This window comes from Panicum virgatum, chromosome 6N, assembly GCF_016808335.1.
Source record: "Panicum virgatum strain AP13 chromosome 6N, P.virgatum_v5, whole genome shotgun sequence".
Lineage (NCBI taxonomy): Eukaryota > Viridiplantae > Streptophyta > Magnoliopsida > Poales > Poaceae > Panicum > Panicum virgatum.
In genome coordinates, this window is record NC_053150.1 from 15,904,483 (window position 1) to 15,974,819 (window position 70,337).

General features: G+C 47.5%; 4 protein-coding genes and 1 pseudogene across 5 annotated transcripts; all 5 read right to left on the reverse strand.

Annotated features, from left to right (window-relative positions):
- Positions 1-9,999: 9,999 nt before the first annotated feature.
- Positions 10,000-18,353, reverse strand: LOC120677961. The gene is made up of 4 exons (XM_039959140.1): positions 18,196-18,353; positions 10,957-12,018; positions 10,699-10,855; positions 10,000-10,068 (listed from the first exon to the last, which is right to left on the reverse strand). Exons 1-4 carry the CDS (start codon positions 18,351-18,353, stop codon positions 10,000-10,002), a joined length of 1,446 nt encoding a protein of 481 aa, XP_039815074.1.
- A 477-nt stretch (positions 18,354-18,830) lies between these two features.
- On the reverse strand, positions 18,831-28,611 carry LOC120677962. Its single transcript, XM_039959141.1, has 17 exons — positions 28,156-28,611; positions 27,874-28,023; positions 27,628-27,788; positions 27,005-27,140; positions 26,731-26,827; positions 26,503-26,603; positions 26,201-26,364; positions 26,048-26,119; positions 25,842-25,958; positions 25,654-25,749; positions 25,402-25,523; positions 25,201-25,244; positions 24,294-24,538; positions 22,861-23,061; positions 22,220-22,232; positions 19,997-20,076; positions 18,831-19,905 (listed from the first exon to the last, which is right to left on the reverse strand). The coding sequence occupies exons 1-17, from the start codon at positions 28,541-28,543 to the stop codon at positions 19,051-19,053; spliced, it is 3,042 nt and encodes a 1,013-aa protein (XP_039815075.1). The 5' UTR covers positions 28,544-28,611; the 3' UTR covers positions 18,831-19,050.
- Positions 22,251-24,556, reverse strand: LOC120679824 (macrophage migration inhibitory factor homolog). 2 transcript variants are annotated; one of them, XM_039961492.1, is made up of 4 exons: positions 24,294-24,556; positions 22,861-23,061; positions 22,713-22,771; positions 22,251-22,561 (listed from the first exon to the last, which is right to left on the reverse strand). In XM_039961492.1, exons 1-3 carry the CDS (start codon positions 24,402-24,404, stop codon positions 22,718-22,720), a joined length of 366 nt encoding a protein of 121 aa, XP_039817426.1. In that variant the 5' UTR covers positions 24,405-24,556; the 3' UTR covers positions 22,251-22,561; positions 22,713-22,717. The 2 variants fall into 2 exon arrangements, with proteins under 2 accessions (XP_039817426.1, XP_039817427.1); XM_039961493.1 differs by lacking the exon at positions 22,713-22,771.
- A 1,159-nt stretch (positions 28,612-29,770) lies between the features above and the next one.
- LOC120679825 lies at positions 29,771-40,981 on the reverse strand (annotated as a pseudogene).
- A 485-nt stretch (positions 40,982-41,466) lies between these two features.
- LOC120677963 (ATP-dependent DNA helicase PIF2-like) lies at positions 41,467-42,267 on the reverse strand. The gene has a single exon (XM_039959142.1). The coding sequence runs from the start codon at positions 42,265-42,267 to the stop codon at positions 41,467-41,469; it is 801 nt and encodes a 266-aa protein (XP_039815076.1).
- Between the last annotated feature and the right edge of the window lie 28,070 nt (positions 42,268-70,337).

The following is a 70,337-nucleotide window of genomic DNA, read 5'->3' on the forward strand; positions in this document are numbered from 1 at the left end:
AGCCTCTTGGTATAAATGGCTCAAACTATATTTCTTGGTCAGCTCATATTCGTAATATGCTAAGGAACATGGGTCCTTCTTTTGAGAAAGCCATAAAGACTAGTATTCTACCTAAAGGATTTAAAAACTTGTCAAATGAAGAAAAGGAATGCTTGTTGTGTAATCGTCGTGTAATTGACCTCTTGTTTGAAAGCATGGACAAAGATTTTGTAGATTCTATACAAGAGGAGAAGAAATTTGCAAAGATACGTCTTGATGCAAATAGTCTTTGGAAACTTCTAGAGGCAATATGTGAAGAAGATAGTAACGACGAAGATCAAGAAGAAGATGGTCACTAGAGGAGTATATTACTTCAGAGAATCATACTCATCCTCCTGTGGTTTCGTTCGATGATCAAGGAAGAAAAGGAGCAAAGTCTGCTGGTTCCCTGTTGGAACCAGTCAGACCGGTCTGACCAGGGGACAGCGCAAAGAGAGCAAAAAATGCTCCCGACGGCGATCAAGGCAAGCAAGAGCTTCATATGAGTCAACATCTTCGAGTGATGTTGATCACAAGTGCTTGACAGCCGAAATCAAGAAAGGAGATAACCAAGGAGTTGATCAAGCAATGAAATTCAAAGAAGAGCTTGACAAGCTCAAGATCATCTATGCCTCCTTGGTAAGAAAATCAGAGAATTTGTCTACTAACTCCTTGTGTCGGATTGACTCTTTAGAGAAGGAGAATCAAGTGCTCAAGGCAAGGTTGGAGAAGCTCACTAGTGAGCATGTGGCTTTGCAAGGAACTCATACGGAGCTTGAAAAATCCTATGAGATGCTTGTGAACTCACATGTCTCACTTGAAGTGGCTCATGAGGTTATGGCTACAACGGTAAAATCCTATGAACCTCTATTCCACACTTGTATATGCTCACAAGTTCAATTTGACTTGACTTGCACTAAACTATGTTGTTCTCAAGCAAGCCAATCTAGTATTGAGCAAGTATTTGTAGAATCTTGTGATGGCTTCATTGCACAAGAAAATGAAGAACTTATGAAAGAAGTAAAAAGACTCAAAGAACAAGTGATTAAGTTGGAGGGCAAGGAGAAAGTGAGACCTTCTCAAGATAACCACGACTCCGTGGTGAAGAAGCTTGAGAAGGGTTCAAACATCACTAGATCAACTCTTCAACAAGATCAAAATAGTATCAAGCACAAGATTTCAAGAAAGAAGTCTCTAGGACACATCAAGTGCTATAGATGCCTAGAGAAAAGGCATTATGCAAGAAATTGTCAAATCAAGCCCGATGAGGAAGAGCGACTTTCAAGAAGTCAACGAAAGCTTCCAGAAAATAGAGTGTGCTTTGGATGCAGGAAAAAGGGGCATATGACCCACTGCTGTCCTCAGCAGTTCTGGTCTGACCAGACCGGTCAGACCGGTAACTCCCGACCGGTCAGACCGGTCCAGGCCAGAGCTGCTGCAGGACCCGTCAAGAAGCCCACAAAGCCCACTCTTCCACTCAAGAAGACTTGTGATGCTCAGAAGTATAATAATAAAGTCAAGAGCACCTTCGTCAAGCTTAAGCACCGAATTTGCTACACTTGTCGAGCAAAAGGGCATATGAGCAAGGATTGCCGAAATAGTAATTTGCTTAACACAAAACTTGTTCAATATGATATTGCTAAGCTTGGGAAGGACAAGATGAATATTCATGCTACTAAGGTGATCAAATCACCCAATGTTAGCATAAGAGCTATTTGGGTCCCCAAGTCTATTGTGGCTAACATTGTAGGGCCCAACAACATTTGGGCACCAAAGAAAGCTTAAAAGGTTGCAGGTACATGGAGATGCATTGGAGAGCTTGGTTCTTTGAAGTTTATTGTGTATTCATGTCATTGATCAAGTTTAAGGGATAATCTTGCATATCTTCATCCAATGCTATCTCGGTAACTTGTTTTTAATTTCAAAATGCATTAGTCACTTAACTCTTGGTGAGTACTAGTGTGTCACTTGTGTTGAGCTTGGGACATTCTAAATAAGTGACAAAACCATTTTTCTTTGAGTTACTCCCCATTTGCCGTGAGATGCGTTTAATGGCTCTTGTGTAGAGCAATGTCTTGTTTTAGTGCAGGTGAGCAAATATATCTAGTAGACATTCATTGAAGCAAGACATGAACAAATTGAAGGTTACTGCAGTTTGACTGGTGTGACCGGTCCATCTGACCGATCGGACCGGTATGGACCAGAAAACTACAGCAAACTGAAGAAACGAGAGAAAAGCTATGTGCAAAAAGGTTCCTTCTCAGTGCATATGCTTTATAGGCATCTCTTGGGGTCATGTACTTCAGGCAGTAAGAGAATCTAGCACAATTTCAATTAAATATCTTTTTATGTGCTTTATGACCGACTTGTTAAAGTAGTCTCTCCTAGTCTCTTAATATGGATAAAGTGCATATAAAAGAAATTCAAAACTCTTATGCACTTATTTAGGGGGAGATCTCTTTACTATTGTGTCTTTGGGACTAACATTTTCCTAGAGTGAATGTGTAGTCTCTTATAGTGTTGATTATGCTCATTATGGATCCAATATAAATTAATATGAGTTTATTCATCAATTGGATCAAATATTGATTGACAAAGCATAATCATGAAGTACTTGTGCTACATTGCACATTATTTCTCATCTATGAGAACTAGTGATTGTGTCTAAAAGTTTAAGCACAAGTTTAAGTGGCTAAGAGGGAAAGGTATGTTTTCTACTCATTATGCTTTACCTTTGAGCATCGTATTAATGCTAGTGTGTGCATTTATATGCATCAAGCTCAAGAAATCTTGTCACCTAGATATTTAGCTAAAACCTTCCTAATTGTGACTAAGTGTCAATCATGTGTAAAATTGAGTAAGGTTTGTGCTAAGCTCTCTAGTGTGGTGATAGCTTGACTTGTTACATGCCATGAGTGTTATAGGATAGATTTTTTCAAAACTAAACTAGCATGATAGGTTGTGTGTCAAATTTGAAAAACTTTGGATCTTGGTCCTTGTGACCGTATCAAGCTACATGTGACTATTGTTCTCATTGATTGGCTGATGGCTAGTCACAAGTAGTGAGATTTTCTCAAGTCCATAGATTCATATCTATATCACTTCTCTCATCCAAGGAGTAGTTATATTGGAAAATCATCTCTTCCTTGGGAGTGACAAGGAGATCTTGTTTCGGAAAAATGTGTTCATCAAAATACTCCTTACTTAGTCCTCCACCTATCCAATTCATGGTTAGCACATAAGGTCAGAAAATATAAATTTTTGGAAGTGCTTAACCATTTGATCAAGGAGTTATCATTCTAAAACTTCTTTGTGATCAATGTCCCGGATTCTCTGGATATTTTCTCGGATACTCTGGGCTACACCCGGATACTCTGGAGATTCACCCGGGTAGTCTGGAAGGCAACTTTTTTCTGGCACTTCAGGTGCGATCGGTCTGACCGGTCTGTCTGACCGGTCCAACCTGGTAACTGCCCTTTTTACCCCCTCCGTAGGGTAAAACAGTCAATTTCACTTCTTTTCACCGGTTAGACACTCACTCCTACCTCCTCTCACCCGTGCGTCGCCCCTCCTCCACTCTTCTCTCCATCTTCACTCCATTGGAGATTTGGAGTTCTAGCCCTTGTTTTGGTTGCTTCATCACATGCATTGGGGCTAGAAGGGGGAAACCAATCAGTGGTGAAGCTGGTTTTGAAGTTCCTCACGAGTTCATCTCTCTTCCAAGGTATCACATGTTTCCCTCGCCCGATCTCTTAGCTTAGCGCATATCTTTTCAATCCCTTTGGTCCAATAAGTTCTGCTAGGCCTAGGAACTATTCCCTAAGAGAACGAGAAGTTTCGTGGCTCGCATTGCTCGGAATCTAATCCTAGGGTTCGGGCGCCACCCGACCGGTCTGACCAGTCCACCCGAGCGGTCTGACCGGTCAGTCTGGCCAGAACCCAAAACCATCAGCTTAAGCCACACTTTGCTTTGTAAAGTGCTAGATAATCTTAACATTGTTTATCAAAGTTCTCTAGAATTCTTCCTGAACAAAGATCATCAAAACCGAGTCTTTCTCCAGTTTCTGTCAGGGACCGGTCTGACCGGTCTGTGACTGACATAACCCAGTTTCCAGTTTTCTAGTGCAGTTTAAATACTTCCTATCCAGATCTTGTGGGTTGCTTCTCATGATCTAATTTCAGCTCAATATTTCTCTATCTCAGATTGGAAATCATGTATAAGAGAAACCGTGAGAAGAGGAGCAAACTCAATGAGGATCGAGTTGCACGAGCAGCTGGAGTGGGTTCAAGCAGTGGTGGTACCAAGGCAGCTACAGTTGTGTCCGCTTCACAGCTTCTTGCAGCAGCTCCTAGTCAGCGTCAGTTGAGGCCTAGAAGGGCCAAGACAGGGGCACAGAAGATGGACATTGATGAATCATCAGGAAATGACACAGAGGAGGATGCACCCTACTTGAGAGATCCTCGTGATGATGAGGACACTGAGATAGATGCAGATGCAGGTGCAGATGATGCTAATGATGATGATGTTGACAGCGATGATGGGTCAGAGGAGAGTGCAGCAGGCAGCTCAGACTTGGAGGGTCCTGTGGTGACCGCAGCTATTCAGATTCCTGTCAGGCAGGCCGGTGTAGAGATTGTCAGCTACTACAACACCGGGATGACAGCGGCTGCACGTTTGCTAAGGCGTCAGAGTCCTTTGGATGTCCCAAAGGACACCGTGGACTACAGGTTTCACACTCGGTTTCAGCAGGACTTCTATCAGACTATCATTCTTGCCAAGGCAGGGATTGCTTCAGAGGCCCAGTGGGTTGATTGGACACATATGGCAAACTTGGGTCATGAAATCTGTGATGAGGTGGCTCAGATGTGTGAGGACAGGCACATCAAGGACATTATGGGGTTTCAGCATGATTGGAACAAGGAGGTGATAGCCCAGTTCTACGCGAATGTATATTTTGGGCATGATCTAGAGAATGGGAATGAGAGGACTATCTACTGGATGACAGAGGGACATCACTACCAGTGTTCCTACACTTCTTTCTGCCGTTACTTGAGACTTGATGATCAGGACGTGAATCGTCCTAAGCTTCACTATGATTTACCTCTGTCAGCTGATCGGGTGAGATTCATGTATCCGAGGGATAGTGTTGGCAATGCAGGCAAGGTCACGGGGTTGTACACTTACTACTCCATCCTGAACAAGTTGTTCAGGAAGACACTTACACCCCGGGATGGGAATCCTAGTGACATCTCAGCGCATGCCAAGAATCTTATGAGCACGATGCAGCCAGACCCTCGAGGCGGTGACTTCAGTGTTGGTGACTTCATTTGGGAGGAAATCAAGCATATTTCTGAGACTCCCTTGAAGACATGTGGCTATGCACCATATATCATGAGGGTGATACTGAAGGTCACCAGGAGAAATTTTGGGATGGATGTGAAGCATGAGCCGCTTAGGATCAAGCATCCTAAGCATGTGAGAGTTCCTTCTGAGGGCAGATATGACGAGGTTCAGGAGGAGGATCAGGAGGATCATGGTCCACTACCTGATCAGGATGCAGATGCACAGCAGCACGCTCAGGACGTGCCTCAGCAGGAGGAGCCAGCTGGAGGCTCTGTGCCTCATGAGGGTAGAGATGCTCCCCCTCCTTGCAGGTCTTCATCTTCCTTCAGGCGGATGTTCAGGACATTTGCAGGCATGATCAAGAACCAGAGAGATATTCTGGTTAATCAGGAGAGGGAGAGGAAGAACAACAAGAAGTTGAGGGATAATCAGAAGAGGATGTACACTACCATGCAGCTCCAGCCACCTCTCTCGCCTATCTCACCAGAGCTAGAGGCAGCAGAGATCCCCTCACTTGACCAGATGATTGAGAGCTTCCAGGGGATGGACTTTGGGCAGTATGACCACCTGGGCGAGCAGATGTTCTTTGGTCAGGAGAGTCAGCTAGGTGGATCATCTTCAGCTCAGCAGTTCGGACACGGATCTCCACTTTTTGCACCTCAGTTCCGTCCAGGTCCACAGCTTTTCACCACAGGCCCACAGATGTTCGCCGGACAGTTTGTGGGATCTCAGCTCGCTGGACCATACTCAGGGCCCCCGCCGTTCACTTCCAGTTTCATGGGGCCAATTCCATCTTTCAGTGCAGGACCTCAGTTTGGGACACAGGTCAGTTCGTCGACAGTTCCAGGGTCGTCGGCGATGTTTCCTATAGCTTCTGCACCCCCTTCACTTCACTTTGGTCTTGGAGGGACTTTTTCTTCACCAGATACGGGATATGCAAGGACTACAGCTTCACTTTCTCTAGCTCCTGACTCAGTTGAGGCGACAGTGGCTAGCTGGAGTAACTCACTCTTTGCTTATCCGGGCAGTACTGGTGGATTCTCTACAGGTGGGCAGTGATTTCAGATTGGCAGCACACTCTTCTCCTCTTGTACGCTTTTTGTTGATGGATGACAAAGGGGGAGAAGTTTGGAGGATTAAAGCTTATCTTGTGTATATATGTGTGCCATGTTGAGAGTAGATGGGATATGTATCTTGAGATCATCTTGTATCATCTAGCTCTTATTATATATCATGTATGGATGATGGGTGTATGAACATCATGATTTGGATATGTTTGGATATTCTTGTCTCATCTTGTAAAATCATATCCATCTCTTTCGTATTAAGGATTTGTGTGGACTTGAGAACACTTGTATTGAATGCTATTGGGTGTATTTATCATGTTTTAAATACATAAGGAATGTTTATGATAGTATGAAATTTTTGAGTGATGTGATGTCTTTTGTTTCAGCCTTGGGCTGTTCTGGCAGTCTGTGACTGGTCTGACCGGTCAGAGGGGACCGGTCTGACCGGTCCCAGCGCGTGCTGGCTTGTGTTGACCGGTCTGACCGGTCCCAGGGACCGGTCTGACCGGTCTGTGGCAGCGGCATTGCTCTTATGTTTGCTTGTGTGCGTTACATGACATATTGCATCACGAATTTATTTATGATGATCACACACACTTGTTAGACCCCACGGATGCTAAGATTTAGGGGGAGTCTCATTTGTGCTTAATATGTGTAATTTGGCATGTGAGGCCAACTTGTGTTCAATTCGATTCATATGCACATATTGAGGGGGAGCTCCAACTAAATCTGAGAATTCAAAAGCTTTATTGAATATCTTTTTGTAAGCTTTAATCGGGTTGTCATCAATCACCAAAAAGGGGGAGATTGAAAGAGCATCTAGGCCCTAATGGGTTTTGGAGCATTGATTGACAACACGATTAAAGGACTAACTTGTTTGCATGAGATTATGAACATGTATTTAATTATGAAATGTGTATTGAAAGAGATGGCTCATGTGTTGCAAGCAAGCGTGTTTATCCCATTGGTATAATGTGTATGTGACAAGCAAAACAAGAAAAGGAAAATAGAGCAAAGTATTCATGATTGATATAAAAGGCTCTAATATTTGCGAAGACTTGTTTCGATCTATGATAGGATTCAAAGTGACAAGTAAAGATTTTGTTAATGAGATGTGATATGCTTATGCAGTCTCAAATATAGAAGATCTTGTCACATGTGATAAATGGTTATTAAATAAAGAAGCAAGCAAGACAAAAGAGAATGAGACATGAGTTGATGCATATATGATGACTCAAATTGGAAAGCTTGCATATAAGATTGAGTTGAGAATTCGAATTGACAATGAAGATTTCATGCATGACACAAATCAATATGAGTTCAAGATGGACGATTAGGATTAAGGTAGAGGACCGAGAGGCATGTTTCAAGAGGCTACGCAAGCGACGGCTTGGGGGGAGAAAAGAAACAAATACGGGTCAAAGGCCGGAGATCCTAGAGTCATGGAGAGCTCTATGTTGAAGAGTGTCATTATTCAAGTAAAGAAAGTGACTTGTGAATCAAGTTGGATTTCACTCCTATGCAAATCAAAGATTCAAAGTCACTAGCTCAAAGCGGGTATGCTCAAAGAGTGAAGATGTTGATGCCCTCAAAGTATTGAAGAATGGACGGCATGATCAAAATGTGATGCTCAAGTTGTGATTGTGGAAATTGTATATTTTTCATTTATACACTTGAGTATAGATATGTCGTACTATCAAGAGGGATGCAACATCAGTAGGTTTAGACAATACTAAAAGTGCTCAAATAGTCCCTAAAGAGTTTAGCCTAAGGAGTGAGAGCTAACTACAGAAAACAGAGAGGGACCGGTCTGAGCAGGATGAGCCTCCAACGGCTAGTTTTCAAAACAGACCGGTCTAACACTGACAGGGCAACGGCTAGTTTTGTGAGAAGGGGTATTTATACCCCATGACTTCACCCATTCGTGGGTGCTGATGCTAGAACATTTCAGAACATCTTTAGAGCCTTGTGAGCACTTGGAGAGTCCTCCCCAACCTCTCTTTGTGAGAGTTGCTTGATTCAAGGTGAATCTTTGAGTTGGGTAGAGTGAATCCATTCCTTGATAGCCATTTGAGCAAGAGAGAAACATCCCGAGCTTTGAGCACTTGAAGTTGCGTCGGCCAACTCGATTGAAGCATTTGTTACTCTTGGAGCATCGGCTCCTAGACGGCTAGGCGTCGCCGGCTAGCTCCTAAGGTTGTGGTGAGCAGCGGCAAGTTTGTTCCAGCTTCGATCATGTGCCAAGAGGGCGCATGGTCATATAGTGGAGAAGAGGAGATAGCTTGACCTTGAGGTCACTACGAGCTTCCTCAACGGAGAGTAGGATTCACACGTGGGTGCACGGGGTGAATCCAAACTTCGGTCAAACAAATCACCGTGTCTTCATTGCATCATCTCTATTTCGGTTTGATTTACTTACCTTGCATTTATAGTTTTGAGTTTAAATTGTGCTTCCGCTCGATCTTCTTGGGTGTGCTCTATTTGTGTGTAGGGACTTGTTTATATTATTAGGAATACTCTGCAAGACACATATCCCAAGTTTCTTATGGGTTCAAGCTTGAGAGGGTACTTGTTCCTGCTGACTGGACTGTCTGCCTGCATAGACCGGTCTGACCGGTCCAGGCAGTTCCAGCAGGGATTAAGCGCCAAATTTTTAAGAAACGCCTATTCACCCCCCTCTAGGCTACGACATCGCGTGATCAAGATCCTTTCAAGTGGGTAGACAATATTTAGATTTCGTCTAGTGGCTAGACATATATCAAGATTTCGTCCAATGGGTGGACAATATTTAGATTTCGTCCAGTGGGTAGACAATATTGAAATTTCATCATGCAAAATCATGCACAGTCGATGAAAATTGTCAAAAAATTGTATTTTTAAATATATTTCATCTACTGGACAGACGAAATATGTTTTTGTCTCCTAGATGGATTTCGTCGTTCTAGCAGAGGATTTCTCTTATTTTCATCCGGTAGCTAGACGAAATTTAGATTTTATCTACTGGGTAGACGATTGCGAGCTAGATTAGTAATTTCTCAAATCCAAGGTATTATTACATAATTTTGATTAAAAATTGTACTAAAAATAAAAAAAGTTCCTAGGCAAAAATGCTCGTTTCAGTGTTCCCAAATGTATACAGAGATTTCATTGATGAGTTGCTTAAGGTAAATGATTGTGACATAAGTCTGACTGTTGATATGCTCCACAGGTTGAAATATTTTTATATTATTGTGCTGTAAAAATAGTGCTACTTTAAATATTTTATGATATAAAAAAAAAGTTGTCACAATGGTTCGGAATCCCAACTGCTGTGAAGAAAAAAAACCTTCACAGAGGTTGGCGGAAAAAATAATGTGGTTTTGAACCGGTGCCGAAATTTTATTTTCAGTTCGGTTTGTGATCAGTACCACCTCCAAAGACCGGCGCTCCGGTTCACGAAAGCATTCTGTAGTAGTGTATACGTCCACAATTTAATTCATTATTATATTTGCAAGTTAAAAAATGATTTTGATGTGTTGGTTCCGAACTATTTCTAAAGTTTATCAAATGTGTTATTTTGTCGTGTTATCTTCACCCAACTATGTAACCAGTCTTTCCCATCTCTTTGATGCCTTTAAACACGCGGCTAAATGCGGCCGCCTAGAAACGAAAGGAAAACATGATGGGAAGATAATGAAATAAAATTAGAGAGGCAACTCTAATCTTTATTATAGCAGGTCCCAATGGATAACTTAAATGTACAGAGTATTAAAGTGACAGAGAATCCAAGATCTATATGCATGTTCCAAAACCATGCACGTACACGCTAACCTTTTGATAAGCCACTTAATAATTGTTTTCAAACAAGTCCCGCATCCAGCATGCTGTGTATGGGAATGATCTTTCCACTTCCGTTACATATATGGGGCCCAACTCTTGAACTTTTGAGGTATTCAAATGATAAGATACGAGTGTTGATGATACCCTAAAGAAGGCAATCTCTTTGTAAGGATGAAATCCAAGGAAAACCATACCAATCTCCCAGTCTGTTGTAGTGGCCTGCTTGTTATCTGTGATCTCTAGGATGATACCATCGTCGGAGTCCCATCCATCGAGTTGGTCTTGCGCAGGTGCTTCAAGTTCATCCTTGGCATTATAGTCGCGAATCCATGGTTTTCTATATTTGTTAGCAAATTGAAGAAGAGGAATATTTTCCGCTACGGATTGAAGGTTTATTTTACTCTTCAATACCCACTCCATCTGACCGCAAAATTCATTAAGCAACCAAACTCGACATTGTGGGCAACTATCACCACCCTCATGAAGTAGCGCAGAGTAGACCCCTTTTTCTGATTTTCCCAAGTAAGAGAGATCATACTCACCAACTCCGGTCCTTGATACAGGTGATTTAATCATCTGGTACTTATTGTCACCTGACAAGCTTATTCTGCAAATATATATTGGGATGTGAATTATATGATCGAAGAGAGTGGATCGAGTAATAATAATTAATTAACGATATATATACACAATGGAGAGTAGAGATACCTAATTACAGAATCGTTTCGACAACGCACATAGAGTGCTTCCTGAAAATAGACGCCCTGTTCTTCCAGGCTGCGGCTGTCGGAGCACGATAGCATATCGGCGATGGTTCCGGCAGGATCCCCTTGGCGGACAAAGGACCTCTCCTCCCACATCCATTTCCTCGAGGAGAAGACGTGTATTGTGTATGGCGACGGTGGCCAGTACTGATCTGCTGAGTAGTCTGCTGCCAGATGTTGGGTTTGGGTTTCGTCGTCGCCGTCGCCGTCTCCGTCTCCGTCTCCGTCGCTGGTGGTATATGTATAGAAAATGGGGATGACAAATACCTCGTAGTGCTGCGGCGACACCATGGGATCGTAGACAATCAGCTGATTGCCGACAGATAGAAGCAGCTGATCGTCGACAACTGATGATGATGATGATGATGCTGATGGTGATGGGAAGGCAGGCAAGGCGGCCCATTGTCGTGTGGCTGGGTTGACCACCGTCAGTTGCCCAAGTCCATGTAGAAGCAGACCATTACAGTGGTCCGCGATGCTCATGTAGCCGAAGGTGTCGAAGAAGTCGCTGAGGCGGCCGGCGGTGATGATTCGGCTCATTGTCGATGGGGGTGCGAAGAAAGATGGGCGGTGTTCGTAGTCGTTGGGGTTGCCGAAGAAGCCGTCGAGCTGGAGAGGGAGGAGGTCGACGCGGAGCATGCGTCGGGCGTCGATGATGGAGCACCACTGCTTGCGGACGCAGCGTGAAGCGGCAAGGCTTCTAGGCGGGAGGCGGCGGAGGACGTCGGCGAGGAAGTCGTCAGGCAGCAGCAGCAGCACCGCCGCCGATGATCCACCATCATCATCCTTATCCTGCTGGTTGCCGCTGCCGGCAGCCTGGTCGGGCACGTCGGGGAAGTGGTCCTCCGGCACGCGGAACGCGCCGTGCGCGCAGACGACGGCGGCGCCGAGGGCCAGCGCGGAGAACATGAGCGAGCCGAGGGAGAAGGGGTGGGCGAGGAGCGCGGCAGCGAGGGAGAGCGCGACGACGGCGGCGTAGTTGGGCCGGGCGCCGGAGAGCGCGCGCCTGGCGGAGTCGAGGAGGAGGAAAAAAATTGGATGGGGACCGTCCGCAAACCGCCGATTGTGCGGACCCTCTCCCGATGGCCGACGCGTGGCTACTCCAGCGATCCAACGCCCGCTGCTCACTCGGCTCCCACACGGACGATTCATCCCCGCAGCGCTTGGCTTGCAGGTTCTCGGCTGGCTTCGCTACAGCCGAGGAGGGTCGCAGCGCTCGTACTGGGCAAAAACGCATCTAATGGTCGATCTTGCTCGCACGCCGGTGACAGTTCCGGCGGCACGCCGCTGACGCACCTGCTCGATCCTCTTCGCCATAGCCCACCACATCTAGGACGAACCACTACATCAAGGCCGAAGCCTTCGCGTGGACGACGCAGACGACGGCCATGATCTTGAGAGCAATTTAAGTCAGAAAGAGAACCCAAGAAATTGAAGAGAACCCAGCTCTGTTCTTCAATATCGATCCATCGCGCTCTTCTAGACTTCTATGCCATCCATGCCCAGCCATATATTGTTCGAAAAAAACTAGCTAGCTAGCTGATCGGAGCGTGGTTCTGTTTTTTTTTGAAGGTTAAAGCAGGAGCACTGCTATTTTATTTAAGGAGAAGAAGCATGCAGGTTCAGTACAAGACCGATATTACAAAAAACGAAGGAAACTCAACCCACAGAAACACCGAAGTTAGTAAACCAAGTAAAACACTAATCATGGTTGAAAGTGAGCTCAGGCCCACTGCAAGCAAGCCTTCTAACCGCGACCTCTGCCTTGATCTCTTGCATGACTCGCACTGCATCCGAGTTTACATGTTCAAAGATGCGTCGATTCCTCTCCTTCCAAAGATTCCAAGCAGTGTACATGAGGAGTGCTGCCTTGACCCGTCTTTGCTTTTTCGGTAGACCTGCTAACTCGTTTTGCCACCAATCAGCTACCAAAACATTTGTAGACGGCATTGTGATAAAGCCCAACGTCCACTGTGACATCTTGTGCCAAACCTCCTTCGCAAAGCAGCAGTTCAAAATAAGATGATCAGCCGTTTCAAGCTCCTGACTGCAAAGCTAACACACTGGTTCGCAAGGCCATTGACGTTTGAGTAGGTTGTCTGCCGTTAGTAGCTTGGATTGCACGAGCAGCCAAGTGAAGAACTTGTGTTTCCCTTCCGATTCCGCTTGCCAGATGTGAGAGCTGATGAACTGTCCATGAGACCCCGCAAACTGAATATTGTAAGCCGATTTGGCCGAGTAGTTGCCATGGGCTGTCCATTTCCAACGGATGGAGTCAGGCTGATCAGTCAACTGAATCGCCTGCACTGCGTCCCAAAGGTTTACAAAACAAGCCATCTCCTGCACACTTTGCATCCGCCAAAGGCCCCGCGTCCAATTCTGATTCACCAGCTCCTCCTTGATTGTATGGTTCTTCCTCCAAGCCAGCTTGAACAAGTTTGGGTAGATGTCCATGGGGGCCAAACCATCAAGCTAGGCGGACTGCCAGAAGGAAGCCGTTGCACCGTCCCATAAAATGACCACCGTGCTCGCTCGAAACAATTGGCGATCGACTGCATTTACCAGAGGATCTGTCCCAACCCATGGCCGCTCCGGCTCCGTCCATTGGAACCACAGCCAGTGCAAACGCGTCCGGTTCTGTTTGGATAGGAGAATCGTGTGTAGAGCTAGTAGGCTAGCCGCGTCCAGTGGTGGATGTCGAAGAGCCCTGCGATCTTCCACGCCGTCTTAGCCTCCCGTCGAGTTGTCCACCCCTGGACCGTGATCACCACGCAGTCCCGGATCGGAGTCCGGCTTCCACGGCGACGCTTCAGGCCCTGGGCAGGATGAGAATGCAGAGCTTGGCGACCATGGTACCGTCGAAGGATAGCCGGACATCTAAGCTCGAGATCGAATTCCGGCGGAGCACGCTTCGACTTTGCGAGCCAGTTGTACTGCAGCCTGGGAGCTTGCAAGCCGAGCGCTATGGGGATGAATCGTCCGTGTGGGAGCCGAGTGAGCAGTGGGCGTCGGATCACTGGAGTAGCCACGCGTCGGCCATCGGGAGAGGGTCCGCACAATCGGCGGTTTGCGGACGGTCCCCATCCAATTTTTTTCCGAGGAGGCGGGAGACGAAGGCGCGCGCCGCGGCGGGTTTGGCGGCGGCAGCGGCGGCAACGTCGGCGGAGGAGACGGCGGGGGGGAGGGGCGGAGGGGAAGCCGCGGCCATGGTGTCTCTGTGCGGCCGGGTTTAGCGGATCTAAGAGCGGGGCGGGCGGGGAGATGCCTCCAGATCAATGCAAAGGGAGCCGGGCACGGGCACCCACACCAGACACGGAACAAATGGGCAGGTCGCCACCGTGCACGTTTACAAATATTGTGGATCTTTGGAAGCTTCTTTGTTGTTAGATCTCGTTCAAAATTGGTGACCACTTAACAATCAACGCAAAGGTTGTGCGAATTCTCCATGGTTTTAGAGATTTATAGAATCTGATTTCAAAACTGCGAACGACTTCCTTATAAAAGGAAATGCCATATCACAATGGTTGCTAACAAAAGCAACGGAGTGTTGATGCAACGAACAACAAGGGTTAGCTAGAGAAGCAAGTGCACTAGCAAAGTTCTTCCACGCATCTTCGTCAGTTAAAATTTGCGAGTTTGCATTGTTTTAAAAATGCATAAAGTTTGATTTGAAACCTGTGAACGATATCCTTAGAAAAGTATAATGCCGTATAATAATTCATAAGGGTTACTAGCAAAGCAGCGGAGTGTTGATGCAACGAAGACGCAATGTGATGTGACGTCCTAGAAGAAATCCATCAACAATAATAACAAACAAACAAACAAAGGAACGTAAAGGAACGTATCAAGGTGCAGACCAACATCTTCGTGCAAACCATACAAAGGCCTCTCTATTTCAGCAGGTTCGGCAATCTGCAGCAGAACACAAGTAGATCAAGCATCGCTACCTACAACTGCAATGCATGTTCTTCCCTCTTTTTCAATATCAAGCAAGCACCAAGTACTTGGTTTTGTAAAAAACCGACAACACACACAGTAAACAACCCGTTCGGATGGGCTAGAATGGCTGGGCTGGCTGGGCTGCTCAGCCTAGCTGAACGGCTGCCTAGGTCCAGCCGCACTCCCACCGCTCCCCTCTATCGGCTGGCTATTTCTAGTAGCTACAGTGATTCCCTATTCCAGCCAACTTCCAGCCAGCAATTCGAACAAGGCGAAAGTTTGTGTGCCATTCATACTTGAGGCGCAAACCTCCCTCCCCTTACATTTTTCATTTTATCCCTTCATTTTTCTTTTTTGTAATCCAACAGTATACTGTACTAAGCATTAAGAATGCAAATCACAGTATACTGTACCCTTTGGAAGTTCACTTTACGAGCCATTATCCTCTATCAAACCGAACAAGATAAACAGAATAATTTCAAGTTTTCAACCTTACCATATCCAACCCAAAGGACCAACCAAGATAACCAAGTTTGTAGTACAAGCCAACACAGCACGAATATATATGCTAGGTTGCACTGAACAAGTCTGCCCCAGTTCCACATGACAATTTTAACTTCAGTTCAGCACAAATTAACTGGTATCGTACAACAGTATTCTTATTAGACCATTATGCAATGGACAAGACATTAGGGAATACGATTTTCCATCTTCATCGCAGGCAGCCCGCATGCATCTCCATCTGGTTTGAATTCTGTTGCGACTACGTCCCAGACGTCTCGGTCTAATTTCCTTTGTTGTTTATCATGCACCATACATACCAAAGGTTGATGAAAAAGGTGGATAGTGACGCAGGGAGCAAAAAGTTTGGGTAACCTTGCTCCGCTACACTCTACAATATTAGGTTTTTGCTGCAGGATACTATTCAATCTTTTCTTTGCTAATGAACACTCTTTAAGTACGCATCTTTACTGCAAGACATTATAGTCATTAAAATAATGATTTCCTAGTTTAGAGGATAGAGAAAATGAGTAGAGTGACCAAAATACCCCGCAATGCTAGGCTGCTCACAAGCCATCAACAGCCTGTTCCATCAATATTTTATTATGCTTTGCATAGTTGTGGGAGCGAGATGACAATAACCGACCGGCAATAGCGCGGTGGGTGGAATGAAACGCGCGGTGCATGTGCCACCGCACCGGGACTACCTGCCATTGCAGGGGTATTTTCATCACTCTATTCGTTTTCTCTATCCTCTAAGCCAGAAAATTATTATTTTAATAACTATGGTCTTTTGTAGCAAAGATACATACTTAAATAATGTCCAGCAGCAAAAGAAATTTTGAGTAGTGTCCAGCAGCAAAAAAAACCAACATTTGTAGAGTGTTCAAGAAATTAGCAAAAGCCAAATCAGCAAGAAATCACAGCTGGACACGCTAGCTTCCAACCCACAGTTTTCTACCCTGATGATTGCTGATCATTCCAATTTTCAATGCAAGTTGCAGGATGAAAATAAGTGAGACAACAACATACTAGTACATTTCAATAGATCCGAGAGGTTACATCTAAAACATTTTTTTTTTGAAAGAACGACACTCGACGAGTGTGTTTTTATTGATATAGCAGAAAAATACAAGATTATGTTTTTGGAAGGTCATATACTCATAACCAGGAAAAAAAAGAAAACACAAAAAAAGGTTGGATTGGGCCATCAACACGCGCCGAGCACAAGTCAAGTAAACATAACTCAGGCTGGTCGGATTGAGACGTCGACGCAAGCCAAACAACTTAGACTAGTTGGATTGTGGCATCAATATGGCAACACAGCTCTACTCGAACTGTACTCAAACGAGACCACACCACTCCACTCTAAACGGCAACAAAGTCGAAGCAGTGTCGCAGCATCCATCCACTCCACTCTATTGTAATCGTCGAAAAACCTCGGTGTGAACCTACGTCGAAAAAGAAACGAAGAAGTGGACAGCATTGCACCAAAAGGATCGCTGCCATGCAGAATCCTTCGCCGCGATGCCGCTGCAACAAAACGCACCACCCGACACTTGCAGACTACCACGCAGTCGCCGCCACGATAACACAATGTGCGGGGGCCTCGCCGCTTCCGCCGTTGGACTCCAACTCTCACGTCTGCACACAGGGGCCACGCCACACCCGCCACATAACTCTACGCCCAAGATCTGTTTCAGAAGTCGCCGTCAGAGTGGTGAGCAAAGATGCCCCGCTCCCCCGGGGTCTCTATCAAACAGCAAAGCCATCGTCGCAGTTTCGACTTCGCCTCGTTGCTTTACCCTCGCATCTAGCCACCGCCGCCATAGCAGCAAGCCAGGGAAGTCACTTGTGCCGTCTTCTCACGTTGTACCGCATCAGGTGGCCATAGCCAGGCTAAGCAACCCGCCGCAGTCCGCTGCAAGTCTAGTTGTCCCATGACGCCGGTGCGGTAAGCGCCGTCATACGACGCAGTCCCACACCGCACTGACCGTTGCTAAGCAACACCAGCCGCGCGCAATCCGCTGCAAGCAGACAACCGGCAATTAAGCAACAACCCCTAGCCGCCATCAAGATAGCGATCGCCTTCGCGTGGACTTAGCAACACCCTTCCAGCTTGCCAAGCGACGAAAACATCGACCCCAGCTGAACCCGCTATTGACAAATGACCGGTGAAGCCACACACCGAGCTGGATCTCTAGAGATGACGACTCCAAGAAGGGCACGACGCTAAAAAGCACCGCCATCGCTCGTCCAGAGGAAAGGGTTTTCACCCAGAGAACCCCGTGCAGCAGAGTTGTAGCTCTAAAATGACGCCCCCAACGGGGAAAGCGACGTCAAGGACGTCGCTGTCATCCCACCGACGGCAACGCCGATGAGGGCTTTCGCCCGAAGCATCCCAACCCCCCAAGATGCACGCGCACGGCGTGGCAAAACCGGCACTAAAGCCACGACAGCCCGTCCGGGACGACACTGCCGCCGCGCCTCCACACGCAAATGCTACCGAACTTCACCTCCACTTTGGTCGCCGCAAGCAGCGGCACGCAACAACGCACTGCACCTAGGTCGCCGCTGAACGGACGGAGCACACCCGCCACCGAGGCTGCCACCGCGCAAGGGCAGCACCCCCACGCCGAGGTTGGTACAGCGCGTGGGCCCGCGCTAAAACCGCCGCCGCACGCGGGCCACACGCCCCGCACTGTCATTGCTGCCACCACGGCCATCGTCGGACGCTGCGCACCAGGCACCACGCCCTGCGCCGAGGCTGCCGATCGCCGCTACCGTGCGCACGAACTCCCGGCGCACCGCCCTCCGCCGGGAAGACGGGTCCCTAGACGTCGTGCCGCCGTCCGCAATTGCCGTCCGCCCGCCCACCGTCCGCACGCGACCGCCCCCCATGGCTGCAGATCCACCCATAGGGGTGGCAGATCCGGCTATGGGGACGACGGATCCGGCCGCCAAGTGGAGGAGCCCCGCACGAGCCTCACCAAGCTCCACGATGGCGTCCTCACATCCCACGCTTGCTACGTGTCGCTGCACTGATCGCCGAAGTCCCGGGCGCCGCCTTCTTGCCACCCACCGGACTTCCGGCCTCAGTCCCGGGCGCCGCCTTCTTGCCACCCACCGGACTTCCGGCCTCGGGCGCCGCCTTCTTGCCACCCACCGGACTTCCGGCCTCGGGCTCTGGCGGCAGCAGGGAGGACGACGGGTGGGGAGGTGGCCTCTCGGCACCGGGGCGAGTCGCTGCCTTTGTCGCCAAGGAGAGCGGCTCGGGGGCAATGCGTTGCTTGGCTGCAATGTGGAATTATTACCTCTAAAACATCGATCCTCAGCACAAGGACATGGAGTCACAAAGGCACGGTGAAACAGCAATAGTGGGCTAGGAGGAAATAATTAATCATGCCAATTGATTGATACATGAAACCAACTTTTTTATTCACGGAAACAAATGAGGTTTCCGGTTCCTCGTTCGTTCGCTGTCTGTCTGTATGTATTGTTCTGTAATTATGCAGATAAAGTAATTTCGCGCAGTATCGATCGATCGGTATCCTCAACCTCAGCTGCCAAAAGAATTGAAGCGGCCTGCCTCCATCAGTCAGACGCGTCCTCCGGTGGCGGTGGCGATGAAGGAGAGCAGCGGGTTGCCGCTGCCGGCAGCCTGGTCGGGCTCGTCGAGGAAGAGGTCCTCCGGGACGCGGAACGCGCCGTGCGCGCAGACGGCGGCGGCGCCGAGGGCCAGCGCGGAGAAGATGAGCGAGCCGACGGAGGTGAGGAAGACGACGAAGGCGGAGGACGCGATGAGGCCCCCGAGCACCTCCCTGTCGGAGAAGGTGCGCCCGAAGGCGGCGAGCGGCGGCGCGTCGGCGGGGCGGAGCATGTAGAGGAGGCACCAGGCGGCGAGCAGGGCGAGGAGCGCCGCAAGGGAGAAGGGGTGCGCGAGGAGCGCGGCGGCGAGGGAGAGCCCGACGACGGCGGCGTAGTTGACGCGGAAGTAGGCGAGGTTCTTGCGGAGGCGGGAGGTGGCCTCGGAGAGGGTGTCCGGGCGGGAGAGCGCGGTGCGGTCGGCGAGCTCGGACCAGGGGCGGGCGCCGGAGAGCGCGCGCCTGGCGGAGTCGAGGAGGCGGGAGACGAAGGCGCGCGCCGCGGCGGGGTTGGCGTCGGCGGCGGCGACGTCGGCGGTGGGGATGGGGGAGGGGGATGGCGCGGCGGCCGGGACGACAGAGGTGGGGAGGAGCGGAGGGGAAGCCGCGGCCATGGTGGGTGCCGATCTGTGTATCTGAGCGGCCCGGGGTTGGCGGATCTGATGGGGCGAGGCACGAAGGAGAGACGAGGAACGCGAGCGGAGAGATGGACGCCAACCAATACAAAAGGAGCAACGGCACCGACACACCCAAGAAAGAAATGGACAAGTCAACCAACGCGTTGCCAAGGATCGTGCAATATTCGTCAGCTATATTTGCGTGTTTGCATTGTTTTAAAAATGCATAAAATTTGATTTGAAACCTGTGAACGATTTCATCTCTATTCGTTTGGCTTGTCACCGAATCAGCCAGCAATACTGTTGACTGACTGGTAGCTGATACTAGTTCAATATGAGAGAACAGTATTACTGGTTGGTTAGCTGACAAGCCAAATGAACATAGCGTTGATGAAATCGTTCACAGGTTTCAGCAGGTTAGGCAGGTTTGGGGCTCTCTATTTCAGCAGGTTAGGCAGCAGAGCACATCACTGCCTACAAGTGCAATGCATCTTCTTCCCTCTTTTTCACTAGAGTTAAATACACCAGCGGCCCTCGAACTTGTCTCCAGGTGCCACTTAGGCCCACGAAATCGCAAAATCGAAATCTGGCACCCTGAACTTGTTAAGTTGTGCCACTTAGGTCCATACCCTTTCAAGGGGCATGAATTTATGCAAAAATACCCTTAAGTTTTATCATCTTCCCTTCCATGCGCCCTCCGCCGCTTCCTCCCCTGCGCCCTCCGCCGCGCTCTCCCCCTCCTAGCTCCTTCCGCCGCCCTACCCCTCCCTACTCCCTCTGCCGCCCCCTCCCACTCACTGCTCCGGTGGCTCCGCCATCGAGCGCGTGTGCCGGCCCCGCCGACTCAGCTCCTCCGCTCGATGCCGCGATGCGCCAAGGACGGGGCGGATCCAGGCCGTCGGCGTCTTCTTGGAAGAGACGGGAATGGGGGGCACCCGCGGGGGCCACGCTCTCGTTCCTCTCCACCGCGGGCTCCATCGCGCAGCTCCGCCGGGCGGTCGGCGCCGAGCTCCCGGGAAACCTGCTTTTCGTGGAGGCCGGGCTGCAGGCGGCCCGCGCCGCGGCGGGCGGCGCCAAGGTGAGCTGCGTGGTCGGGGACGCGTTCGTGTGGCCCGCGGCGGAGGTCCCACAGCCCTCCTCGCTCCTCGCTCCTCCCTCCTCTGTGCCGGCGCACCCCTCCTCACGGTGGAGGCCATGGCATGGCGGAGGTGGCGGCGGCGCGCCGCCCCCTCCTTCCTCCCTTCTCCTCCTCCTCCCTCCTCCCTCCGCCGTACCGAGCTCGTCCCATCTCCCTCCTCGCGCACGCTACCCCACAACCCGCACGCGGCCGCGGCCGCGAGCCCCGCAGGAGCTTCGGCCCGCCCCGCCGCCCCTCCCTCCTCCGATGCGGCTTCCTCCGAGCAAGCCCCTCCCTCCTCCGGCGCGGCTTCCTTCGAGCAGCGACGACAAGCGGCGGCGGAACCCTGAGCCCACTCCCTCGCCGGCGCCCCTCCCTCCCTCCTCCCTTCTACTCCTTGCCGGAGCTCGAGCGGATCTGGGCATCCCCCCGCCTCCTCGCCGGAGCACGCGCAGACCGCCATGCCCCCCGCGCCTGCCCGCTCGCCGCGCCCGCCGCGACCACCTCACCCGCCATGCCCGCCGCGTTCGCTATGCGCGCCGTGGCCGCCACGCCCGCCATACCCGCCGCGCTCCGCGGCGGCCGTGCCGGCCCGCTCGTCGTCCCCCGGCACCCGCACCGGCGGCGGCCTCGCCCGCCATGCCCGCTGCGGCTGCCGCGCTCGCTGCGCGCGCCACGGCCGCCCCGCGCGCGGAGGACAGGGGCTGCGGGACCGGCTCTGTGCCGGGGAGCTTGAGACCGGGGTCACGACCGGCGGCGGAGGTGGTGGCTGCGGCAGAGAGGTGTGGTCCCCTGGGCGCCGCAGGTGGCCGTGCTGCGCCACGCGTCCGTGGGCGCTTTCGTGACGCACGCCGGGTGGGCTTCGGTGCTGGAGGGCGTGGCCAGCGGCGAGCTCCAAGGCGGCGGCACACTGACGGAGGAAGCAGGGGAGGCGTGGGGGGAGAGAAAGAGATAGAATGGGAGGGGGAGGGGGTGAATGTAGAAGATAGCAACTTTGGAGGAGTTTTTTTGCATATATTCATGCCACGTGGCGCCATATCAAGGGGTATGGACCTAAGTGGCATAACTTAACAAGTTCAGGGTGCAAGATTTCGATTTTGCGAGTTCGTGGACCTAAGTGGCACCTGGAGACAAATTCGAGGGCCGCTGGTGTATTTAACTCTTTTCACTATCAAGCAAGCACCAAGTACTTGGTTCTGGAAGAAACTGGCAACACACCAGCAACACCAGCAAAGTTCTTCCACCATCCATACTTGAGGTGCAAGCTTCCCTCACCTTGCATTATTCATTTATCCCTTGACTTTACTTTTTTTCCTTTTAATCCCAGTATACTTTACTCAGCTAGCAAATCACAACAGCAAAGAGTACCCTTGCAAGTCCACTACTTACCAGCCATCATCCCCTATCAAACAGAACAAGATAGACATAATCATTTCAAGCTTACCATACCCAACCCGAAGGACGAACCAAGATGACCAAGTTTGTGCAAGCCAACACAGCACGGCACGAATATGCTAGGTTGCAATGAACAAGTCTGTGCCCCAGTTCCGCATGACAGTTTTCACTTCAGTTCAGCACAAATTAACTGACATCTTACAACAGAGTCCTTATTAGGCCATTATGCAATGGACAAGACATTAGGGAAGACGATCTTCCTTCACAGGAGCGGTGGAGCCACACCCATGGACCTCGAATCTAGAAGGTGGAGCCATTCCAACCAAAGTCCGAGCGCTGCATCATCACATAATACTCACAATTACCATGGTGCTAAGACATCGCTAGAATAAAGACACAAACTCCATCTACATAAGCAAGCAGAAAAGGAAACATATGCAGAGCTAGGGATATGGCATGAAAGGTGAAACAACAGATGTTTATTTACATGATCTATTCTTGATGCAAAGCATGCAAACATTGAGCATGTTCTTGTGCTGGATGAGCCTAAAAACAATAAAATTGAAATGAGAACTAGGTGATGTAAGGGACCCATGAATGGTAAGTCGAATCAACAAGAAATAGTGTCCGCTTGCCTTTGAATCGTGGAACTTGAGGTAGAAGCGGGACTTGGGAATGGACAGCTTTGACTCCAGAATAGAAGCAATGCCAGCACTCAGCTTCTTGTTGACATCAGGGTTCAGCCCTCCAATGGAAACCAGCTCACCATAAGCTGCAGGCTCCTGGGTACCTCCAAATGCCATAGGCACTGAACCCTTGAGAACAACCATCACGTACTGTGGGAGAACAAGCATTCCAGTTAATTCCTCAAGATTTTAGTAAGAAAGAGAAATGGCTTTGACTAAACAAATCAAGCACAGATAAACAATAAAAGCTAAATTTCAGCAATTTGAGACTAGCACCACAGGTCACCACCCGAAATCCAAAGGGTGACAGTATGAGAATAAGCCTAGCTTGGTCAGGTTTTGGAACCAAAATATTTAGACAGGTCATTTTTGTCCATGATAGTTAGCGAAGCAGCTGCCTGACTAACACTAACTAGACCACATGGCTATCATATGGTAACCTCTAATATGGTCAGGTCACTGGAACATAAGAATTTGGGTAGTGAACCATGTAGCAAAGCAGCTTTGTCACTAACAGTAACATTCAACATTAATCTATATAAGATTGATGGCTGCAGTGTTAGGGATACCATAAAGGAAAAACACATGCAGCCCATTTTCTACAAATTTAACAGTACTTGTGATTAGTGCTGGAGAATGGTACACTACGGGTTGACGGTTGCTAGAAATCTGGTCCAAAAAACTGTGAGCATAGACTTTCATCAGCCATCTGTTCTTGGCGGCCTGATGCCCAATTTCTATTCAGTAGTTAGATTGATAGTGAAATTGCTAGACCAATGGCTTGACATTTCTTGACTGTGTGATCACAATCATCATTAAATCAATCCTTGATAGAAATTAGAGATGCCGCCTCAGTTTATTTAGTTATCTGGTTTTATCCCTCAATGCTAGAACCGTCAAAATCACAGGTTCAATTATATATGAACTCAATTTAAGAATGGCCAAGATAAGCAAGAGATTGCGGCCCCGTTCTCGAAGTTTTAGGTTGTGTCATGTGAATGTCATAAAAGATTTCGAGTGAGCTCAGTGACTATCAACATCGGGGTATTCATGCTAAACCTAGAGAATACTCCCCCAAAATAAAAGCCTAGAGCTCAAAATCCCCATTGTATCAAGGGGGAATATTGGGAGATCTGCTGATTGACACGAAATCTCTTTAAACTACCATCACTATACACGATTAATTGATTGATACCCTACAGAAAAGTGTCATGCGGTGATGCACATCCTGCTCAAAACCCTAGCAGGTCGCAGGAACAAAATTTAAGCATAACCTCCACCAACCAAATAGATGCAGGAGGAGAGACGTCCTACACAGGCAATGAATCGCGGGGGGAAGAGAGAAGAAGGGGCAAAGGGAAAGGGAGAGGCGAGGGGCTTACGGCCTCTGGCTTGCCGATGATGTTGGCGACGGCCGTGGAGGCTTCGCCGAGGATGGCAGAGGTGTCCACCCCCTCCAGGTTGACGTTCGTCGACACGTTCAGGCACGGCATCCTCGGAGGCTCGGACCTTCGCTTCGCCTTCCTCTTCTTCCTCCTGGCTCTGGGTGCTCTGCTCTCTGCTCCTCCCGTCCGGCCAGCCGCCTTCTCCGCCTCTGCCTCTCTATCCTGCTGCCTCCGGACTGAGACTGATGGGAAGGATATCCACCTGGCTGGCCCAAAATTGGGGGGTTTAGGGCCTCTGGGCTCTCAAGTCTTTCCTGCACCATGGGCCTGGCCCAGTGGCTTTCTTGTACTCCTATCCTCTAAAAAAAAAAGATCAAACCCTTAGCTGGAACTGGGTTCAACTTCAATCAAATCTTAGCAAATTTGCGAAGTCCGATGATGCTGCACTTCAATCAAAGCACAGTGATGGAACAGGCAACTCAGATTATTCTAGTTCAGAGGATCGCCGAGTATGCCAAAAAAGTTTACCAGATGCATATCCCAGAATGTTAGACAATTTCATTTACATGGAGGATTTCCAGAAAAGAAATTTACAGGATGGGCTGGCCTTCTATTGGAACACAGTTTTGTTGTACATGGTAAACACGTGAAAGGCTGTTAAGGTCTTCTACATTCACCAGGCATAACACGAGAGCACAGCAAGCCAACACCAAATACCTGTCTACTGTGTACATACTTCGACAGAGATACATCAGCTACCTTGGTAAATGTTACTACAAAAGGTCTTCTATTACCCAGGGGTCAGGGCTATATGGCCTGCGGGCTGTAGCCAGCTTCAGTTCCCCTTTAACTTGACAGTATGAGATCAATTGAATATACATGGTCAAATCTGTGCTTTACTCACTCTCTGACCAGATTATTTCCCAAGGTCCACCTTTGCTCCCTAACCTGAAAATCAGAAAATCACCCACAAGCCACAATTCATTCATGCTGCTACTGTTCCAGAAAGAAGACTATTTCCTTTTTCCCCAAGTCTGAAACTTGGTTCCTTGAAAAAAAAAAGTCCTAATTGAAAGATTTCTACAAATGAATCATCCGTAACTACCTCCAGAAACAAGCAATTGCTCGCAAACTCATAAATAGAGTAAGACCAGCCCAGATGCCACCAAGACCAAAATTAGGAGCAGCGATAAGTAGGAATACTGATGAGAAGGCCCCCGCAAAAATCTGAAACAACCAAGAGTCTATAGGTTAGCATGACAGAGCTGTGCTAAGTGATAACTGATAACTAATGACATGATAACATGGTAATATTAGATATAAAATAATGAGATAGAGTAGGAGTATAAATCAGGACCGTGGAGTATGCAGCATAGGCAAAGTCAGAAACACCATAGTAGAGTCCATCGGCCACAAATGCAATAGCATTTACTGGCTGAGAAATAGTGACAAACTGCAACATTCCAATATTCACAATGTTAACAAAAGAATCACGGTGCACACCACTTGAGAAACTAAGAATCAATGTCTCAAAATTATCAGTACCCAAACTCCAGATTGGGCAACATCCAAAACTGCAGGATCATCTGTAAACAGCAAGGACAAAGATCCAAACCCCACTAATAAGGTAGCAGCAAGCACAACACCAGTCACACCTCCAACCTACACAAACAAGGAACATTATCAGCTCGTTCAGGAAAAGAAGAAACTTGGTGTCATTTCTGAACTTTCACAAAAAATTACTTCTTAACCTGCAGGATTCTGTATACAACCATGCGGGCTTGCTTGTAGTTCCCTTTCGCATATTCGCTTGCAAGTAGAGCCTGCGCAAATTAGGGATACCTCACAAGCAAATACATAGATAAGAGATTTGATGAAAGATCCACTACAGTAATTTTGCATACCTGACCAGCAAGGGCTAGAGCATCATTCAGCAGAGAAATTGTTAGCCACACTTGCAAGGATATCTCATAGCCAGCCATTGGAACAGGCCCTTCCCTTGTAGCTAGGGACGTAGATAATGTCAGTGTCAGGAATACTGCAATTGTTCTGCCAATTAGCAGTCCACCTGAAAAGTGTTCAAGTTCAAGTGGTTAACACAGGATGCTAAATGCAACAGCTATCAAACAGAAATGAATCATGGATAGTTTTCTGTCTGTTTGAACCAGTGCTTGCTCCAACTAAAGCATGAGGGATATTGACCAACCAGATTTCAGGTAACGAATTACTCCATCTCCAACGATATTCCATGAAAACAGGTCTACTTCATTATTCAGCTTCCAAAGGAGGATGAACGCAGTCAAGTACCTGAATACATGTAGAGTTGTAGATAGTTGGTCCAAATAGTTTACGGGCTTACAATTATATTAGTATAGATGATAATAATAGTAAGCAAAACTTTATTGCTAAAAGTATCATGATGGCACCAACATACTCAGAGGACACTGTGGCCAAGGCAGCGCCGCTTACTCCTAGACCAAGTGGGAAAATAAGTACAGCATCCAGTATTGCATTTAATAGGTTGCCAGCACCTGTATGCATCATGACATTAGTTCCTTGCTTAAGCATTTTAGACTTAGAGCATCTTAATTAAGAAAAAAAGCTGTCGCAACAAAAATCACGCATTTAAATGCCAAGGTCCTAGAAATTCCATATGGACAAAAATTACGAGCTACATAATTTGTCAAAGTGAGCTGGCATACACGTACCCACAGCATACAATGGTGTCTTTGTATCCAGGAATCCACGAAATGCACCCTGAGCTGCAAGTGCCACTATAATTGGTGGAGCACCATATGCCCTCAACGTAAGAAATTGTTCTGCTGGCGCTCGCATTGGTGAATCCTGTGTAGACAGTAAACAAAAGAACTTAATTTCAGCAGCAGTGTTTTAAAAGCAAACAGCATTGGGAATTAGTCAAAGCAGCTACCATCAAGTATAAATTAAAAGCAGTTGCAACCATTATGGAACCTTAAGGTCAGAAAACTTGAAGTAAATAGACCACACAACTACCAGGATGAACATATGTCCTATTGGCATACTTTGCTTCACATTGTAAAATGTCCATTGTTTCCAGGATGGCGAAAAGGAAATTTTCTTAGTGCCGCAACTACCAGCAAGCATGTGAACGGACAGCCCAAAAATGTACTTCCAGGGATTTAAGTATAAATTAGGAATAGTGGCATCAAAATGAAGCATCAAAAGTGGCACCATAGACTCTGGAGTTCCATAGACATTATATTATTCAGATCAAGAGAAGACACACCCAGAGCTGACAGAGAAGAAATAGATCCTAGAAATGTGAGTATGTGAATAAATTAGTCTTACGTACGACAGGTATACCAATGATGTTCATCAGTGTCCCAGATCCAAAAATCAGTGCCGCCATCTCCAATAATCCAATGCCAGCAGCTAGAGCCAAGGATGTTGAAACTGCCGGAAGAACCTTCCTTTGTTGGCTTCCCTTCTTTTGTGGCGTCAAAGATTCATCTCCTAGGTGAGAACTAAAAACTAATCAACGTAATGCGAATGACAGAGATGGTTTTTGGACAGCAAAGGGAACTCTTGTTTTGCTTACTTTGTCCTGTGGTATTAGAACTATTGGCATCGACTGCCTGCTGCTCAGCAACAAAAGATGTCGTGACATTAAGCAATGGCACATTGAACAGCTTGGATACCAAATTGAATACGGCAACAGATGCACCAACAGCCGCAAGTTCAGCCGAGCCTGACAGATACATGCACATCAAGTGATTGGTCCTCTCTCGGAGCAGATGTAAATTTGAATAGTGTGATTCTAGTTGTCAAATGAAGGAGCACACTGGATGACATGGTGAACCTTAGGAACGTTACGACTAACCAATATGGCCGACGAAGGCGGTGTCGACGAGCGCCGTGATTGGGTCGGCGGCGAGCGCGAGCGCGGCGGGCGCGGCGATGCTGATGATGTCCGCCGCAACCCCGTCAAGCCTGAGCCACCCCAGCACCCCACGCAGCGAGCCGGCCTCCGCCTCTTCGTCATCCTCCCTCTGATTCCCCGGGCCCCTTGGTGCCTCCTCCTCGACGACGTCCGTGACGACCGGCTTCCCTTTACGGCTGCATCGCGGACGACTCCACCATGGAGTTGCGCGGCGGGGGCGGGGACGGCTGTGGCAGCATGGCGAGGAGAAGCAATTGATCCCTGGATGCGGGACTCGTATAAGTGCGGCGGCTACCGGCCTCGTGGCCGTCGGCGAGGTCGCCGCCATGGGCGGCGCCGGCGCGCGAGCGTGTGGTCACAGTGGTGTGGCAGTGGAGACGCCTGAGAGAGGATTGAATGCGAAGCGGGCCTGCTTTTTAAGCTGGGTGGGCCAGGCCCCCATTTTGTTGGAACCGTCCATTATTGGGCTTCAACCTTCAACGGACACGATTCGTCGTCTGTGGCCTGTGGGCGTCGAGCCGTCGACCCGCCTGTTTGCTCGCCGCCGCCGCCGTCGCCGCCTCTCCTCGCCTCGCGGTCACCTCAGCTCGCTCCGGTCACCCCTTCCCTCGAGTCGACGATTCACTGGGGGTGGATCATATCATGAGGTTCGCGGGCTGGTACCTGAAGATTGCGGCGGTCGGGGCCTCCATAGGCGCTGCCATGGAGCTCTTCATGATCCACACCGGCTTCTGTACGCTTCTCGCTCCCCTCACTCCCCCTCTGCCCAGCATTCAACCCTTCCCTCTTGTAGTTTCTTTGAAGCTTTTAATTTGCTATCAGACTTTCGTGAACGAATTATCTCCAGTCCAGCCACAGTCCCCAGGTTTGGCTGCTGGTAGCTTTTCGGCAGATCGAAAAACTTCAAAGTGCAGCAGCTTTGCTACTCTCCAGATCCTACCGGCATTCGAATTTTGCTTTCATCCAAAATCAGACTAGCAGGTGGTTTACCACGAAACCAACGGGCTTGTTTAAATCACTGGGAAGTTGCCAAGGTTCCCAAAAAATACCGCAAATAACTAACAGCTATCTAAACTGGACGGTTCAGTGCATCCTCCTACCAGCAATAATCTTAACTTTGGATATGTTGGTGGCCGCCACTCATTCTGTCAAGTTCATTTGGTTTCTCTGTTGTTCACTGCTACATTGAAAGGCCTCTTATACTCCCATTTTTTCTGCATGGTTATGTGCTACAGATGAGAAGGTAACTGTCTTGGAGTCAGAAAAACGAGCTTGGGAAAGCAGTCCAGAGGCCCAAGCTATGAGAGAAGCCCTGAATCCGTGGCGCAAGCATGATGAGCAACAGAAGAAATAGTCATGCGTTATGTGTCCTGTCAAGTATTTGCATCCTCCATTTGTAGACTCCTTGAATAAGGTAAAATGTGTGTAAATTGTTTCTGTTCGGTGAATAATTTGTCCTAGATCTCTGAAATTTCTGGATGCCTGGATATGGTACCTTCCAGCGAAGTTAGAGGGCTGTAGGCAGCTACGATAAACTTTTTCCAAGGTAGCAAAATTTTTTTGAGGGAACAACTGAGCTAAGCTGTACACGTTCAGACTGGATTCCACTTGTTATATTTTGTTTTAATAGTGTATCAGTGAAGTTAAAGGTTTAGAAAAGGGTGAAAGTTTGTTTTTTGGTATGATAATTGAATGCTCTGTGAATTGCTCACTGAAGTATATTTCCTTTTAGTAAATGTCACTGGAATAGTCCATCTAGACCATTCTAACAAAATTTAAAGACTTTGCATGTGATTTTGTGTATTTGAAGAACTCAACAGCCCCTTGTTTGCTGTATAAGTACCACCTTGACAAATATTTAAAGACAAGTCATGTGGTTATCATTTTTGGCAGAAAGCTGGCATGGTAGTTAGATTCAGTCTCCAGAGTTCTGCTTACTTTTGAGTCACTATGTTTTACATAAGAACAGTAAATATGTAGGATTTGGACACAGCTCCATTTGACTGTGCAGACTGATTTCATGCTATCTTGGGCCAACTTTCTAATACGAATGCCTGTAAATGGAATGCTGGTTCTGTACTTTACAAATCAGATGCTAAGCTGTTAATTTCCGACCATGTTGGTCCCTTTCAAGTATGTATTTGTTCTGTCAAGTGTTTGCATTCACATCCTCCAGTTGCAACCCCCTCAAATGAAGTAATATTAACATTATTTTTAGCATTGGTGAATAATCTCGCCTACTTCTCTGAAATTGTTGGATGGTAGCTTCTAGGAATGTTTTAAGGTTTATGGGCAAGCTAAATATAGGTTCGGAAAGGCAACAGAGGACCATTTCTTTGCAGTTCGCACAATAATTGAATGCTCCATGGATTACTTACTGAAGTTGTTCTTTTAATAACACAGCTCACTGGACTGATCCATCTAGGTCATTCTTCCAAAATTTAATAACTCCATGTCATTTTCCTTCTATTTAGAGAACTCATTATTCTCCTTATTTAATGCAAACAGTATCACCCTGACAAAGATTGAAAGATAAGTTGTTTGCTCTAACTCTTGTTTTGTGATGAGTCATTAAGTAGATAAATGTTAATAGATTCACCATGAGAAGTACAATATTCAATTACCTTACTTGAAATGTCATATTTCCACTGGCCAAAGTTTCACCTTGTAGATCATGTAGATAAATCCTAAAAGGCATGTGCTTTGCATCGAAGGGAATACATAACAACACTAGATATGGAGGATTTGCACATATCTCAATTCAACCAGCAACAAACATTCCAAACTGATTTCATGCAGCCTTTAGGCTGACTTGTTAGTATTAATGCCCAGTAAATGGAATGCCAGTTCGGTACTTTACATGCCAGCTGCTAAGTTGATAATTTCCTATCCCCCTGATGTCTCCTATGATGGTATTCATTTCATGTATCTATGTCTAACCCATCTCAGCTAAAACTAAACCGAGATTTTGTACAAGCTAACAGTGATTTCAAAGAAGCAGGGGACTGATCAAGGAGTTCCTCTGTTAACTGGAAACTTGGTGAAGGTGCTTACAACTTGATCGACTTGCAGTGTTGGCATAAGCTGGTTTTGTTCTTATGAATAGAATTATGCTCGATGCTAACCCCAGTAATGTGATGCAACCCCACATGAAGAAGGTGGTTGAGTAGCACTTCACCCCCATGCAAACAATCATGGTATCAATCATGCCAGTGTGGTTATCCATTACTCTCATCCTTTCACCATTTGCGTCGTATACCAGGGCAGCAATCTGGCCATAGAGGAGTGAGCCCAGCGGGATATTGGTGATTAGGATGTTGTGATTCACACCAATGCTATTTGGTCCAAAGAGCTCGGAGGTCACTGACACTGCTGCAGTGAATATGAACCCTGAGCTTAGGCCAATTAGTGCTGTTCCTACTGCCAGAGTGCTTCCATCCTGCTGTTTCCGCATAAGGAAAAAGGCCATCGGCAAGGGCACCAATGCGGCAGCAAGCCACCCTGTCCGAGCAAGTGACACCTTTCTGTATACAGATTGTATATATATTAAGTTACTAGGAAGCCATCTGATGATAATTGATATACTAGAGCAAGACAGATACCTGTGAAGGAAGTCGGGGAGTGCAGAGAGAAGACGACCAAAGAAGGAGAAGGATGAGTAGACAGCAAGTAGCATGGTGAGCTGTGACTGCTGGTGCAATGACTGCGCAATCTGCCCCAAGTTGTTGCTGTATACCAGGCCAACAGTTGCTCCACAGAAGTAGGCTGTGTAGTAGAGCCAGAAGTCCACACACCCAATGAGCCTCTTTGCACTATGTTCTTCACCGAGTACCACCAGGTGGCCCTTATCCAGTATTGTTCCGCCACTACAGCCCTTATACTGCTGCTCCATTGCTATTTCCATGACAGCATTAGATTCATTCGGAAGATTGTTACCGACTAGGAGGGGCTTATGCAGGTCATCATGGTGAGATGCAGAGTCAATGCTGTGTATATCCACATATGAGTAGCTGGAGCAGGCAGGGATGATGAGAGGAAGGGCGAGGAGGACCATGGCACCTGTGAGGATGACCCACGCAGCGGATCTGGTTGTGTTTAAAGATCCAAAGACCACGAGATATATGCCGGTGATGAATGCAAGGATGTAGAGGCCGAGGAAGGCACGCCTGTCATACTTGGGCACGCTTTTGAGGTGGCTGTCATGTGTGTGGCAGAGGAGTATGGCTGGGAGCGCAAGAATAGAGGCGGCAAGAGGGAGGATAGCATTGAGGAGGAGGTAGACAGATGGGGAGCTGGGGGAGAAGGCATTTGCAAAGAGGGTGTAGAAGGCGGCGCTGAGCCCATTGAAGCTTATTGAGAGGGAGAGGGCCAAGGGGCGGTTGCTTGCAACGAAGCAGCGAATGCAGAGAACAAAGCAGACTGTGTTGAACCAGCAGATGCTGCACCCTGCTACCAAGCAGACCAAGAACACCTGCAGTGCAACATATGAATCAGAATTTGGTAGATTAATTAAAAAAATTCGCTTAATTCGCATGTTGGCATGTTGACAATTTAGCCTATGTTGTGTCTACATCTTGGGTTCATAATTTGTGGAAAGTGTTTGCAATCACAGTTCCTCTTAAGACATTTTGCGGGCTAACATAGGTTATCTACTGAAAACTGCGCGAATGATTTGTATGCTGGGAACCGTAGGTTATATTGAACGCAATGCACTACTACAAAATGATGCTCTTTTTTTTGGAGATATTAGTGATAAATGGTTAAGGAATGTGTTTGGAATGGGACATGTTATCAGTTGCAACAACAATTCCCAGTAGCCAGAAATATGTTTAGCAGGGAAATGAGCACCAACTTTGTTTGATTGTGCATCAGTGGCTTGGGACTATGCCACTATGGAAGTTTGTGGTTCCATTTGTGTGCATGGCACTGTTTTCTTTTTTGTGTGTGGTGCTCATGAAGTCATGATTCATGAATATAAAATATCAAAGGAAGAAAGTTGTGGAGCAGGTGGATGAGAATGGCGTGCCGCAGGTGTGACTGATATGCTGCGGGTATCTAGGTGATGCGCGATTGCGATGTTTCGGGAGCTGTTCTACGGCTTCTGTTCTTGTCTGGCTGTGGCTGAGAACCTACCTGCCCACCTACCAGTCAAGTTCTGTTTGGATTCATTTCAGAGGCCTAATTAGCCCTCCGGGATCTTGTTATTTAGAAGTATTAAACGTAGATTGCTAATAAAACATATTCTATAGATCCTAGACTAATTTGCAATACCAATATAATGAGTCTAACTAATTCATAATTTGCTTCAATAATACTACAGTAATCATCCGCTAATTAAGAATTGATATACCTTCTTAGATTCGTCTGGCAAATTAGCCTAGAAGTTCTACAAATAGTTTTGTACATAGATTTTATTAAATACCTTTAAATGGTAAGATTCTCTAGGGCTAATTTTTAACCCCTTAGATCCAAACAGGCTACGGCCAGTTCTAGACGGACATTGCACTCGGTAGCCTAGACGTTGCTGCCACTAGGACTTCATCTTAATATTTTGCACTAGACCCTCCATTTGGGTGGGACGCCCTGCATGCAGGAGTTCACCCTCGCCACTGCTCGCCCGGGCACGCCATCCGAAAAGCTCGCCTGCCTGCTCCACCTCCACACTCACCGTGCTGGCGGTCTGTGTCTTGCCGGATCCCCGCAGCGGCAGCGACCAACCCTCACTCAACGGCGAGCCCACGCGAGCTCCTCTCCCCGGCCGGTCGTCGCGCTCGGCCATTCGGTCCGCCTCAGGCCTCACTAATTAATCTACAAACAATGTGGGGGCCGCTCGGCACGGGACGCATGCTAGCGGTTCTCACCAGCCCTGGCGGCAACTTGTTTTTTGTCCTGGTTTCTCTTTCCTACGTGGAAGGTTCGTGGAGAGCTTAGACTGTCCGCAGTGGGTAAGCCATCCCGTCCAGTATCACGTACTGCAGTACCGCTTTGCCCTAAAAACGCCCGCAGCGGGGTACTGCATAGCTCACGGTAAAAAAGAGTATGGCTCCGCGTCCGCTAGGAATAGGGTGCTTCCAGGACGTCCGCCATCGCCGACGTGGCGCGGGGCCCGCCCTCCTGACGCGCGCATCCCCAACCACCACCAGCTTGCCGTTGCCGCCGAGCCGCCCCTACTCCTCCTTTGCGGTGTTCCTTGCTCCCGCGTCGCCTTGCTCGAGGGAAGCCCTGCGCCGCCCTGCTCCCGCCGACCCGCGTCCCTGCTCCGCCTCCGCCCGTGGCCGACGGCGACGAGGAAGGGAGCGCGCCCAGGCGAGGGAGGAGGAGGGACGATGAGGGAAGAGGCTTGCCGCCGCGTGCTCCGCCCGCCGTCGTGCAGGTCGCCGCCCGCGCAGCGCGCTCCGCCGAACAGGACGCCGCCGACGGGCCTCCGCCGTCGCGGCTCCGCGCTGCGGCGAGCAGAGTGGGCGGCCGCACGCGCTCCGCGCCATGGCGAGGAGAGCGCACTCCGCAGAGCAGGCCGCCGCCCACGGGCCTCCGCCGTCGCGCAGGCCGCCGCGCGCGCCGCGGCGAGGCGAGCCGAGCGGGCGGCCGCGCGCGTTCGGCGCCGCGGCGAGGTGAGCTAGCGGCCGCGCGTGGCCAGAGGAGGGCGTGCCGGCGTGGGAGGTGGACGGAGGAGGGAGGGAGGCCATGGACCCGCGCCGCCGCGCCAGTCAGATCCACGCTGCGCGCAGGGGATGGTGGCCGCCCGCCTGGGAGGCGCGCTCGAGGCCGCCGGTAAGGAGCCGCTGCCGGAGGAGGGGGCGCCGTTGAGGCCGCCATGGCCGCGGAGGGAGATCAAGGCGGCGGAGCTCGAGGCCGCCATGGGAGAGGGCCCGCTGCCGCGCGCCGTGAGGACTAGGCCTCGCGCAGGAGCCCCGCCGCCGCACCCCTCTGCCGCTGGGCTCGCGCGCCACCGGCCATCCTCGGCTCCGCCGCCGGGAGGGCGCAGGGTAGTGGGGGGGCGCCAAGGAGGGAGGGAGCAGAGGAGGGATGGGGAGGGAGAGAGTGATTCCGGAAGAGAGAGGGGAGGGGATGGGGAAGGAGAGAGAATGTGAGGCTGACATATGGGGCCCGCGAGTGGGTGGTTGGGATAGATGATGAAATAGAGTATGACGGGTGCGGAGTAACTGTGTATAGAGAAGGGAAATTCGATGATCAGGACGGAATATTCCCACTACAAAAAATCTGTTGATCCATGACGATTAAATTTCGTCACAAATCACTAAAAAACCGTCATAAAATAGTATCTATGACGATCTCAAATAGCGTCATAGATCACACCTCGTGACGTTTCTTAAATTTTCGTCATGGATTACTTGATCCATGACGTTTTAAAACCGTCATAGAATGTCTTCGAGCCCCCTAAAGGCCAACCCAAGCCCGGTTTCTATGACGAAAATAAACATCACGAACAGTATAATTTTCGTCACAAATTCAATTGCTATGTCACACATTGATGACATGGAGGATGACGTGGCTGTTGACTTAGTGATGACGTGGATAGCAATGATGACATGTAAATTGACGTGGTCAATAACATGGCTGCTGACATGGCAATGATGTGGAATGTGGTGTTGACATGGCAAGTGATGTGGTGAGTGACATCAGCCTTGCAGCCCATTTTTGAATGGGCCCAATTCAGAGTGGACCTGATTTCAGCCCAATATTTAATATTTGCTAATTTATACATAGCCCATTTACCAAAACAAAAATTCCAGCCCAAAAGTCACAATAAGCAATTACAACCCAAATTATAACCTCATATCAATAATGTTAGCATCCCGGTATCATGACACCAGAATAATGGATCAATACAATTTTTTCCATGTATCAAAACTAGCAGTCTAGCATTGCAGGATCATAGACAACAAAATACACCAGAAACAACAAAAAATAGATTTCATCAAGAGTATGAACCACCAGCAACAACTAAGGATGCAAAGAATTCTTTTGCACCACCTATCAGTTTTGATGAGAGTGTTGTGGCAGCACATTTGGCTACCAATGATTTCTTCTCTGCGAGGCTTCTCTTCTATTCTAACTGACAGTTCTTTAACCTTTTAAATCACCTACAGAAATTATTGTCAATGCATAGTTAACTATTGAGAATTTCAGGGAATCCAAAAAGATTGGCTGCTCAAAAGAAAGATGGTAGTTACAAACATCCATGTCTCTTCAAAGTAAATTGAAGACAAACATTTTTATTTGAAGCTTCGAATATACTACATCAAATAAGGAGCTCTGGTTGATAAGCTTCAAACATAAAAACGTCAACAAGCTGATATGAATGGTTCCTTCATATGTTCTACTGTACAAATAGCATCATCTTAATCTCACTTTGGCATGGGTAAGATAAAATCAGAAATAAACAAATGAAGCAAAGGATCTATATAGCGTAATTGTCACCCTAGGAAGAATAATACAGCATGTGAAAACTTGTTATGGATCAATGTGAAAAAGGAGTGCTGAGCCAGCATGTGTACTGTAGATAAGTAAAGTAGTGTATTCAGTAATTATCACGCAAAGGAACTGCACATGAATGAAACAAAAAAATTGAATTTATAGATCAGCTACTGCATCATTATAAGTTTCAAGTATAGAGTGATATAGCAGACAATAAAGAAGTAATATTATATTATTGCAAAGGGATATCCAGACCTTGCTAAGTAAGAACTGAGTGTTGTGATTACTCTCTGAATCCTGTGTCTGCCACCGTGACCACCATGCATATACCTATGCTTTACTGAACAAAACAAATCATATGATAAAACCTTGTTTTGACACAAATATATGCGACACCTAAACAGGATTGCAAATGTTTATTTATTCAGAGTAGTAAAGGCAGAGGTCGAGATCTCTAACAAAGTCCATGATACAAATAATCCTTTTATGTATATGATATGTGGAAATGACCATATTCAGCTGAGGGATTTTCTATTTAGGATCAATTAAACCACTTTCTGTAACATTAATTTGTGCTTTGTCCATCTCAGGAAACATATGAACTGAAAGAGACAAAGCCGAGATATCAAACAGGCACACACACAGATTGGAGATAGATCCGTATAATGGAGGGGAAAAACATTTGTATAATATACTACCTTTTTTGTCAAACTCAAAATAAACAAGAGCACGCATATCTCGCACCCATACTGTGCTCAAATCTGAACCTGCTAACTCACTTCAAGCTATCTACAATTACTAGTGATGTTCATGTCGCTAGCACTTGAATAAATTTTAAAAAATAATGTACATTACTCTATAGTTGGTGTACAGATTCACGAAATAATATCCTTTCTATCCAAGCAAGGGATTTCAGCAAGCAGTTGGGGCACAAAAGGGAGGAGGATAGGACCTGAAGTAGCTCCCGTTCCAGAACGTGCGGGTTGCAGGCGCAGTGCCCCCACTGGGTGGTGGATCGGGCACCAGAGGAGCAGGAGCCCGTTGTAGGAGCCGAAGACATGAATGTCGTGGACGCCGCCGTGTTGTGGGTTCCCGGGCAGGGCGGCGCTAGGGATGAAGGGGAGGTCCGGGGCGCGGCTGTCCTCGTCGCCCTCTTCGGCGGCCGAGCAGCCCAGGCGGAAGGGGACGAGGTCGGCCCAGACATTGAGGAGGTCGTTGATGAAGAACTCGGCAGCGTCCTGCGAGGCGGTGCTGCGGAGGAAGCCGTGGATCCATGGTGAGGTCGCGCCACCGCCTACACACGAGCTGCGCGCGGGCTAACTGGCGGAGAGGGAGGCGGATGAGGATGGAGCGTGGTACGTGTGCGTGGCGTGTGGCGCCCTTGCACCCTCGGCCCCTTGCAAGCAGCTAGGAAGGAGGGGCGGCGGCGGGATGCGGCGGATGCGGAGGGGCGGCAGCGGGGTGCAGCGGATGCTGAGGGGCGGGCGGGCGGGCGGGCGGGCGGCAGAATCTGAAGAGGGATGTGAGGGAGGCTGACCTAGGGTTTGCTTGGCTATTTATACAACTACGGATCGATTTGAGTCGTTGGATCGGAGATGGACGGTCGGGAGAAGTTGGGCTTTGATGAAGACATCCCTAGCTACTGTTTCGGCCCATTTAACATTTTTCTTTATTTTCCCATTTTATTGTACCATAGTGAAGTAACATATAAAAATAATTATCTTCTATACACTAAGATATTTTCTGAATATAATAGACTACATATCAATTGTCTTGTAGAAGTTTTGATAATTTTCAAACTTATTTACTATTTTTCATGGTTTAAATGAATTTCTGCATGTTTATTGAAAGTAATTACAATTTGAACTATGTGTACCCCTACCCCAAAAAAATACAAAAAATTGCAAATAAATTATATTTAGGCTCATATGTTCCATTGTGTCTCTTGTCTCGAAGATGGATGAAAAATTCAATTGTCTTCTAGAGATAATTCAAACTTCTTTTTCCGAATTACCATACAATAATTACAGTAATATCCAAATCTAGTAAAACAATTCTATAAATTGATATGACAACATATTTTTGGTCTTTTAGCTTCCCATAAAAAAATCAAGTCATTCTAATAGTATGTCACTATACATTGTTCACAAATGGATACCTCTCTCACATAGTTTCATATATTTCAAGTCAAACTTTGATATTTGAATACCTCATAACATGTTCGAACTTGTATGCACCTCAAATTTGGACAGCCAGCAGGTTGATACTCTGCAAATTAATTTAATTAATTAGCAGCCAGCAGGTTGATACTCTGCAAATTAAACGCCCGGGGCAGCTTCTTCCCCCATAAACGTCGCATCGGAATCATCATCAATTGATAATCGTCGATGGATGGAGATAATCTACTAGCTACTTCAATTGATCGATGGACCTTGTTGGAATGTGGATCGTACTCATACATACCAGAGGATAGGGGATGGCGACGGACGAAGCGGGGTTGAGGAAGACGAGGCAGCAGTACTGCACGCCGTAAGCGGCGAGCCCAGCGCCGCCGACACGAGCAACACGACGTGCAGCGGCATGTGGAGCAGTGCAAGGCCCGACAACCACCCCAGGGCCTTGCCCAGTGAAAGGAACATGACACCATTCATGCCATTTCGAGTGATTTTAGTGATCAAATGACAACACAATACTTGGACTAATATGATTGTTAAGATGACCATTCTCAGGTTTATAGGTTCAAGTGATGACAAAGAGAAAGAAAAGATAGACGTAGTAAGACCCGAAGGGCCGCCCCTACGGGGGTTCAAGCTCTTCGGTCAGTAGCACCCGAAGAACCGATGCTATAGGCATCGGTGCATCCGATGGTTGCCGGATGATCCGATGGCCTGGCTTTTGATGCAAGTCTGTGAGGCACCGGTTGAACCGACGGATCCATGAAAGGCATCGGTGCATTGGACATACCTTGTTCCAGAGACGATGTCAAGCGCCCAGGAGAAGATCCTTCAGCACCGGTTGAACCGGTGATGCATCGGTGCATACCATCGGTGTAATGACGTCAGCAGAAGTGTTGAGTGCTGTGAGTGACCGGTTTAACCGACGGCTAAGCATCGGATGAACCGGTGGTCACTGTGTCAGCTGACAGAAGCTCAACGGCTACTTCGGGTCTGAGAGTGACCGGATGAACCGACGCTACCCCAGGCAGAGACATCAGTTCATCCGGTGATATGCAGATTTTCTGCTGACCGTTGGAGCAACGGCTACAAGACTTGGTGGCCTATATATACGCCTCACCCCGGCCATTTGAAGCTTGCTGGAGTCCAAGGAAGTCACATACACACCCAAAAACCACTATAAGCCTTCCAAGAGCTTAGTGTTCATATCCTTAGCCCTTAGCACACTTTGAAAGTGTTGTGTAAAGGAATAGCTCTTAGTGAGTGAGTTTGCAAGGCCTTGAGCCTTTGTGCTGTGGTTCTCTAGTGAACCAAAACAAGAACTTGGTGCGCCGGCACCTTGGAGCTTTGAAGCTCGCCGGCAACGTCATCGACCCTCCGACTTGTTGTGGAGCGGCGACGACACTTTGTGCGGGGGACGTGGAGACCCCCATCCTTTGTGGAGAAGCTCCTTAGTGGAACCCGGGGGCAAGGTGACCGTGATTGTGTTCACTGAAGAGACTTGGTGGCCGAGTAGCAATACTCTTAGTGAGTGCGACAACAACGTGGATGTAGGTGTGCCTTTGTGGCTAACCGAACCACGGGATAAACACCCGCGTCAAGAGTTTGCTATCTCCTATCCCGCTCATTAAGCTTCCGCATTTCATACTAGCAATTTGTATGCCTTTACTTTCATAGAGTAGTTTCTTGAATAGGAAATGCTATAGGTTGCTAAACTCTTTTGGGATAGGAGTTTCACACTAGAACAACTATAGTTGCACATCTAGATAGCTTGTTTGAGTTTAAGTTTTGTGCAAACTAGTTGGAGCCATAGGTCTAAGTTTTTAGAGTATCTAATTCACCCCCCTCCCCCTCTTAGGCTGGAGCACCCGATCACTTTCACCCAGGTCCGATGCCGTCGCCAGGTAGTTGAGCGCCTCCTGCGAGATACCTAGGGAGGATTTCAGCGCCGACGAGTAGGCCGAGAAGTCGAAGTTGGTCCCCGTCAGCGCCTGGATCGACACCATGCCACCAGCACCGCCCACCGACGCCACGCTTCCTCCTCCCATCGCCGCCGCTGCCGCTCCGACGACCACTTGCGTCCACCTCCATGCTCGCGCAGGCCTCCCCTCCTGCCAACAACGGCATGCCTGCCTGTATTCTCTCTCGTTGCGGGTACGCGTACGTTTGTGTAAATTGGTAGCAAGGGACCTCCTCACTATTTATTTGTGTATGACTAGTTAAATGTCCGTGCGTTGCTACGAGAGCTCAAAAAATCAAACACTTAACGATATAAATCTATGAACAAATAAGAACATTCATCATATACAAGCTGCAACTAGTTATTAACAACGACTCTTCAAATAAATTCCGCCTAACAAAGTGACCATTCTTGAAAGCTGTAGATCGCCAAAATAAGATTTGCGTCGCACACATTGCTCCTGCAATCATCGCTCGCCGTTCCGCACTAAGCACACCGGCGCATGTGATTTCTTTGATAAGTTTTTACATGGCATAGAAACACTTTCGTGGTACGACAGAAAAGGACTTGTATACATCTGCTAATTATAGGAAGCAACATGATAAGATTTTCATACAGTAGAATAATTAAAAGACCGCATCGAATCCCAAAGGTACGACCTCCGCAGTGAAGCATCGACTATTTGAGCCTTGACCCCTTCCGGACAACAGGGAGGACTTGCTTGAAATCTCCACTGAAACCAACAGTCTTCCCACAAAATGGCAACTCAGACCGATCCATTATATCTCTCAAGCTTTTGTCAAGAGTCTCCACTGCTTGCCTCTTTGTCATAGTATCCTGATCCCAAATTATAGGAGATGTTCTCCGCAGCAGCTTGGTGGTACCACTTTGTTTCGTGAAGCTACAATATCCACCATCCTCAATAGTAAGTGATATTTTGAAGCGTGAGTGGGTGGTTCTTCCACCAGGCATGATGGAGGCGGCAACAACAGATGTAGCTGTCGCCACAGCAAGTTTGTTCTCACTGCGTATTCTAGCGAGCAAGGCCCTGTAAAGAAAAGTCTTCCTATTACCGCCAGGTCCATCCACAAAGAACAAGCCGCCTTCGTCCGTGTCAATTGCGGACATGATCCTATCATATGTAGCCCTCTGCTCGCTGTTCAAGGACTCGGACAATGCCACATCATCCGCACTGGGAACTATGCTTGCCTCCTCAAATATGTCACATGGGATACCGCTTGCTGTGTCATAGGTGTCGTCGATATCTGGTAGTGGGGATGATTTTATGTCCTTCCCCATCGATTGCAACATATTTCTAAGGTCAATCAGCACCATTTGTTCCACGGCCGTGGGGGAAGGACAGTTGAGCCGGTAGTCCTCTAACATTGCATCTAGATGTTTCTGCAATAGCCCGCACACATCACTTGGCTCATAGAATACCAAAAATGTTGCAAATAGCCTTCGTAGTGAGGACGTCATCTGATACAATGTGGCTTATATAAGGCAATCATAAAGTGTGGTGTCTTCTTCGATCAGGCCCCTTTTTTCTGCGCCCCTGATTTAGGGTCGGTAGCCGGGTCCTCATGGTCCCAGCACATGATAGCTTAGCATCTGCGGGGCATAAGAGCAAACGGTTAGAGCGAGAAAACGAATTTTGGGCCGAAAATAGCTCTCTCGCTGCAAATTGATGGTGCGGCTCGTAAGACCTATTCGGTTACTCAGGTCATCCGAGGACCATGTTTCCTGGATGCGTAGGCGGGTTCTTAAGAAGCCCAACTTTCACCGTTCAACTTTTTCTTAGGAGAAGAACGAGCAGGTTGACGACGACCATGAAGGGTTTTGGTGAATTAAGCCCTTCGGAGTGGCATCTAATGGTAATTTCCTTAAAAAATAGTTCCAGTACTCAGTTTTTTTGAGGGCCCTGATTTAGGGTGGGCAGTCGGGTCCTCATGGTCCCAGTACATGACAGCTCAGGATCTGCAGGGCATAAGAGCGAATGGTTTGAGCGAGAAAACGAATTTTGGGGTGAAAATAGCTCTCTCGCTGCAAATTGACGGTGCGGCTCGTAAGACCTATTCAGGTACTCAGGTTATCCGAGGACCATGTTTTCTGGATGCGTAGGCATGTTCTTAAGAAGCCCACATTTCACCGTTCAACTTTTTCTTAGGAGAAGAACGAACAGGTTAACACCGACCATGAAGGGTTTTGGTGAATTAGGCCCTTGGGAGTGACATCTAACGGTAATTTCCTTCAAAAATAGTTCCAGTACTCAGTTTTTTTGAGGGCCCCTGATTTAGGGTGGGCAGCCGAGTCCTCATGGTCCCAGCACATGATAGCTCAGGATCTGCAGGTCGTAAGAGTGAATGGTTTGAGCGAGAAATAGAATTTTGGGGCGAAAATAGCTCTCTCGCAGCAAATTGACGGTGCGGCTCGTAAGACCTATTCGGGTACTCAGGTTATCCGACGGCTCGTAAGACCTATTCGGGTACTCAGGTTATCCGAGGACCATATTTCCTGGATGCGTAGGTGGGTTCTTAAGAAGCCCACATTTCACCATTCAACTTTTTCTTAGGAGAAGAACGAACAAGTTAACACCGACCATGAAGGGTTTTGGTGAATTAGGCCCTTGGGAGTGACATCTTACGGTAATTTCCTTCAAAAATTGTTCCAGTACTCAGTATTTTTGAGAGCCCCTGATTTAGGGTCGACAGCCGGGTTCTCATGGTCCCAGCACATGATAGCTCAGGATTTGCGGGGCATAAGAGCGAACGGTTTGAGCGAGAAAACGAATTTTGGGCCGAAAATAGCTCTCTCGCTGCAAATTGATGGTGCGGCTCGTAAGACCTATTCGGGTACTCAGGTCATCCGAGGACCATGTTTCCTAGATGCGTAGGCGGGTTCTTAAGAAGCCCAACTTTCACCTTTCAACTTTTTCTTAGGAGAAGAACGAGCAGGTTGGCAACGACCTTGAAGGGTTTTGGTGAATTAAGCCCTTGGGAGTGGCATCTAATGGTAATTTCCTACAAAAATAGTTCCAGAACTCAGTTTTTTGAGGGCCCCTAGTTTAGGGTGGGCAGCCGGGTCCTCATGGTCCCAGCACATGACAGCTCAGGATCTGCAGGGCATAAGAGCGAATGGTTTGAGCGAGAAAACGAATTTTTGGGCGAAAATAGCTCTCTCGCTGTAAATTGACGGTGCGGCTCGTAAGAACTGTTCGGGTACTCAGGTTATCCGAGGACCATGTTTCCTGGATGCATAGGCAGGTTCTTAAGAAGCCCACATTTCACTGTTCAACTTTTTCTTAGTAGAAGAATGAACAGGTTAACACCGACTATGTAGGGTTTTGGTGAATTAGGCCCTTGGGAGTGACATCTTACGGTAATTTCGTTCAAAAATTGTTCCAGTACTCAGTTTTTTTGAGGGCCCTTGATTTAGGGTGGGCAGCCTGGTCCTCATGGTCCCAGCACATGATAGCTCAGGATCTGCAGGTCGTAAGAGTGAATGGTTTGAGCGAGAAAAAGAATTTTGGGGCGAAAATAGCTCTCTCGCAGCAAATTGATGGTGCGGCTCGTAAGACCTATTCGGGTACTCAGGTTATCCGAGGACCATGTTTCCTGGATGCATAGGCAGGTTCTTAAGAAGCCCACATTTCACCATTCAAGTTTTTCTTAGGAGAAGAACGAACAAATTAACACCGATCATGAAGGGTTTTGGTGAATTAGGCCCTTGGGAGTGACATCTTACGGTAATTTCCTTCAAAAATTGTTCCAGTACTCAGTATTTTTCAGAGCCCCTGATTTAGGGTCGGCAGCCGGGTTCTCATGGTCCCTGCACATGATAGCTCAGGATTTGCGGGGCATAAGAGCGAATGGTTTGAGCGAGAAAACGAATTTTTGGGCGAAAATAGCTCTCTCGCTGTAAGTTATCGGTGCGGCTCGTAAGACCTGTTCGGGTACTCAGGTTATCCGAGGTCCATGTTTCCTAGATGCATAGGCAGGTTCTTAAGAAGCCCACAATTCACCGTTCAACTTTTTCTTAGTAGAAGAACGAACAGGTTAACACCGACTATGTAGGGTTTTGGTGAATTAGACCCTTGGGAGTGACATCTTACAGTAATTTCGTTCAAAAATTGTTCCAGTACTCAGTTTTTTGATGAACCCAGATTTAGGGTCGGCAGCTAGGTCCGCATGGTACTAGCACATGATAGCTCAGGATCTGCGGGGCATAAGAGCGAATGGTTTGAGCGAGAAAACGAATTTTGGGCCGAAAATAGCTCTGTCGCTGCAAATTAATGGCGCGGCTCGTAAGACCTATTCGGGGACTCAGGTTTTCCGAGGACCATGTTTCCTGGATGTGTAGGTGGGTTCTTAAGAAGCCCATATTTCACCGTCCAACTTTTTATTAGGAGAAGAACGAGCAGGTTGATGCCGACCATGAAGGGTGTTGGTGAATTACGCCCTTGGGAGTGACATCTAATGGTAATTTGCTTCAAAAATAGTTCCAGTACTCAGTTTTTTTGAAGGCCCCTGATTTAGGATGGGTAGCTGGGTCCTTATGGTCCTAGCACATGACAGCTCAGGATCTGTAGGGCATAAGAGCGAATGGTTTGAGCGAGAAAATGAATTTCGGGGCGAAAATAGCTCTCTCGCAGCAAATTGACGGTGCGGCTCGTAAGACATATTCGGGTATTCAAGTTATCCGAGGACCATGTTTCTTTGATGCGTAGGTGGGTTCTTATTAGCCCACATTTCACCGTTCAACTTTTTCTTAGAAGAAGAACGAACAGGTTAACACCGACCATTAAGGGTTTTGGCAAATTAGGCCCTTGGGAGTGACACGTAATGGTAATTTCATTCAAAAATAGTTCTAGTACTCAGTTTTTTTGAGGGCCCCTGAATTAGGGTAGGAAGCCGGGTCCTCATGATCCCAGGACATGACATCTCAGTATATGCAGGGCATAAGAGCGAACGGTTTGAGCGAGAAAACGAATTTTGGGGCGAAAATAGCTCTCACGCAGCAAATTGGCGGTGCGGCTCGTAAAACCTATTCGGGTACTCAGGTTGTCCAAGGACCATGTTTCCTGGATGCGTAGGCAGGTTCTTAAGAAGCCCACATTTCACCGTTCAACTTTTTCTTAGGTGAAGAACGAATAGGTTAACACCGACCATGAAGGGTTTTCGTGAATTAGGCCCTTGGGAGTGACATCTAATGGTAATTTCCTTCAAAAATATTTCCAGTACTCAGTTTTTTTGAGAGCCCCTGAATTAGGGTAGGCAGCTGGGTCCACATGATCCTAGCACATGACAGCTCAGGATCTGCAGGGCATAAGAGCGAACGGTTTGAGCGAGAAAACAAATTTTGGGGCGAAAATAGCTCTCACGCAACAAATTGACGGTGCGGCTCGTAAAACCTATTCGAGTACTCAGGTTATCCGAGGACCATGTTTCCTGGATGTGTAGGCGGGTTCTTAAGAAGCCCACATTTCACCGTTCAACTTTTTCTTAGGAGAAGAACGAGCAGGTTGACGCCGACCATGAAGGGTTTTGGTGAATTACGCCCTTGGGAGTGACATGAAATGGTAATTTCATTCAAAAATTGTTCTAGTACTCAGTTTTTTTGAGAGCCCCTGATTTAGGATGGGTAGCCGGGTCCTCATAGTCCTAGCACATGACAGCTCAGGATCTGTAGGGCATAAGAGCGAATGGTTTGAGCGAGAAAACGAATTTCGGGGCGAAAATAGCTCTCTCGCATCAAATCGACAGTGCGGCTCGTAAGACCTATTCGGGTACTCAGGTTATCCGAGGACCATGTTTCCTGGATGCGTAGGCGGGTTCTTAAGAAGCCCACATTTCACTGTTCAACTTTTTCTCAGCAGAAGAACGAACAGGTTAACACCGACCATGAAGGGTTTTCGTAAATTGGGCCCTTGGGAGTGACATCTAACGGTAATTTCCTTCAAAAATAGTTCCAGTACTCAGTTTTTTTGAGGGCCCCTAATTTAATGTCGGTAGCCGAGTCCTCATGGTCCCAGCACATGACAGCTCAGGATCTGCAGGGCATAAGAGTGAATGGCTTTAGCGAGAAAATGAATTTTATGGCGAAAATAGCTCTCTCGCAGCAAATTGACGGTGCGGCTCGCAAGACCTATTCGGGTACTCAGGTTATCCGAGGACCATGTTTCCTGGATGCGTAGGCGGGTTCTTAAGAAGCCCACATTTCACCATTCAACTTTTTCTTTGGAGAAGAACGAGCAGGTTGACGCCGACCATGAAGGGTTTTAGTTAATTACGCCCTTGGGAGTGACATCTAATGGTAATTTCCTTCAAAAATAGTTCTAGTACTCAGTTTTTTTGAGAGCCCCTAATTTAGGATGGGTAGCCGAGTCCTCATGGTCCTAGCACATGATAGCTCAGGATTTGCGGGGCATAAGAGCGAATGGTTTGAGCGAGAAAACGAATTTTTGGGCGAAAATAGCTCTCTCGCTGTAAATTATCGGTGCGGCTCGTAAGACCTGTTCGGGTACTCAGGTTATCCGAGGTCCATGTTTCCTGGATGCATAGGCAGGTTCTTAAGAGGCCCACAATTCACCGTTCAACTTTTTCTTAGTCGAAGAACGAACAGGTTAACACCGACTATGTAGGGTTTTGGTGAATTAGACCCTTGGGAGTGACATCTTACGGTAATTTCGTTCAAAAATTGTTCCAGTACTCAGTTTTTTTGATGAACCCAGATTTAGGGTCGGCAGCTCGGTCCTCATGGTACCAGCACATGATAGCTCAGGATCTGCGGGGCATAAGAACGAATGGTTTGAGCGAGAAAACGAATTTTGGGCCGAAAATAGCTCTGTCGCTGCAAATTGATGGCGCGGCTCGTAAGACCTATTCAGGGACTCAGGTTTTCCGAGGACCATGTTTCCTGGATGTGTAGGTGGGTTCTTAAGAAGCCCATATTTCACTGTCCAACTTTTTATTACGAGAAGAACGAGCAGGTTGACGCCGACCATGAAGGGTTTTGGTGAATTACGCCCTTGGGAGTGACATCTTATGGTAATTTCCTTCAAAAATTGTTCCAATACTCAGTATTTTTGAGAGCCCCTGATTTAGGGTCGGCAGCCGGGTTCTCATGGTCCCTGCACATGATAGCTCAGGATTTGCGGGGCATAAGAGCGAATGGTTTGAGCGAGAAAACGAATTTTTGGGCGAAAATAGCTCTCTCGCTTTAAATTATCGGTGCGGCTCGTAAGACCTGTTCGGGTACTCAGGTTATCCAAGGTCCATGTTTCCTGGATGCATAGGCAGGTTCTTAAGAAGCCCACAATTCACCATTCAACTTTTTCTTAGTCGAAGAACGAACAGGTTAACACCGACTATGTAGGGTTTTGGTGAATTAGACCCTTGGGAGTGACATCTTACGGTAATTTCGTTCAAAAATTGTTCCAGTACTCAGTTTTTTTATGAACCCAGATTTAGGGTCGGCAGCTAGGTCCTCATGGTACCAGCACATGATAGCTCAGGATCTGCGGGGCATAAGAGCGAATGGTTTGAGCGAGAAAACGAATTTTGGGCCGAAAATAGCTCTGTCGCTGCAAATTGATGGCGCGGCTCGTAAGACCTATTCGGGGACTCAGGTTTTCCGAGGACCATGTTTCCTGGATGTGTAGGTGGGTTCTTAAGAAGCCCACATTTCACCATTCAACTTTTTCTTAGGAGAAGAATGAACAAGTTAACACCGACCATGAAGGGTTTGGTGAATTAGGCCCTTGGGAGTGACATCTTACGGTAATTTCCTTCAAAAATTGTTCCAGTACTCAGTATTTTTGAGAGCCCCTGATTTAGGGTCGATAGCCGGGTTCTCATGGTCCCAGCACATGATAGCTCAGGATTTGCGGGGCATAAGAGCGAACGGTTTGAGCGAGAAAACGAATTTTGGGCCGAAAATAGCTCTCTCGCTGCAAATTGATGGTGCGGCTCGTAAGACCTATTCGGGTACTCAGGTCATCCGAGGACCATGTTTCTAGGTGCGTAGGCGGGTTCTTAAGAAGCCCAACTTTCACCTTTCAACTTTTTCTTAGGAGAAGAATTAGCAGGTTGACGACGACCATGAAGGGTTTTGGTGAATTAAGCCCTTGGGAGTGGCATCTAATGGTAATTTCCTACAAAAATAGTTCCAGTACTCAGTTTTTTGAGGGCCCCTGATTTAGGGTGGGCAGCCGGGTCCTCATGGTCCCAGCACATGACAGCTCAGGATCTGCAGGGCATAAGAGCGAATGGTTTGAGCGAGAAAACAAATTTTTGGGCGAAAATAGCTCTCTCGCTGTAAATTGACGGTGCGGCTCGTAAGACCTGTTTGGGTACTCAGGTTATCCGAGGACCATGTTTCCTGGATGCATAGGTAGGTTCTTAAGAAGCCCACATTTCACTGTTCAACTTTTTCTTAGTAGAAGAATGAACAGGTTAACACCGACTATGTAGGGTTTTGGTGAATTAGGCCCTTGGGAGTGACATCTTACAGTAATTTCGTTCAAAAATTGTTCCAGTACTCAGTTTTTTTGAGGGCCCTTGATTTAGGGTGGGCAGCCGGGTCCTCATGGTCCCAGCACATGATAGCTCAGGATCTGCAGGTCGTAAGAGTGAATGGTTTGAGCGAGAAAAAGAATTTTGGGGCGAAAATAGCTCTCTCGCAGCAAATTGACGGTGCGGCTCGTAAGACCTATTCGGGTACTCAGGTTATCCGAGGACCATGTTTCCTGGATGCATAGGCAGGTTCTTAAGAAGCCCACATTTCACCATTCAAGTTTTTCTTAGGAGAAGAACGAACAAATTAACACCGATCATGAAGGGTTTTGGTGAATTAGGCCCTTGGGAGTGACATCTTACGGTAATTTCCTTCAAAAATTGTTCCAGTACTCAGTATATTTGAGAGCCCCTGATTTAGGGTCGTCAGCCGGGTTCTCATGGTCCCTGCACATGATAGCTCAGGATTTACGGGGCATAAGAGCGAATGGTTTGAGCGAGAAAACGAATTTTTGGGCGAAAATAGCTCTCTCGCTGTAAATTATCGGTGCGGCTCGTAAGACCTGTTTGGGTACTCAGGTTATCCGAGGTCCATGTTTCCTGGATGCATAGGCAGGTTCTTAAGAAGCCCACAATTCACTGTTCAACTTTTTCTTAGTAGAAGAACGAACAGGTTAACACCGGCTATGTAGGGTTTTGGTCAATTAGACCCTTGGGAGCGACATCTTACGGTAATTTCTTTCAAAAATTGTTCCAGTACTCAGTTTTTTTGATGAACCCAGATTTAGGGTCGGCAGCTAGGTCCTCATGGTACCAGCACATGATAGCTCAGGATCTGCGGGGCATAAGAGCGAATGGTTTGAGCGAGAAAACGAATTTTGGGCCGAAAATAGCTCTGTCGCTGCAAATTGATGGCGCGGCTCGTAAGACCTATTCGGGGACTCAGGTTTTCTGAGGACCATGTTTCCTAGATGTGTAGGTGGGTTCTTAAGAAGCCCATATTTCACCGTCCAACTTTTTATTAGGAGAAGAACGAGCAGGTTGATGCCGACCATGAAGGGCGTTGGTGAATTACGCCCATGGGAGTGACATCTAATGGTAATTTGCTTCAAAAATAGTTCCAGTACTCAGTTTTTTTGAAGGTCCCTGATTTAGGATGGGTAGCCGGGTGCTTATGGTCCTAGCACATGATAGCTCAGGATCTGTAGGGCATAAGAGCGAATGGTTTGAGCGAGAAAACGAATTTCGGGGCGAAAATAGCTCTCTCGCAACAAATTGACGGTGCGGCTCGTAAGACATATTCGGGTATTCAAGTTATCCGAGGACCATGTTTCTTTGATGCGTAGGCGGGTTCTTATTAGCCCACATTTCACCGTTCAACTTTTTCTTAGAAGAAGAACGAACAGGTTAACACCGACCATTAAGGGTTTTGGCAAATTAGGCCCTTGGGAGTGACACGTAATGGTAATTTCATTCAAAAATAGTTCTAGTACTCAGTTTTTTTGAGGGCCCCTGAATTAGGGTAGGAAGCCGGGTCCTCATGATCCTAGCACATGATAGCTCAGTATCTGCAGGGCATAAGAGCGAACGGTTTGAGCGAGAAAACGAATTTTGGGGCGAAAATAGCTCTTACGCAGCAAATTGGCGGTGCGGCTCGTAAAACCTATTCGGGTACTCAGGTTGTCCAAGGACCATGTTTCCTGGATGCGTAGGCAGGTTCTTAAGAAGCCCACATTTCACCGTTCAACTTTTTCTTATGTGAAGAACGAATAGGTTAACACTGACCATGAAGGGTTTCTGTGAATTAGGCCCTTGGGAGTGACATCTAATGGTAATTTCCTTCAAAAATATTTCCAGTACTCAGTTTTTTTGAGAGCCCCTGAATTAGGGTAGGCAGCTGGGTCCACATGATCCAAGCACATGACAGCTCAGGATCTGCAGGGCATAAGAGCGAACGGTTTGAGCGAGAAAACGAATTTTGGGGCGAAAATAGCTCTCATGCAGCAAATTGACGGTGCGGCTCGTAAAACCTATTCGAGTACTCAGGTTATCCGAGGACCATGTTTCCTGGATGTGTAGGTGGGTTCTTAAGAAGCCAACATTTCACCATTCAACTTTTTCTTAGGAGAAGAACGAGCAGGTTGATGCCGACCATGAAGGGTTTTGGTGAATTACGCCCTTGGGAGTGACATGAAATGGTAATTTGATTGAAAAATTGTTCTAGTACTCAGTTTTTTTGAGAGCCACTGATTTAGGATGGGCAGCCGTGTCCTCATAGTCCTAGCACATGACAGCTCAGGATCTGCAGGGCATAAGAGCGAATGGTTTGAGCGAGAAAACGAATTTCGGGGCGAAAATAGCTCTCTCGCACAAATCGACGGTGCGGTTCGTAAGACCTATTCGGGTACTCAGGTTATCCGAGGACCATGTTTCCTGGATGCGTAGGCGGGTTCTTAAGAAGCCCACATTTCATTGTTCAACTTTTTCTCAGGAGAAGAATTAGCAGGTTGACGACGACCATGAAGGGTTTTGGTGAATTAAGCCCTTGGGAGTGGCATCTAATGGTAATTTCCTACAAAAATAGTTCCAGTACTCAGTTTTTTGAGGGCCCCTGATTTAGGGTGGGCAGCCGGGTCCTCATGGTCCCAGCACATGACAGCTCAGGATCTGCAGGGCATAAGAGCGAATGGTTTGAGCGAGAAAACAAATTTTTGGGCGAAAATAGCTCTCTCGCTGTAAATTGACGGTGCGGCTCGTAAGACCTGTTTGGGTACTCAGGTTATCCGAGGACCATGTTTCCTGGATGCATAGGCAGGTTCTTAAGAAGCCCACATTTCACTGTTCAACTTTTTCTTAGTAGAAGAATGAACAGGTTAACACCGACTATGTAGGGTTTTGGTGAATTAGGCCCTTGGGAGTGACATCTTACGGTAATTTCGTTCAAAAATTGTTCCAGTACTCAGTTTTTTTGAGGGCCCTTGATTTAGGGTTGGCACCCGGGTCCTCATGGTCCCAGCACATGATAGCTCAGGATCTGCAGGTCGTAAGAGTGAATGGTTTGAGCGAGAAAAAGAATTTTGGGGCGAAAATAGCTCTCTCGCAGCAAATTGACGGTGCGGCTCGTAAGACCTATTCGGGTACTCAGGTTATCCGAGGACCATGTTTCCTGGATGCATAGGCAGGTTCTTAAGAAGCCCACATTTCACCATTCAAGTTTTTCTTAGGAGAAGAACGAACAAATTAACACCGATCATGAAGGGTTTTGGTGAATTAGGCCCTTGGGAGTGACATCTTACGGTAATTTCCTTCAAAAATTGTTCCAGTACTCAGTATATTTGAGAGCCCCTGATTTAGGGTCATCAGCCGGGTTCTCATGGTCCCTGCACATGATAGCTCAGGATTTACGGGGCATAAGAGCGAATGGTTTGAGCGAGAAAACGAATTTTTGGGCGAAAATAGCTCTCTCGCTGTAAATTATCGGTGCGGCTCGTAAGACCTGTTTGGGTACTCAGGTTATCCGAGGTCCATGTTTCCTGGATGCATAGGCAGGTTCTTAAGAAGCCCACAATTCACCGTTCAACTTTTTCTTATGTGAAGAACGAATAGGTTAACACTGACCATGAAGGGTTTCTGTGAATTAGGCCCTTGGGAGTGACATCTAATGGTAATTTCCTTCAAAAATATTTCCAGTACTCAGTTTTTTTGAGAGCCCCTGAATTAGGGTAGGCAGCTGGGTCCACATGATCCAAGCACATGACAGCTCAGGATCTGCAGGGCATAAGAGCGAACGGTTTGAGCGAGAAAACGAATTTTGGGGCGAAAATAGCTCTCATGCAGCAAATTGACGGTGCGGCTCGTAAAACCTATTCGAGTACTCAGGTTATCCGAGGACCATGTTTCCTGGATGTGTAGGTGGGTTCTTAAGAAGCCAACATTTCACCATTCAACTTTTTCTTAGGAGAAGAACGAGCAGGTTGATGCCGACCATGAAGGGTTTTGGTGAATTACGCCCTTGGGAGTGACATGAAATGGTAATTTGATTGAAAAATTGTTCTAGTACTCAGTTTTTTTGAGAGCCACTGATTTAGGATGGGCAGCCGGGTCCTCATAGTCCTAGCACATGACAGCTCAGGATCTGCAGGGCATAAGAGCGAATGGTTTGAGCGAGAAAACGAATTTCGGGGCGAAAATAGCTCTCTCGCACAAATCGACGGTGCAGTTCGTAAGACCTATTCGGGTACTCAGGTTATCCGAGGACCATGTTTCCTGGATGCGTAGGCGGGTTCTTAAGAAGCCCACATTTCACTGTTCAACTTTTTCTCAGCAGAAGAACGAACAGGTTAACACCGACCATGAAGGGTTTTCGTAAATTGGGCCCTTGGGAGGGACATCTAACGGTAATTTCCTTCGAAAATAGTTCCAGTACTCAGTTTTTTTGAGGGCCCCCTAATTTAATGTCGGTAGCCGAGTCCTCATGGTCCTAGCACATGACAGCTTAGGATCTACAGGGCATAAGAGCGAATGATTTCAGCGAGAAAATGAATTTCGGGGCGAAAATAGCTCCCTCGCTGCAAATCGACGATGCAACTCGTACGACCTATTCGGGTACTCAGGTTATCCGAGGACCATGTTTCTTGGATGCATAGGCGGGTTCTCAAGAGCCCACATTTCACCGTTCAACTTTTTTTTAGGAGAAGAACGAGCAGGTTGACGCCGACCATGAAGGGTATTGGTGAATTACGCCCTTGGGAGTGACATCTAATGGTAATTTCCTTTAAAAATAGTGCTAGTACTCAGTTTATTTGAGGGCCCCTGATTTAGGATGGGCGGCCGGGTCCTCATGGTCCTACCACATGACAGCTCAGGATTTGCAGGGCACAAGACCGAATGGTTTGAGCGAGAAAACGAATTTCGGGGCAAAAATAGCTCTGTCGCAGCAAATTGATGGTGCGGCTCGTAAGACCTATTCGGGTACTCAGGTTATCCGAGGACCATGTTTCCTGGATGTGTAGGCGGGTTCTTAAGAAGCCCACATTTCACTGTTCAACTTTTTCTCAGAAGAAGAACGAACAGGTTGACGCCGACCATGAAGGGTTTTCGTAAATTAGGCCCTTGGGAGTGACATCTAACGGTAATTTCCTTCAAAAATAGTTCCAGTACTCAGTTTTTTTGAGGGCCCCTGATTTAGGGTCGGGAGCCGAGTCCTCATGGTCCCAGCACATGACAGCTCAGGATCTGCAGGGCATAAGAGTGAATGGATTGAGCGAGAAAATGAATTTTATGGCGAAAATAGCTCTTACGCAGCAAATTGGCGGTGCGGCTCGTAAAACCTATTCGGGTACTCAGGTTGTCCAAGGACCATGTTTCCTGGATGCGTAGGCAGGTTCTTAAGAAGCCCACATTTCACCGTTCAACTTTTTCTTATGTGAAGAACGAATAGGTTAACACTGACCATGAAGGGTTTCTGTGAATTAGGCCCTTGGGAGTGACATCTAATGGTAATTTCCTTCAAAAATATTTCCAGTACTCAGTTTTTTTGAGAGCCCCTGAATTAGGGTAGGCAGCTGGGTCCACATGATCCAAGCACATGACAGCTCAGGATCTGCAGGGCATAAGAGCGAACGGTTTGAGCGAGAAAACGAATTTTGGGGCGAAAATAGCTCTCATGCAGCAAATTGACGGTGCGGCTCGTAAAACCTATTCGAGTACTCAGGTTATCCGAGGACCATGTTTCCTGGATGTGTAGGTGGGTTCTTAAGAAGCCAACATTTCACCATTCAACTTTTTCTTAGGAGAAGAACGAGCAGGTTGATGCCGACCATGAAGGGTTTTGGTGAATTACGCCCTTGGGAGTGACATGAAATGGTAATTTGATTGAAAAATTGTTCTAGTACTCAGTTTTTTTGAGAGCCACTGATTTAGGATGGGCAGCCGTGTCCTCATAGTCCTAGCACATGACAGCTCAGGATCTGCAGGGCATAAGAGCGAATGGTTTGAGCGAGAAAACGAATTTCGGGGCGAAAATAGCTCTCTCGCACAAATCGACGGTGCGGTTCGTAAGACCTATTCGGGTACTCAGGTTATCCGAGGACCATGTTTCCTGGATGCGTAGGCGGGTTCTTAAGAAGCCCACATTTCATTGTTCAACTTTTTCTCAGGAGAAGAATTAGCAGGTTGACGACGACCATGAAGGGTTTTGGTGAATTAAGCCCTTGGGAGTGGCATCTAATGGTAATTTCCTACAAAAATAGTTCCAGTACTCAGTTTTTTGAGGGCCCCTGATTTAGGGTGGGCAGCCGGGTCCTCATGGTCCCAGCACATGACAGCTCAGGATCTGCAGGGCATAAGAGCGAATGGTTTGAGCGAGAAAACAAATTTTTGGGCGAAAATAGCTCTCTCGCTGTAAATTGATGGTGCGGCTCGTAAGACCTGTTTGGGTACTCAGGTTATCCGAGGACCATGTTTCCTGGATGCATAGGCAGGTTCTTAAGAAGCCCACATTTCACTGTTCAACTTTTTCTTAGTAGAAGAATGAACAGGTTAACACCGACTATGTAGGGTTTTGGTGAATTAGGCCCTTGGGAGTGACATCTTACGGTAATTTCGTTCAAAAATTGTTCCAGTACTCAGTTTTTTTGAGGGCCCTTGATTTAGGGTTGGCACCCGGGTCCTCATGGTCCCAGCACATGATAGCTCAGGATCTGCAGGTCGTAAGAGTGAACGGTTTGAGCGAGAAAAAGAATTTTGGGGCGAAAATAGCTCTCTCGCAGCAAATTGATGGTGCGGCTCGTAAGACCTATTCGGGTACTCAGGTTATCCGAGGACCATGTTTCCTGGATGCATAGGCAGGTTCTTAAGAAGCCCACATTTCACCATTCAAGTTTTTCTTAGGAGAAGAACGAACAAATTAACACCGATCATGAAGGGTTTTGGTGAATTAGGCCCTTGGGAGTGACATCTTACGGTAATTTCCTTCAAAAATTGTTCCAGTACTCAGTATATTTGAGAGCCCCTGATTTAGGGTCGTCAGCCGGGTTCTCATGGTCCCTGCACATGATAGCTCAGGATTTACGGGGCATAAGAGCGAATGGTTTGAGCGAGAAAACGAATTTTTGGGCGAAAATAGCTCTCTCGCTGTAAATTATCGGTGCGGCTCGTAAGACCTGTTTGGGTACTCAGGTTATCCGAGGTCCATGTTTCCTGGATGCATAGGCAGGTTCTTAAGAAGCCCACAATTCACCGTTCAACTTTTTCTTATGTGAAGAACGAATAGGTTAACACTGACCATGAAGGGTTTCTGTGAATTAGGCCCTTGGGAGTGACATCTAATGGTAATTTCCTTCAAAAATATTTCCAGTACTCAGTTTTTTTGAGAGCCCCTGAATTAGGGTAGGCAGCTGGGTCCACATGATCCAAGCACATGACAGCTCAGGATCTGCAGGGCATAAGAGCGAACGGTTTGAGCGAGAAAACGAATTTTGGGGCGAAAATAGCTCTCATGCAGCAAATTGACGGTGCGGCTCGTAAAACCTATTCGAGTACTCAGGTTATCCGAGGACCATGTTTCCTGGATGTGTAGGTGGGTTCTTAAGAAGCCAACATTTCACCATTCAACTTTTTCTTAGGAGAAGAACGAGCAGGTTGATGCCGACCATGAAGGGTTTTGGTGAATTACGCCCTTGGGAGTGACATGAAATGGTAATTTGATTGAAAAATTGTTCTAGTACTCAGTTTTTTTGAGAGCCACTGATTTAGGATGGGCAGCCGGGTCCTCATAGTCCTAGCACATGACAGCTCAGGATCTGCAGGGCATAAGAGCGAATGGTTTGAGCGAGAAAACGAATTTCGGGGCGAAAATAGCTCTCTCGCACAAATCGACGGTGCAGTTCGTAAGACCTATTCGGGTACTCAGGTTATCCGAGGACCATGTTTCCTGGATGCGTAGGCGGGTTCTTAAGAAGCCCACATTTCACTGTTCAACTTTTTCTCAGCAGAAGAACGAACAGGTTAACACCGACCATGAAGGGTTTTCGTAAATTGGGCCCTTGGGAGGGACATCTAACGGTAATTTCCTTCGAAAATAGTTCCAGTACTCAGTTTTTTTGAGGGCCCCCTAATTTAATGTCGGTAGCCGAGTCCTCATGGTCCTAGCACATGACAGCTTAGGATCTACAGGGCATAAGAGCGAATGATTTCAGTGAGAAAATGAATTTCGGGGCGAAAATAGCTCCCTCGCTGCAAATCGACGATGCAACTCGTACGACCTATTCGGGTACTCAGGTTATCCGAGGACCATGTTTCTTGGATGCATAGGCGGGTTCTCAAGAGCCCACATTTCACCGTTCAACTTTTTTTTAGGAGAAGAACGAGCAGGTTGACGCCGACCATGAAGGGTATTGGTGAATTACGCCCTTGGGAGTGACATCTAATGGTAATTTCCTTTAAAAATAGTGCTAGTACTCAGTTTATTTGAGGGCCCCTGATTTAGGATGGGCGGCCGGGTCCTCATGGTCCTACCACATGACAGCTCAGGATTTGCAGGGCACAAGACCGAATGGTTTGAGCGAGAAAACGAATTTCGGGGCAAAAATAGCTCTGTCGCAGCAAATTGATGGTGCGGCTCGTAAGACCTATTCGGGTACTCAGGTTATCCGAGGACCATGTTTCCTGGATGTGTAGGCGGGTTCTTAAGAAGCCCACATTTCACTGTTCAACTTTTTCTCAGAAGAAGAACGAACAGGTTGACGCCGACCATGAAGGGTTTTCGTAAATTAGGCCCTTGGGAGTGACATCTAACGGTAATTTCCTTCAAAAATAGTTCCAGTACTCAGTTTTTTTGAGGGCCCCTGATTTAGGGTCGGGAGCCGAGTCCTCATGGTCCCAGCACATGACAGCTCAGGATCTGCAGGGCATAAGAGTGAATGGATTGAGCGAGAAAATGAATTTTATGGCGAAAATAGCTCTCTCGCAGCAAATTGACGGTGCGGCTCGCAAGACCTATTCGGGTACTCAGGTTATCCGAGGACCATGTTTCCTGGATGCGTAGGCGGGTTCTTAAGAAGCCCACATTTCACCATTCAACTTTTTCTTTGGAGAAGAACGAGCAGGTTGACGCCGACCATGAAGGGTTTTAGTGAATTACGCCCTTGGGAGTGACATCTAATGGTAATTTCCTTCAAAAATAGTTCTAGTACTCAGTTTTTTTGAGAGCCCCTAATTTAGGATGGGTAGCCGGGTCCTCATGGTTCTAGCACATGACATCTTAGGATCTACAGGGCATAAGAGCGAATGATTTCAGCGAGAAAACGAATTTCGGGGCGAAAATAGCTCTCTCGCTGCAAATCGACGGTGCAGCTCGTAAGACCTATTCGGGTACTCAGGTTATCCGAGGACCATGTTTCTTGGATGCATAGGCGGGTTCTCTAGAGCCCACATTTCACCGTTCAACTTTTTTTTAGGAGAAGAACGAGCAGGTTGACGCCGACCATGAAGGGTTTTGGTGAATTACGCCCTTGGGAGTGACATCTAATGGTAATTTCCTTTAAAAATAGTGCTAGTACTCAGTTTATTTGAGGGCCCCTGATTTAGGATGGGCGGCCGGGTCCTCATGGTCGTACCACATGACAGCTCAGGATCTGCAGGGCAAAAGACTGAATGGTTTGAGCGAGAAAACGAATTTTGGGGCGAAAATAGCTCTCTCGCAGCAAATTGACGGTGCTGCTCGCAAGACCTATTCGGGTACTCAGGTTATCCGAGGACCATGTTTCCTGGATGCGTAGGCGGGTTCTTAAGAAGCCCACATTTCACCGTTCATCTTTTTCTTAGGAGAAGAACGAGCAGGTTGACTCCGACCATGATGGGTTTTGGTGAATTACGCCCTTGGGAGTGACATCCAATGGTAATTTCCTTCAAAAATAGTTCCAGTACTCAGTTTTTTGAGGACGCCTGATTTAGGATGGGCGGCCGAGTCCTCACTGTCCTAGTACATGATAGCTCAGGATCTGCAGGCTATAAGAGAGAATGGTTGGAGCGAGAAAACGAATTTCGGGGCGAAAATAGCTCTCTCGCAGCAAATTGATGGTGCGGCTCGTAAGACCTATTCAGGTACTCAGGTTTTCCGAGGACCATGTTTCCTGGATGTGTAGGTGGGTTCTTAAGAAGCCCATATTTCACCGTCCAACTTTTTATTAGGAGAAGAACGAGCAGGTTGATGCCGACCATGAAGGGTGTTGGTGAATTACGCCCTTGGGAGTGACATCTAATGGTAATTTGCTTCAAAAATAGTTCCAGTACTCAGTTTTTTTGAAGGCCCCTGATTTAGGATGGGTAGCCGGGTCCTTATGGTCCCAGCACATGATAGCTCAGGATTTGCGGGGCATAAGAGCGAATGGTTGGAGCGAGAAAACGAATTTCGGGGCGAAAATAGCTCTCTCGCTGCAAATTTACGGTGCGGCTCGTAAGACCTATTCGGGTACTCAGGTTATCCGAGGACCATGTTTCCTGGATGCGTAGGCGGGTTCTTAAGAAGCTCACATTTCACTGTTCAACTTTTTCTCAGAAGAAGAACGAACAGGTTGACGCCGACCATGAAGGGTTTTCGTAAATTAGGCCCTTGGGAGTGACATCTAACGGTAATTTCCTTCAAAAATAGTTCCAGTACTCAGTTTTTTTGAGGGCCCCTGATTTAGGGTCGGGAGCCGAGTCCTCATGGTCCCAGCACATGACAGCTCAGGATCTGCAGGGCATAAGAGTGAATGGATTGAGCGAGAAAATGAATTTTATGGCGAAAATAGCTCTCTCGCAGCAAATTGACGGTGCGGCTCGCAAGACCTATTCGGGTACTCAGGTTATCCGAGGACCATGTTTCCTGGATGCGTAGGCGGGTTCTTAAGAAGCCCACATTTCACCATTCAACTTTTTCTTTGGAGAAGAACGAGCAGGTTGACGCCGACCATGAAGGGTTTTAGTGAATTACGCCCTTGGGAGTGACATCTAATGGTAATTTCCTTCAAAAATAGTTCTAGTACTCAGTTTTTTTGAGAGCCCCTAATTTAGGATGGGTAGCCGGGTCCTCATGGTTCTAGCACATGACATCTTAGGATCTACAGGGCATAAGAGCGAATGATTTCAGCGAGAAAACGAATTTCGGGGCGAAAATAGCTCTCTCGCTGCAAATCGACGGTGCAGCTCGTAAGACCTATTCGGGTACTCAGGGTTATCCGAGGACCATGTTTCTTGGATGCATAGGCGGGTTCTCTAGAGCCCACATTTCACCGTTCAACTTTTTTTTAGGAGAAGAACGAGCAGGTTGACGCCGACCATGAAGGGTTTTGGTGAATTACGCCCTTGGGAGTGACATCTAATGGTAATTTCCTTTAAAAATAGTGCTAGTACTCAGTTTATTTGAGGGCCCCTGATTTAGGATGGGCGGCCGGGTCCTCATGGTCGTACCACATGACAGCTCAGGATCTGCAGGGCAAAAGACTGAATGGTTTGAGCGAGAAAACGAATTTTGGGGTGAAAATAGCTCTCTCGCAGCAAATTGACGGTGCTGCTCGCAAGACCTATTCGGGTACTCAGGTTATCCGAGGACCATGTTTCCTGGATGCGTAGGCGGGTTCTTAAGAAGCCCACATTTCACCGTTCATCTTTTTCTTAGGAGAAGAACGAGCAGGTTGACTCCGACCATGATGGGTTTTGGTGAATTACGCCCTTGGGAGTGACATCCAATGGTAATTTCCATCAAAAATAGTTCCAGTACTCAGTTTTTTTGAGGACCCCTGATTTAGGATGGGCGGCCGAGTCCTCACTGTCCTAGTACATGATAGCTCAGGATCTGCAGGCTATAAGAGAGAATGGTTGGAGCGAGAAAACGAATTTCGGGGCGAAAATAGCTCTCTCGCAGCAAATTGATGGTGCGGCTCGTAAGACCTATTCAGGTACTCAGGTTTTCCGAGGACCATGTTTCCTGGATGTGTAGGTGGGTTCTTAAGAAGCCCATATTTCACCGTCCAACTTTTTATTAGGAGAAGAACGAGCAGGTTGATGCCGACCATGAAGGGTGTTGGTGAATTACGCCCTTGGGAGTGACATCTAATGGTAATTTGCTTCAAAAATAGTTCCAGTACTCAGTTTTTTTGAAGGCCCCTGATTTAGGATGGGTAGCCGGGTCCTTATGGTCCTAGGACATGATAGCTCAGGATTTGCGGGGCATAAGAGCGAATGGTTTGAGCGAGAAAACGAATTTTTGGGCGAAAATAGCTCTCTCGCTGTAAATTAACGGTGCGGCTCGTAAGACCTGTTCGGGTACTCAGGTTATCCGAGGACCATGTTTCTTGGATGCATAGGCAGGTTCTTAAGAAGCCCATATTTCACCATTCAACTTTTTATTAGGAGAAGAACGAACAGGTTAACACCGACTATGTAGGGTGTTGGTGAATTAGGCCCTTGGGAGTGACATCTAATGGTAATTTGCTTCAAAAATAGTTCCAGTACTCAGTTTTTTTGAAGGCCCCTGATTTAGGATGGGTAGCCGGGTCCTTATGGTCCCAGCACATGATAGCTCAGGATTTGCGGGGCATAAGAGCGAATGGTTGGAGCGAGAAAACGAATTTCGGGGCGAAAATAGCTCTCTCGCTGCAAATTTACGGTGCGGCTCGTAAGACCTATTCGGGTACTCAGGTTTTCCGAGGACCATGTTTCCTGGATGCGTAGGTGGGTTCTTAAGAAGCCCTCATTTCACCGTCCAACTTTTTCTTAGGAGAAGAACGAGCAGGTTGACGCCGACCATGAAGGGTGTTGGTGAATTACGCCCTTAGGAGTGACATCTAATGGTAATTTGCTTCAAAAATAGTTCCAGTACTCAGTGTTTTTGAGGGCCCCTGATTTAGGATGGGTAGCCGAGTCCTCATGGTCCTAGCACATGACAGCTAGGATCTGCAGGGCATAAGAGCGAATGGTTTGAGCAAGAAAACGAATTTCGGGGCGAAAATAGCTCTCTCGCAGCAAATTGACGGTGCGGCTCGTAAGACCTATTCGGGTACTCAGGTTTCCCGAGGACCATGTTTCCTGGATGCGTAGGCGGGTTCTTAAGAAGCCCAAATTTCACAGTTCAACTTTTTCTTAGGAGAAGAACGAACAGGTTAACACCGACCATGAATGGTTTTCGTGAATTAGGCCCTTGGGAGTGACATCTAATGGTAATTTCCTTCAAAAAAATTTCCAGTACTCAATTTTTTTGAGAGCCCCTGAATTAGGGTAGGCAGCCGGGTCCACATGATCCTAGCACATGACAGCTCAGGATCTGCAGGGCATAAGAGCGAACGGTTTGAGCGAGAAAACGAATTTCGGGGCGAAAATAGCTCTCTCGCAGCAAATCGACGGTGCGGCTCCTAAGACCTATTCGGGTACTCAGGTTATCTGAGGACCATGTTTCTTGGATGCATAGGCGGGTTCTCAAGAGCCCACATTTCACCGTTCAACTTTTTCTTAGGAGAAGAACGAGCAGGTTGACACCGACCGTGAAGGGTTTTGGTTAATTACGCCTTTGGGAGTGACATCTAATGGTAATTTCCTTCAAAAATAGTGCTAGTACTCAGTTTTTTTTGAGGGCCCCTGATTTAGGAATGGCGGCCAGGTCCTCATGGTCCTAGCACATGACAGCTCAGGATCAGTAGGGCACAAGACCGAATGGTTTGAGCGAGTAAACGAATTTTGGGGCGAAAATAGCTCTCTCGCAGCAAATTGATGGTGCGGCTCGTAAGACCTATTCGGGTACTCAGGTTATCCGAGGACCATGTTTCCTGGATGCGTAGGCGGGTTCTTAAGAAGCCCACATTTCACTGTTCAACTTTTTCTCAGCAGAAGAACGAACAGGTTAACACCGACCATGAAGGGTTTTTGTAAATTGGGCCCTTGGGAGTGACATCTAACGGTAATTTCCTTCAAAAATAGTTCCAGTACTCAGTTTTTTTGAGGGCCCCTAATTTAATGTCGGTAGCCGGGTCCTCATGGTCCCAGCACATGATAGCTCAGGATCTGCGGGGCATAAGAGCGAATGGTTTTAGCGAGAAAATGAATTTTATGGCGAAAATAGCACTCTCGCAGCAAATTGATGGTGCGGCTCGCAAGACCTATTCGGGTACTCAGGTTATCCGAGGACCATGTTTCCTGGATGCGTAGGCGGGTTCTTAAGAAGCCTACATTTCACCGTCCAACTTTTTCTTAGGAGAAGAACGAACAGGTTAACAGCGACCATGAAGGGTTTTGGTGAATTAGGCCCTTGGGAGTGACATCTAACGGTAATTTCCTTCAAAAATAGTTCTAGTACTCAGTTTTTTTGATGGCCCCCGATTTAGGGTCGGCAGCCGGGTCCTCATGGTCCCAGCGCATGATAGCTCAGGATCTGCGGGGCATAAGAGCGAATGGTTTGAGCGAGAAAACGAATTTTGGGGCTAAAATAGCTCTCTCGTTGCAAATTGACGGTGCGGCTCGTAAGACCTATTCGGGTACTCAGGTTTTCCGAGGACCATGTTTCCTGGATGCGTAGGCGGGTTCTTAAGAAGCCCACATTTCACCGTCCAACTTTTTCTTAGGAGAAGAATGAGCAGGTTGACGCCGACCATGAAGGGTTTTGGTGAATTACGCCCTTGGGAGTGACATCTAATGTTAATTTGCTTCAAAAATAGTTCTAGTACTCAGTTTTTTTGAGAGCCCCTGATTTAGGATGGGCATCCGGGTCCTCATAATCCTAGCACATGACAGCTCAGGATCTGCAGGGCATAAGAGCGAATGGTTTGAGCGAGAAAACGAATTTCGGGGCGAAATAGCTCTCTCGCAGCAAATCGACGGTGCGGCTCGTAAGACCTATTCGGGTACTCAGGTTATCCGAGGACCATGTTTCTTGGATGCATAGGCGGGTTCTCAAGAGCCCACATTTCACTGTTCAACTTTTTCTTAGGAGAAGAACGAGCAGGTTGACGCCGACCATGATGGGTTTTGGTTAATTACGCCGTTGGGAGTGACATCTAATGGTAATTTCCTTCAAAAATAGTGCTAGTACTCAGTTTTTTTTGAGGGCCCCTGATTTAGGATGGGCGGCCAGGTCCTCATGGTCCTAGCACATGACAGCTCAGGATCTGTAGGGCACAAGACCGAATGGTTTGAGCGAGAAAACGAATTTCGGGGCGAAAATAGCTCTCTCGCAGCAAATTGATGGTGCGGCTCGTAAGACCTATTCGGGTACTCAGGTTATCCGAGGACCATGTTTCCTGGATGCGTAGGCGGGTTCTTAAGAAGCCCACATTTCACTGTTCAACTTTTTCTCAGCAGAAGAACGAACAGGTTAACACCGACCATGAAGGGTTTTCGTAAATTGGGCCCTTGGGAGTGACATCTAACGGTAATTTCCTTCAAAAATAGTTCCAGTACTCAGTTTTTTTGAGGGCCCCTAATTTAATGTCGGTAGCTGAGTCCTTATGGTCCCAGAACATGACAGCTCAGGATCTGCAGGGCATAAGAGTGAATGGTTTTAGCGAGAAAATGAATTTTATGGCGAAAATAGCTCTCTCGCAGCAAATTGACGGTGCGGCTCGCAAGACCTATTCGGGTACTCAGGTTATCCGAGGACCAAGTTTCCTGGATGCGTAGGCGGGTTCTTAAGAAGCCCACATTTCACCATTCAACTTTTTCTTTGGAGAAGAACGAGCAGGTTGACGCCGACCATGAAGGGTTTTAGTGAATTACGCCCTTGGGAGTGACATCGAATGGTAATTTCCTTCAAAAATAGTTCTAGTACTCAGTTTTTTTGAGAGCCCCTAATTTAGGATGGGTAGCCGGGTCCTCATGGTCCTAGCACATGACAGCTTAGGATCTACAGGGCATAAGAGCGAATGATTTCAGCGAGAAAACGAATTTCGGGGCGAAAATAGCTCTCTCGCTGCAAATCGACGGTGCAGCTCGTAAGACCTATTGGGGTACTCAGGTTATCCGAGGACCATGTTTCTTGGATGCATAGGCGTGTTCTCAAGAGCCCACATTTCACCGTTCAACTTTTTTTAGGAGAAGAACGAGCAGGTTGACGCCGACCATGAAGGGTTTTGGTGAATTACGCCCTTGGGAGTGACATCTAATGGTAATTTCCTTTAAAAATAGTGCTAGTACCTAGTTTATTTGAGGGCCCCTGATTTAGGATGGGCGGCCGCGTCCTCATGGTCCTAGCACATGACAGCTTAGGATCTGCAGGGCACAAGACCGAATGGTTTGAGCGAGAAAACGAATTTCGGGGCGAAAATAGCTCTCTCGCAGCAAATTGATGGTGCGGCTCGTAAGACCTATTCGTGTACTCAGGTTATCCGAGGACCATGTTTCTTGGATGCGCAGGCGGGTTCTTAAGAAGCCCACATTTCACAGTTCAACTTTTTCTCAGTAGAAGAACGAACAGGTTAACACCGACCATGAAGGGTTTTCGTAAATTAGGCCCTTGGGAGTGACATCTAACGGTAATTTCCTTCAAAAATAGTTCTAGTACTCAGTTTTTTTGAGGGCCCCTGATTTAGGGTCGGGAGCCGAGTCCTCATGGTCCCAGCACATGACAGCTCAGGATCTGCAGGGCATAAGAGTGAATGGTTTGAGTGAGAAAATGAATTTTGGGGCGAAAATAGCTCTCTTGCAGCAAATTGACGGTGCGGCTCGCAAGACCTATTTGGGTTCTCAGTTTTTCCGAGGACCATGTTTCCTGGATGTGTAGGCGGGTTCTTAAGAAGCCCACATTTCACCATTCAACTTTTTCTTTGGAGAAGAACGAGCCGGTTGACGCCGACCATGAAGGGTTTTAGTGAATTACGCCCTTGGGAGTGACATCTAATGGTAATTTCCTTCAGAAATAGTTCTAGTACTCAGTTTTTTGAGAGCCCTAATTTAGGATGGGTAGCCGGGTCCTCATGGTCCTAGCACATGATAGCTTAGCATCTGCAGGGCATAAGAGCGAATGATTTGAGCGAGAAAATGAATTTCTGGGCGAAAATAGCTCTCTCGCAGCAAATCGACGGTGCAGCTCGTAAGACCTATTCGGGTACTCAGGTTAACCGAGGACCATGTTTCTTGGATGCATAGGCGGGTTCTCAATAGCCCACTTTTCAACGTTCAACTTTTTCTTAGGAGAAGAATGAGCAGGTTGACGCCGACCATGCAGGGTTTTGGTTAATTACGCCCTTGTGAGTGACATCTAATGGTAATTTCCTTCAAAAATAGTGCTAGTACTCAGTTTTTTTGAGGGCCCCTGATTTAGGATGGGTGCTCGGGTCCTCATGGTCCTTGCACAAGACAGCTCAGGATCTACAGGGCACAAGAGCGAATGGTTTGAGCGAGAAAACAAATTTCGGGCCGAAAATAGCTCTCTCGCAGCAAATTGATGGTGCGGCTCTTAAGACCTATTCGGTTACTCAGGTTATCCGAGGACCATGTTTCCTGGATGCGTAGGCGGGTTCTTAAGAAGCCCACATTTCACCATTCAACTTTTTCTTTGGAGAAGAACGAGCAGGTTGATGCCGACCGTGAAGGGTTTTAGTGAATTACGCCCTTGGGAGTGACATCTAATGGTAATTTATTTAAAAAATATTTCTAGTACTCAGTTTTTTTGAGAGCCCCTGATTTAGGATGGGCAGCCGGGTCCTCATGGTCCTAGCACATGACAGCTTAGGATCTGCAGGGCATAAGAGCGAATGGTTTGTGCGAGAAAATGAATTTCGGGGCGAAAATAGCTCTCTCGCAGCAAATCGACGGTGCGGCTCGAAGACCTATTCGGGTACTCAGGTTATCCGAGGACCATGTTTATTGGTTGCATAGGTAGGTTCTCAAGAGCCCACATTTCATCATTCAATTTTTTCTTAGGAGAAGAACGAGCAGGTTGATGCCGACCATGAAGGGTTTTAGTGAATTACGCCCTTGGGAGTGACATCTAATGGTATTTTCCTTCAAAAATAGTGCTAGTACTCAGTTTTTTTGAGGGCCCCAGATTAAGGATGGGCGGCCAGGTCCTCATGGTCCTAGCACATGACAGCTCAGGATCTGCAGGGCATAAGAGCGAATGGTTTGAGTGAGAAAACAAATTTCGGGGCGAAAATAGCAATCTCGCAGCAAATTGATGGTGCGGCTCGTAAGACCTATTCGGGTACTCAGGTTACCTGAGGACCATGTTTCTTGGATGCGTAGGCGGGTTTTTAAGAAGCCCACATTTCACAGTTCAACTTTTTCACAGGAGAAGAACGAACAGGTTAACACCGACCATGAAGGGTTTTCGTGAATTAGGCCCTCGGGAGTGACATCTAACGGTAATTTCTTCAAAAATAGTTCTAGTACTCAGTTTTTTTAAAAGGGCCCCTAATTTAGGGTCGGCAGCCAAGTCCTCATGGTCCCAGCGCATGATAGCTCAGGATTTGCAGGGCACTAGAGCGAATGATTTGAGCGAGAAAACGAATTTTGGGGCGAAAATAGCTCTCTCGCAGCAAATTGACGGTGCGGCTCGCAAGACCTATTCGGGTACTCAGGTTATCTGAGGACCATGTTTCCTGGATGCGTAGGCGGGTTCTTAAGAAGCCCACATTTCACCGTTCATCTTTTTCTTAGGAGAAGAACGAGCAGGTTGACGCCGACCATGATGGGTTTTGGTGAATTACGCCCTTGGGAGTGACATCCAATGGTAATTTCCTTCAAAAATAGTTCCAGTACTCAGTTTTTTTGAGGGCCCCTGATTTAGGATGGGCGGCCGAGTCCTCACTGTCCTAGTACATGATAGCTTAGGATCTGCAGGCTATAAGAGAGAATGGTTGGAGCGAGAAAACGAATTTCGGGGCGAAAATAGCTCTCTCGCAGCAAATTGACGGTGCGGCTCGTAAGACCTATTCAGGGACTCAGGTTATCCGAGGACTATGTTTTCTGGATGCATAGGCGGGTTCTTAAGAACCCACATTTCACCGTTCAACTTTTTCTTAGGAGAAGAACGTGCAGGTTGACGCCGACCATGAAGGGTTTTGGTGAATTACGCCCTTGGGAGTGACATCTATTGGTAATTTCCTTCAAAAATAGTTCCAGAACTCATTTTTTTAGGGCCCCTAATTTCGGATGGGCGGCCGGGTCCTCATGGTCCCAGCACATGACAGCTCAGGTTCTGCAGGGCATAAGAGCGAATGGTTTGAGTGAGAAAACAAATTTCGGGGCGAAAATAGCTCTCTCGCAGCAAATTGACGGTGTGGCTCGCAAGACCTTTTCGGGTACTCAGGTTATCCGAGGTCCATGTTTCCTGGATGCGTAGGAAGGTTCTTAAGAAGCCCACATTTCACAATTCAACTTTTTCTTAGGAGAAGAACGAATAGGTTAACACCGACCATGAAGGGTTTTTGTGAATTAGGCCCTTGGGAGTGACATCTAATGGTAATTTCCTTCAAAAATAGTTCTAGTACACAGTTTTTTTGAGGGCCCCTGATTTAGGATGGGCAGCCGAGTCCTCATGATCCTAGCACATTATAGCTCAGGATCTGCAGGGTATAAGAGTGAATGGTTTGAGCGAGAAAACGAATTTCGCGGCGAAAATAGCTCTCTCGCAGCAAATTGACGGTGCGGCTCGTAAGACCTATTTGGGTACTCAGGTTATCCGAGGACCATGTTTCCTGGATGGATAGGTGGGTTCTTAAGAGCTCACATTTCACTGTTCAACTTTTTCTTAGGAGAAGAACGAGCAGGTTGACGCCGACCATGAAGGGTTTTGGTGAATTACGACCTTGGGAGTGACATCTAACGGTAATTTTCTTCAAAAATAGTTCCAGTACCATTGTTCGCCTAAACGGTCGTTTATCCCATTTACACACTATTTAAACACTAAATAGTGGCACACTGTTTCTGCTTAATCTGTTATTCTGACTGTTTAAATGGCTGTTTTGCCCGTTTAAACACCCGTTTTGCCCGAATAATGGGCTAAACGGAAGGTGACCGACTGTTAACCGTTTAGCATTTAGGATAACACTGTCCAGTACTTAGTTTTTTTGAGGGCCCCTGATTTAGGGTGGGCAGCCGGGTCCTCATGGTCCCAGCACATGACAACTCAGGATCTGCAGGGCATAAGAGCAAATGGTTTGAGCGAGAAAATGAATTTTGGGCCGGAAATAGCTCTCTCGCAGCAAATTGACGGTGCGGCACGCAAGACCTATTCGGGTACTCAGGTTATCCGAGGACCATCTTTCCTGGATGCGTAGGCGGGTTCTTAAGAGCCCACATTTCACCGTTCAACTTTTACTTAGTAGAAGAACGAATAGGTTAACACCGACCATGAAGGGTTTTGGTGAATTAGGCCCTTGGGAGTAACATCTAACGGCAATTTCCTTCAAAAATAGTTCCAGTACTCAGTTTTTTTGAGGGTTCCTGATTTAGGGTGGGTAGCCAGGTCCTCATGATCCTAGCACATGACAGCTCAGGATCTGCAGGGCATAAGAGCGAATGGTTTGAGCGTGAAAATGAATTTTGGGGCGAAATAGCGCTCTCGTAGCAACATGACGGTGCGGCTCGTAAGACCTATTCGGGTACTCAGGTTTTCTGAGGACTATGTTTCCTAGATGCGTAGACGGGTTCTTAAGAGCCCTCATTTCACCATTCATCTTTTTGTTAGGAGAAGAACGAATAGGTTAACACCGACCATGAAGGGTTTTGGTGAATTAGGCCCTTGGGAGTGACATCTAACGGTAATTTCCTTCAAAAATAGTTCTAGTACTCAGTTTTTTTTGAGGGCCCCTGATTTAGGGTCGGAAGCCGAGTCCTCATGGTCCCAGCACATGATAGCTCAGGATCTGCAGGGCATAAGAGCGAATGGTTTGAGCGAGAAAACGAATTTTGGGGCGAAAATAGCTCTCTCGCAGCAAATTGACGGTGCGGCTCGCAAGACCTATTCGGGTATGTGACATCCTAGGTGTCTGCACAATAAAACTACATTCATTTCCTATGCTTCATGTGTGAAATTGATGGAGCAAGGGCCTTTTTTTAAAACTTTAA

Bases quoted from the DNA above. Each gene is read 5' to 3' on its own strand.
- LOC120677961 (XM_039959140.1), bottom strand. From the start codon at position 18,353: ATGGGGGGCGGTCGCGTGCGGACGGTGGGCGGGCGGACGGCAATTGCG. The intron at 12,019-18,195 runs GTGCGCAGCGTC...CGACTCCGCCAG, and splicing joins GGCGCAGGGCGTGGTGCCTG to GCGCGCGCTCTCCGGCGCCC. The intron at 10,069-10,698 runs GTTTGGTTGCTT...TTTCGTTTCTAG, and splicing joins ATAGTTGCCCACAATGTCGA to GCGGCCGCATTTAGCCGCGT.
- LOC120679824 (XM_039961492.1), bottom strand. From the start codon at position 24,404: ATGCCGTGCCTGAACGTGTCGACGAACGTCAACCTGGAGGGGGTGGAC. The intron at 23,062-24,293 runs GTAAGCCCCTCG...GTTCTCCCACAG, and splicing joins TCATCGGCAAGCCAGAGGCC to TACGTGATGGTTGTTCTCAA. The intron at 22,772-22,860 runs GCAAGCGGACAC...TATTGTTTTTAG, and splicing joins TCAAGTTCCACGATTCAAAG to GCTCATCCAGCACAAGAACA.
- LOC120677963 (XM_039959142.1), bottom strand. From the start codon at position 42,267: ATGACGTCCTCACTACGAAGGCTATTTGCAACATTTTTGGTATTCTAT.
- LOC120677962 (XM_039959141.1), bottom strand. From the start codon at position 28,543: ATGGCGGCGACCTCGCCGACGGCCACGAGGCCGGTAGCCGCCGCACTT. The intron at 26,604-26,730 runs GTATGTTGGTGC...ACATGTATTCAG, and splicing joins TTGGCCACAGTGTCCTCTGA to GTACTTGACTGCGTTCATCC. The intron at 25,524-25,653 runs GTCCTGATTTAT...TGGTTGTTTCAG, and splicing joins CCTATGCTGCATACTCCACG to ATTTTTGCGGGGGCCTTCTC.